The sequence below is a fragment of the Magnolia sinica genome, chromosome 18, assembly GCF_029962835.1.
Source record: "Magnolia sinica isolate HGM2019 chromosome 18, MsV1, whole genome shotgun sequence".
NCBI lineage: Eukaryota > Viridiplantae > Streptophyta > Magnoliopsida > Magnoliales > Magnoliaceae > Magnolia > Magnolia sinica.
The window spans coordinates 69222676-69294764 of NC_080590.1; positions in this window are offsets into that span (position 1 = coordinate 69222676).

The window sequence follows — 72089 nt, forward strand, 5'->3', positions numbered from 1 at the left end:
GCTCAAGATGAGCCAGCTCAGGGTGAACTAGCTCCTCCTTTATAACCTACTCTTCCTAGTTCATCATCTCCTATGACCAGATCAAGAGCGCGCTTGCAAGCGTCGCCGCTTGTTCCTCAGGAAGGAGATAGATAGATATCTACATCCCCTTCAATCTCGGCTAGTAGAGAACCTCCACCAGAAAGTAGTTGAGATACCTATTCTAAAGGAAAGCAAGTCGTGATTGAAGAAGTAGACGAAGAAAGCTTAGGAGATGAAAGCTCGGCTTCTTCATCAGAGGGTACTGCTTTTACGAAATATGAAGATGATGAAGACGACGAAAGCAACGAGGATAAAGATGATGACTTTGAGGAAGGAGAAGTTGATGTGGGAGGAGAGGAGGAGGTAGTTGCGGAAGATGTTGGAACAGAACATCCTCCTGTGGCTTCTGAGACTCTTCCTAGTGCCAAGATTCCTGCAAAGTCTCCTATGGCAATAGAGGAGGAAGAAGAACCTTTAGATTACGGAGAATACAGATATTCACTGGATAAGGGAAATTTAATTTCATATGTGTTTATATGCGTATCTAGTGATAGTTATTTATTTATCATTGTCATGTCTATATTTCAGGTACTCATGTTGTTAATATCGAGACGGGTGATACTCCTCTAAATCCTCCTGCAACTGTATCAGTAATTTCGCCAAGAGCTCCTGTAGTTCCATTGGCGGCACCGAAAGTGGTAGCCCGTGAAATTATATTTCCAATAGAAACCACTGACTTGCCCACTCCGACCACTAGAGACTCAAGTACAGAGGTTAGGGCGCCTTCCTTCATTGACATAACAGGGGCTGGCCCTTTTATAGTTCAGGAAATTCCTCTTCTTGTTAGCCATACTTCTGCAGCAAGTATATAAATATTGATTGCTTTATCAAGGGTTGCACATCTTATAACTTTCTATCACTATCTCTGAATTCTTTCCTTCTTTATACATAGGAACCCCTCCTCGCAGTAGAGTGGCAAGTTCTGAATCTATGGCCACTGTATCTGAACTGTTGTCCTTAGCAAAGGTCCCTGCCCACACGACGCTCTTGATGAAGAATTCTTTGTCAACGATAGTCCACATCTTCAAAGACCCTGGACAATGGTTGGACTTGGATATCGCTATCAAAATTTTAGAAGCAAAGATCAACATCTCCACTTTGCGTGATTCCCTTCTCAAATTCTGCGATTCAATAATCTCTTTGGCATTAACGGATTATGTTACAATCATGCCTGAAATCCTGGAATATGGGAAGCAGTTGACTCTGTCCAAGGAAGAGGCTTCTCTTATTGTTTCCACTATCTCTAAATTTGACTAGGAACAATTAGTTCTTCAAGAACAACTGAAGGCCTATACCGATGACAGAGTGGTTATTCAAGACCGCATTGCCATTCTGAAAGAGGAGATCTCACAACTAGAGTTAAAGTACCATGAGAAAGAATCATCCATAAAAGAGATCGAGGAAAGGATACAAGTCAATATTCAATCTGCTAATGCTGAGAAGTTTGAACTACTCAAGAGCAAAGAGACGATCACATCATTGGAAGGTAAGATGGCTAACATTCCTGATCATGTGAAGATTATTCTCGAGATCATGTGAAGATCATTCTCGAGGAAAAGTCAAAACATGTCGTGGCACAAATGCAATTAAAGGAGGACTTTCAGAAGTATATGGGGATAGTAGGCATTGTAGAAGAACTTTAAGCATGTAATTTCTCTTATGCATATGCTTTTTTTTTTAACAAGTAATTTCTTTTGACTCTCCATATATGAATTTATGATAATATTTCAAGATATTCTATTCTTCTATGCATTTCTATATCACATATCATTTCAACCATATTTATCTATGCAGTAGTCTCGACATAATATTTAATGAGGAACTAATTATAGCATCAACATTTTATGCTTATTAGTGCGGGAGATCCTATATGATTGATTTTTTTTTTTAATTAGCGGTGCTAAGTTTTAATTTAGTCAGTTACACACAGTTTAAGCTCTTGAGTAGTGGAGCCCACACAGTTTTTTAGACTCTTGAGTAGTGGAGTCGGGTCTCACATGATAGTCTCTATAACTCTTAGGAGTTCACTAGCCTTCTCATAGCCTGGGGAGTTCACAAACCGCGATCCATCAGGGGGGCCTAGTGAAGCTATCTAGGTCGTGAACTCGGTTGGAATTACACATAGGGTTGGCCGCGGTAACTCTCTAGAGTTCACAGAACTCGCAAGGCGACCTTTGGGGTACCAAATCTAGGGACGTCAGTCCATCAATGAGTAGCTTTAAGCCCTTCCTCATGAGTTAGTACTAAAATTAAACCAAAGATCTAGGGGGTCTTACGCATGGTTAGCCTATCTATGGACATGGCCAAAGAGCTCACACTACAGCCCGCTTTTCCTTCGTCTGCAAGGTCGAGCCCATTCACGGGAGGGCATTTTCCTCTGTTCCACGTGACGCTGCTGGAAAGCTATGCAGACAGCATTGGTCTCACGCGTGACTGTCTGTTGAGGACTTTTTACCTTTTAGGCTTTTAGTCACTGACTCCGTCAGCTGCCCGCATGGGTATACATATGATGGCCTTCATGGGCTTTTTAGGGCCAATGGCTTCTCATTGCTGCCCGAATGGCAAAAATGATAGGTCTTATGCGTAGCTGGCCCTTTTAGAGCTTGGCCCTTTTAGGGCTTAGATATACTGCCTTAAAATGCCTTAAAAGACAATAATAAGTGTGATCATCATTGTTGCAAGAATGATAGACATGTCTGACTGAGATTGATATGTCACCACTTCTGATAATATCTTCAAGAGAATCCGTCTGTGTTGTTCATAATATATCAGCTTGGTGACGATACCATTTTTAGCAGAATTTTGCAGAGGTCACTTGATGATGACGATGGTCACTTTCTTTTCACAATACTTGTTAATATGTAGTCTTGATATGCTCGTGAATTTCTTCTTTATTCATTCATCTGACGCTAGACATGGTCGTGTTCATTCTTGCCCCCTTTTGATATAGAATCATTATGCTAATAATATTCTGGATCAAAATCAGTCGCATCTTCAGGGACGATATCTCTTGATGAAGCGAGCATTGACCAATATACTGATACCTTGTCCATCTTAATCCACAACTCTGTATGCGCCATTGGAGTATACTTCTTTTTATTATATACAACCCATCCCATTTAGACTCGAATTTGCCCCCTGTTCGACAGGTGACCACTATAGGTCTTTTTGACACCAGAACTATATTCTTTTAATACACCATCTGTAATAGACTGATATACAGTCACTCTGAGTGATGCTACTTGTATTTCACTCAAGATTCTATATGCCTACAATGCTTCTTGTATGCCCACTTAGCTGTTCCGTACCTGAGAATGCTCGACTGTTTGAGGATTCTCTTCTGATGATCGCTCGGTTGTAACCATATTCGCCAATGATTCTGCCCCTAGTCCTTGAAATTTTCACCGCTTTTCCTAGTCAACACCGATAGGAATTTGTATTCCTTTTCCATGATTCAGGCTGGTGGGTTCTTCGTAGTCAAAACCCATGTTTCTCATGATCTTCTTGCTTGCTAGACTATATTTTTTGAGATCTTACGGCGTCAGCTTACCACAATACACATTATCCTCGGTCTCTCCTCCTATCTTTACTTCCACTGTGGCATAGAATTCTATTGGCTCTGGGTGTTTTGCGCTAGCCGTAACCTAAAATCTTCCTAGGGCGGCCGAAAATGGCTTGTTTCTTTCAACATATGGCAGTAGTACCATATAATTGGACTCCAAAACTTTCAACTGTTCGGGTGACAACAGGGTTAATGGAGGCTGTCCTAGTTGTCTCAGATGCTTCGGTACAAAATAGAATTTCTTCTTGACTTCGGTGGTCCTGGATGATTCTGCCTTCTCGGTTTCATTATTTACTTGAATGTCCTTTAGGACTTTGCTTTCATCATTCTTTCTTTCTTCTTTAGCGAACCCTTTATAGTAACTGGCGTCCGCAAAGAAGGACTCGGCCTCTGTATATGGCTTTGCATCGGCCATTACTTCATATTGTATTCCATCTTTACAGTATTTGAAACATTGATGCAGAGTAGAGGGTACAATGCTGTATTGATGGATCCATGGCCTTCCTAGGAGAAAACTGTATGTCGTCACTGCGTTTATAACATGGCACACAACATCAGTAGTCGGTTCTCCTACTTCCAGTGTTACTATAATTTTACCAAGTGCGCATTGCCCATCTTGATTAAAGCCCTGTATCATCATTCCACTAGGGCGTAGATCTGAACAATGGTAACCCAGCTTACTCAACATTGAGAGTGGTAAGAGGTTCACTGCTGACCCATTATCTATCATAATCCGCTTAACCTTCTTCCCACGGATATGACCTTCTATCATTAGCGGCCTGTTATACTCTACCTCACAGATCAAATCATCATCGGAGAAGGAAATGACTGGTAGGTAATTTTCTTGCTCATCGTTCTCTTCACATCCCATTTCTACCAATAAGGTTTCTCTGACATTATGATTAGGCAATGCTTGGACTAAGCTCTGCCGAAATTCCTCTAATAACTTAAGCGCATCATAAATGCTTAACCGAGCTGGTACGCTCTTCAAATGATTTACTACATCATAAGTCACCTTTGTCGTCTCACTTTTTTTTCATTCTCCTCATCATTGCTCTGCCTTTCAACGACTTACTTTCTTGCGATCCCTGCTTTTTCCTTCACGGGGCTTGTCATTTTCTTCCCTGATCGTAGTGTAATCACTGCTACCTTCTTTATCGTATCACGATTTTCTTTCTCTTTCATATCACGAGCCTTTTCTCAGATTGTAAGCATATTCACTATTGTTATGGTACCCCTTTCTTTTTCTTTACCAATTACTATTTCATTCCTGTATATTATTCACTATATTATACATTTCAATGTATAACAATTCTCCATTGGATGCCCCACTAGACGATGATAGCGGCAAAAATCTCTCTCTGGTTCTTGTCACATCTTAGGGCGTTTAGGTTCTGGTAACTCTATCGTGCCAGCTTTTAGCAGTTGGTTCATCATAGGAACGACATCCTCCCTGTTGAACGTGAACCCCTTGTGAGAATTAAGCATCATGGGTCTCTTTCTGCTCTATCTATTTCTTGACTGATTCCATTCTTCTTTTCATTCTGGCCTGCTTTCCTTGGAGTCCCTTGTATCTTTGCTTCTCTTGTCAGGATCGACGGTGTTTACAGACATCCTGCTAGGTGCTCTCCTAGCTGTTTCATGGTGAAATGCTGATATCTTATGAGTCATCAATTCCAAAGCATGAGCCTTAGTGGCCAAATCACGAAAAGTTCTGATGTCGGCGCTAGTGAGTCCAAACGCAATGCCTGTTTCCATAGAGTTTAGGCACATCTTGACCTGTTCCCTTTCTTCTAGCAACTGCCTACACAAGGCTCCAATGTCTTTCATCTGTCTATAAACTTTTCTACTGGTTCTCCTTCTCTTTACTGTACGGAAGCCAATTCTGTAACACTAACATCACGCTCCGAAGAGAAGAAGTTTAACATAAAGGCATCCTGCATTTGGTCCCAAGTACGTATCGACCCTGGAGCTAAGCTGGAATACCAACGGAATGCTTTGTGTGTTAGTGACGACCCAAACAATCGCAAGCAATATTGTGGTATCGTAGAAAAATTCCCCATGCTGGTAATAAAGTGCATTAAGTGTTCTTCTGGCGATCCTTCCCCATTAAACTTCTAAAAATCTGGATGCTTGAAGTTGGCTGGAAATGGAACATCTTCTACCTCCCTCGGATATGGTGTTCGATATCTAAAGCGGCCAGTATTTTCACGCTCTCTTTCTATCCTGACAGTTTCTTCGACGACTTGTCTCACATCATCTTGTGTTACGGTTCTCGCGGCTAGAACAGACCCTCGTGATCCTGCCCCTTGTGGTTGAGAGCCTTCAGGCTGGTTTTCTTGTCCATTCATTGTGCCCATCATTGGTGGAGCCACTATCTGGGCCACATTATGCGCAAGAGTCGCTAAAGCCTCTCTAAGGTTTCTACACTCATCCATTAGTGCTCTTTGTGCTTCTGCCATCTCATTGATACGATCTTCCATAGTTGGCCTATTTTCCTGATTTGTCTCGGCCATACACACTGCAGCTTCTCTACTTTTCGACGAAGTTGTAGTTAGAGTGGGGCTAGAGTACGTTGACGTGACAAGGCTTATGAAGAGAGGAAAGAGTGGAGTTTTATTCAACTTTTGTACGCTTCTGATGCTATTGATCGATTGGGGCGATGCAAACATCGGTGAACTCGCCTGGGGTGACACGAGCATTGGTGAGCTTACCATTAACGCTTTACCTTTCTGCTCTCTTATCCATCTGACCCTTGGGGCAACCAAAGTCGAAAAGTCATGCGATGTGAACTGCGGAACTACTCGCTCAGGATATATCGCAGGAGGAGCGAGTTCAGGATTCTTCCTTGCTGCATTACACATTATCAGCCCTCTAACTCTTAGCGAAGGCAAATTCATTCTAGGGCTTCTTGCATTCCGTGCTTTCCTCCTACGAGACATTACAACAATCCAGCCTTTATCGCCTTCCAGCGGTTGAGGTGAAGCAGATACAACCCCAGCTATCACTCGAGTCGGGTCATCTTCACTTGTAAGAAATTGAGTCATGTGCTCTGGGGTTTGGTTCAGCGTGTATTCTATCGTGAACCCAATCAGAGTGAAAAGGAAGCGCACTTTTCTTACAGAAGTTGTCATTGGTTGTAATTGGTAGTTGAATTCAGAAACCTTCAGACATGAAACATAACTATAGTTAGTATTTAAAGAATCAAATGGTCTATCTTAGAGATGAAGGGGAGGATGTTCCCACTGAGAGTCGCCATTTTAGCATTGGAAAGATGCCAAATTATGATGAAAGTTCTATAACTTTCCCAATGTTACTGTTAAATAAGATAATCGTCCCCAGCAGAGTCGCCATTTTTTTCGAACAAGAAACAAATGCATTCGATTTGGGATATTATCATATCTAAACATAACAGAGAGAGAGTATGAAAGACAATCATCATATTTTATTAATACTGAGTTCATTTGCATCCTCAAACATCCCATGATTCTAAGATAGATCATTTACAATGTACAAATTGTCAAAGTTCAAATATTCAAGTCAGAATATCAAATCCGGCAGCATTTCAACTCTTGATTTGATCATCTCTTTAAAAGGAATATGACTCGAATATCTCTTCTACTGGTTTCTTTCTCTCAAAGCTTTCGGACAGAAGAAATCTGGAGATTTAGCCATTTCAGTAGCATATTGGCTCTTTGGCTTCCAGACTGTAGGGCAGTCTGGTTGCGCGGACCCGCACAAACCACCGGAACTTCCTCTCCTACCTTCGGTCTTCCTCCTTGCTCTGCGCCCTCTCCAAAATCTTCAGTCTATCCAAATAAAGGAGGGGAAGGGGTATTTATAAGCCCTCGCACGTGTGGAACCTCGATTTTAGTGCCATGGGACCCACCTTTCGATGCTTTAGATTTTTTTTTCAAAGAACCACTTCTGCATTTCATTGTGCGAACCCGCGCAACTATTATTTCGGTTGCGTGGTCCCGTGCAATGGACATCGGTTGCGCGGTCATACAAACCACCCTTAAACTATTTCATTCTCCTTCTCTTCCAATTTTCTTTCTATCTCTCAATCTTCTTTTGCTTCAATCCTTCATCATTTTTTATGCCTCAACATTATTATATTCGTTGTATGTTTTGCATACACTATTAAGGTAGGCCCTAAGTGGATGATCAAATCCCTTCACCACCTTGACCACATTGAATGAGGTTAAATAGGCTCTGACTAGGACTGGTTTGGATAATCAAGGACTCCACAGTGTGCCCTAGAAGGTTTTAACAGATGGGCATTGTTCTCCTTAGTACAGCCCACTCGAGACTCAGATCTGCCTCAAAACTTGGCCCATGGCCTGAAATTATCTGAACTAGATGGTGGATGGTGTGGATTAAACAAGTTTTTCATGGTGGGGTCCACATGTGGGAGCAGCCCAACGAGGCTTCCGCCCTCACCGTCACTAGGCAATAGTGCCCAGTGACATCCTTTTTGTTTCTTTTTCTTTCTTCCTTTTTTTTTGTTTGCTACTATGTGGGGTCCACTAGTGGATAAAGCATTCCGTCCATTATATCGGCCAACTTTTTATGGACCAAAGGAGTCCAATGATGGGTAGGTCCACCACCTACACACACAACAGTCAACCTTAGAAAGTTCCAACAGTAGGACTTTGTTTCCCTCGGTGCGGTCCACTAGGAACTCAGATCTGTCTCATTTTTCATCTCATAGTCTAAAATGACATGGAGAAGGTGGTGAACAACATGGATTAAACAAATACATTGAGGTGGGGTCCATAGTTGGTATGCCCTCACCCCATGTATGCTTGGCTAATGTGAGGGGCTGCTCCCACTCTCACCGTTGGTTGTGGTGTGGTCCACCTGATGGTTGGATCAACTAGATTTTTGGGCTCCACGGCTAAAATGAGCCAGCAGATGGATGGATGGTGTCGATCTAAGAAATACATCGATATGGGTCCCACAAGTGAAAACTCACTCCAAACCTCACATGCAAAGTAAGAAATGACGCCGGGTAACACAACCCCTTATTATTTGTGGTATGGCCCACCTGAGATTCAGATTAACTTCATCTTTGAGCTCAATGCCTAAAATAAGAAGGGAAATTAAATGGACGGTGTGGATGATATATATATATATACACATCATGATGGCACCCACGAGAGAAGCCCACACGGTGGCTTTGGAAGGTAAATGGTGCTAGAGACGTATCATGTCTCTGGAAATTATTGCTTCCAGCGACGACAATGCCACTACCCCTCTCCCTCTTTTGTGTTTTAAGGGTGAGGTAGGGCCCACCTAGGAAATCCACTCCATCCATTTGAATGCCCAACTCATGGTGGGGCCAAGAAGCTTTGGATCACATCTATTTTGGTGTATTTTCACTATCCAAGTGTGCTTACACAATCAACTGGTTTAAATAAAAATTAAACATCATGGTGTGCCACACAAGGTGGTCTACGCTATGATAGCATGCGGGACACACTCTCCAATAACGTGGCCCACTTGTGGGTCCCACAACACCATAAGAATAAGAAAGAAATGGAAAGGAAGGAAAATAGATCTGACCAACGGGGTGGCCCCCCACCGCTATGGGGTCCACCACATACTCAATAGATAATGAAGGTGGGTCCCACACATATGGTCCCACCAAAATAGAGAAATCACAAAGAATGGGAGGGTTTTGACCCTTCAATGCACTCACCTCAAAGAATGGACAGTTGGATCGTCTTGGATCGGCGATTGGATGGCCTACCAAGCTCCTCTTCACCCCTATTCTTCTTTAATCTCACTTTTCTCTTTCACTTACTCTCTTGATTCCTCATAACTCTCTCTCAAGCTCTCTTTCTAATCTCTCATAAACACTCTCTCTTTTCTTAATCTCTCTCTACTCTTTCTTTTCTCTCTTTCTCTCTTAATCTCTCCCTAATCTTTCTAATATTTTTCTCTCTCAATCCCTCTCTACTCTTGCTCAGAAAATGATAGAAATGAGAGGGAGTTAGGGAGTTTTTGTGGTAGAGATTTTAGGATAGGGAGGGAATAAGGGGAAGATGGAGGGGTAAAATGGAGAGAAAAGAATAAAAGAATGATGGCTAGCATAGATAGGGGTATGGGTTGCATGAGAATGGCATGGGTTTGTTTAACTAATGGGGAGAGAGTGACAGGAGTGATGGATGGTTTGATTGATGGATTGATGGATTGATTGATTTGACAATATGGGGATTTGTGCAAGTGGGGCCCGCGTGCATTGCGCGGCCCACCTCGGATTGTGCCAAAATTGTAACTTCTAATCTAAGGGTCAAAATGGAGCATGTCGTGCGGCATTGGAATCGTAATGCCCGCGCAGTTGCTAGGGTACAAGTCTTAGGATATTATGATACAAAAATAGGGTAACGATCAGAACTCATAGATTTGAACCACCAAAAATATGCATGCATCGAAAATGAAACATATAGAGGGTTAATTAGGGTACGGGTCTTACATTCAACCTTACCGAGTTATTACTACATCGTGACCCTACACTTAGGGTTGTGAAGATGTGACGTGCGATCCTTTTTAAGACACCCTGGATTTTATCAAAGATTCATAAAGGACTTTAGTCTCATCTCTCATCCTTTATGCAACCTTCTTCAAAAGGAAACTCCTTTCAAGTGGAGTAAGGAATACCAAAAAGTGTTCACAAGCTCAAAGGCATGTTAATAAGCACCCCCATCATGCAACCACCCAATTTGAGTATCCCTTTTGAAATCATGTTCGACGCTAGCGATTATGTGACTGGGGAGGTGCCAGGCTAGAGAAAAGAGAAGAAGATCTATGTCGTGTACTATGCAAGTAGAACTCTAAATCCTACCCAAGTAAACTACTCTACTATGGAAAAAGGAACTCCTAGATGTAGTGTTCACCTTGGACAAGTTTAGGTCCTACTTAATAGGATCCAATATCATTATATTCATTGATCATGTGGAGCTGAAGTATCTTCTTTCTAAAAAGGATGTTAAACGTCGTTTACTAATATGAATCCTTCTACTCCAAGAGTTTGACCTTGAAATTCGAGATACGAAAGCAATAAAAAGCATAGTGGCTGACTATCTCTCTCTTCTTGTTCTATCTAACTCCATGGAGACAATACCTATTAATGACAAGTTCCCTAATGAAAAACTTTTTAAAGTCTCCCAATTACCTTGGTTTGCTGATATTGCCAATTATCTTGCCATATGTACAATTCCTACTCACTAGACTGTGCAAGACAAGAAGAAATTATTTACTGAGGTACACAACTTTTTCTAAGATGATCTATATATTTTTAAGTATTGCCTAGATCAAATCATTAGGAGATGTGTGTCAGACAATGAACAACAAGGTGTCATCTCCTTTAGCCATTCATATGCATGTGGTGGCCACTTTTCGGCTAAAAAGACCACAAAGAAAATTCTACAGTATGGCTTTTATTGGCCCACTACATTCAAAGATACAATGAACTTTGTAAAGCATGCGAGTGATGTTAGAAATTGGGAGGTTTATCCCATAGAAATATAATGCCACTGAACCCCATTCTTATTGTTGAAGCATTCGATTTCTGGGGCATCGATTTTATGGGACCATTCTCTCAATCCATTGGAAATATTTATATTCTACTCACTATTAATTATGTTAACAAGTGGGTTGAGGCAATTCCGTGCTGGAATAATGACAATCACATAAACATTATATTTTTAAGGAAAATATTTTATCTAGGTTTGGAACACCGCAAGTCACCATAAGTAATGGAGGATCTCACTTTTGTAATACACCTTTTGAATCATCAATGAAGAAATATAGTATTTCGCACAAAGTGAGTACTTCCTATCATCTTTTAACGAGCGATCAAGCTAAAATATTAAATAGGGAGATTAAATAGATTTTTAAGAAAATGGTTTTTCCCAATCCCAATGATTGGTCACTTAGACTAACCGATGCTTTATGGGCTTACCATATAGCATATAAAACCCTCATTGATATGTCACCCTATAGACTTGTTTATGGGAAGGCTTGCCATTTGCCTATAGAGTTGGAACATAAAGCGAATTAGGCTATAAAGAATTTTAACTTCAAATATGACAAAGCCGGCTCACTGCATAAGTTATAATTGAATGAACTTGAAGAAATATAGAATGGTGTTTACGAGAACTCTAGGATATACAAGGACAACATGAAAGTGTTCCATGACAGGAACATTTTGCAAAAAAGTTTTGAACTAAAACAGAAAGTCCTCCTATATAACTCGAGAATTCATCTTTTTCCCAGTAAACCGAGATCTCATTGGACTAAGCCCTTTAAAATCAAAATGGTTTATCCTCATGGGGCTATCGAGATAAAAAAAATCCGATAAATGGTGAAAATTTCAAAGTAGATGGTCATCGCCGTAAACCATTTGTTAAGAAATTTGATTAAAAAGATATGTCTATCGGTCTAAAAGATCCATCTATCAGGACTGACCTTCTAGTCTAATGGAGGTCCATCTATCCATTTAATGCTTTCTTAGGATTAGGTTGGAATAGTTTTATGCTTCTTTAGTTTTTTTATCGTTTAGTACTAATCCATTTAGAGGGTGAAGAATTCATGCCATTACATTGATCTTCCTTAGGTACTCTCTCTCTCTCTTACTCATTTCTCTTTTATTTTCATTGTCTCATGTTATAATGGATTGCATATCTTTTACATTGAGGATAATGTAGATTTTAGGTTAGGGGTGAGATTAGATGGAACTAATCAGTACTTTTTTTGTTTTGAGTAAAAACATTTTAGAAAATTTCAATTTTCAGATTTCAAAACTCTTTTTGAATAATAATATTCTATGCATCTGAATATATTTGAGTGTAAGATGATAAGACAAAGTAATTTTCAAAAGTCTATGGTCTAATTAATTAGTAGATTTTCGAACAAAGTTTTTTCTAATAAATTAATTGATAAAATATTTAAACATCAATTGAGCCTAGTTCACAATTCACATCTAACTCATACCCTGTGAAGTTAACTTAAATTCTTAATGCCTAATTTGATGATTACTCAAAAAGTGTTAGGAACCAAGTCTGGAGATCCTTGTCTACCTTGGTGTGAAATGAAGTAAAAGTACTAGCTAAAAAGTAGTTGAAATAAAAAATGGGTACCTATTGTATGTGCTTAAATGAATAATAAATAAAAGAAAGAAAGAAGGGAGATAGTGTGAAAGCCGTCAATGAAAAATAAAAAAGATAGAAAAATAAGTGAAAATGAGATGGGTTCAGAATCAGTAACTTGTGTTGATCTGTCTACTTAGAGGTAACCATCATATTTAGCGTTATGGAGAGAAGAGTTTAACTTTATGGATTATAAGTTAGAAATTCACTAAGTACACTAGGAACTTGATGTTTGAATACATTTTGTTAATTAATTAATGAAAAGGAACTTAGTTTGATGGTTTACTAGTGATATTAGGTTCTAGACCGATGTATTTCATCTTTATATCTTTGAATTATATTTACATATGTATAAGATTGCACAAAATGTCATTTTTCTAAGAAAGGTTTAAGATTTGGGCTTTGGAGATTAGTTTTTTACATGTTTTACTAGGGACTAACAAAATGCTAGTTGGGGTTGTGTTAAGCATGAAATATTGTATATTTTTTCATTGTTATGCATTAGTTTTATAAGCATAGATATGTTTAATCAATCCAATTATGTATGTTTTCATTTGGGAGGTTATTTGGATAGTTAAGATAAAAAGAATGACTAAAGAGAATATTTGATGTTCAAAGAATGACCAAGTGAAGATTTGGAGATTTGAAAAAATTTAATGAAGAATTCAAGAGCCAAAGATCCAAGAAAACTAAGTGCAAAGGAGAGGAAAAAAAACTAGCGAAATCACAAAGTTCGATAACAAAATTAACAGATTGTTCAGTCCCACCTAAGGTTGATTTGGTCTGACCGAATGTGCGTCCGGTAAGAAACTGTGATTTTTGGACAAAACTCGGCTCGACATTCAGTCCAACCGAAATCAGGTTCGGTGCCACCAAAGATAAGTTCGGTGTGACCTAAGGAAGACAGATACTTCATATACAAATCGATGAAATTTGGATGCAACCGAGAGTTAATTTGGTGTGACCAAATTCTACGTTCAGTACGACCGAAGGTCCCAGTCAGCTGCTGTCGAAGTGTAACAAAAGTACATAAATTAAAGTTAGTTCCAAGTTGGTACAAATTTTTCCTATTTAAATGGATGCTTTAAAATTTTTTAGATACAGATTAGGGTAGAATGGATAAAGCAAGGACTTGTGAAGCCTCTATGGTGTAATGCCCTGAATTTTGAGGGTCGAGCAAAGCTCTACTCTCAAGATCCAGCACATCACTTATGCAACAAGAGTAGATAGGAAATGATGTTCATATTTCATCCATATTAATGAGTTAAACATGAGCAGGATTATACCAAAATAGCATATCATACTCTAGAGATAATGTAATTAAACAGCAAGCGAAAGACTGAAACATATATATTTGAATGGGTAAGTGTTTCACAACCTCTAAAGCATGATTATGTAACTGGGCTGAATATATACATGTAATATTTCAAAATAGAAAAAATATCAAAATGTAAAGTGTTCCACTAATCCATATGTCCCGGTAATCCCATCGAATCAGCACGGGGTCTACATAGACCCGCCTGAGAGCTGAACGTCGGAGAATTCTTCCTCCTCGTCTATGAAGTCCAACTCTACTGCATAGGCTTCATCATCACCTACATCTAAACTAGAGTCTGGTTGGTGTGTTAAAACACTGTCCCAGGGTGGGAGTGAGTGATCAACTTAGTGGTACTATAAGGTAAAGGTTAATATGTTATCAAGTCAATCAAGCAGTAATGATAAAGCAATATAACAATCATTTCCTATCTACTCTTGTTAATGCAGGGATGGTATGCAGTACTGATGTATGCCCTCGCACAAACCTCCCTCACAAGCGACTTCGACAACCAAATTCGTGCATGACAACCTCCATAAAGTGCACCTTCCTCGCCAAAGCTCATGCAATGCGGTGCATGGTCGTGTTGGCCGAGTAATTAATTAGGCTCATTCATAAAGCATATTTGGGAAGCTAAGGTACCTTCCTTTTTTATCATTGACCTAAACCAAAGGATCTATCTAGGGTCGTCAATCCTAGTTAACCATATATGATAGGCAAGTTGTAGGGCATCACCCCTAATGGAAAGCAGTCGAGAGGCAAATTCATTAGTTTATACTCGCGGCCACTATGGGGAGGCTCGTCACCTCAACGTAGGCCAACAGCTTAAATACAGTGTCTCATACCACCATGCCCAGCTCACGAGTTTGGGTTGCTCACTGGTCACTACGGGGAGGCTCGTCACCCCAACGTAGGCCAACAGCTCAACCACGGTGTCCCATAGCACCATGCCGGCCGACTCATGAGTCTTAGCGGATCGTGGTACCATGGTTGAAATGGGCCTTTACATTAGTAAGTAGTACCTTAGATTCAAGCAGTGGTGTCCATACATGGTAAACACACAATAGGCCGATCGGTTTATTTAGTAAGTTCGATTGGTACATGCACACGTAGACTTGATCGACATGGAGCGCATGATTATCCCTTGTGGCCTAACCATTGTCGACAATCGTCGTGTGACTTGGATTCGTCGAGTTACCCAATGTACAAGACTAATTCAGCCACCCAGACAGGAATTGTTACCGATTGCCTAGGCTAGGTTGTAGCCCCAATCTTACTCAGATGCAATAGGTAGGCACATATGATAATCATACCAGCATTTAACAAACAATCCAAGTGAAAATTCTCATTTGAGAATTTCATCAAACACATCGAACATGTTGCCAAACACTTGCATTTTATCTATAAATCGTGTAGTGGCAATTATGGTTACGAGAAAGAAACTATGCACATGATTAAGGTAATTGAGGATCCTATCTTAATACACTTAATAAATACAATTCATCAACATTTTCTCATTCAAACATTTCATCAAACACCTAAGTTACACTTCACCAAATACATAAACTAGATTAGTTACGACATATATTATGGCAATTTCTTACACAAAGAGATCATCATGCATACAACAAACATGACTCATAGATTAATAGCCATGGCAAGCACAAATCACAATTTCATGTTCATTCAAACATTTCAACAAACACATGAGATGCATCTTGTATTCAACATAGTTCATACATGTAAAATATATCAAAATTGGCATATCTAAGACAATATGGTAGCAATCAAGTCAGACATAAATCATTACTGACATTGAAAGCATTGAAAACCATAACCTAAATGTTTTAGTCCGCACCTTTTGTTGGAATACTCGATTCGGACTCGGTTCGAATTCCATGTTCTCGAAAATAGAACGACGGGTACCTAAATCATGAAATAAGTTAGCTAGTTTATCGATTACTTAATCTGGACCTTTATAACGATACTAGGGTTAGGTTTTCTTACCTAAATCGTGGTCGAAAATGATTGTGTAGCGAAGTGGGGAGGTGATTCGGTGCGTGGAGTTGTGGGAGAGAAACATTGCAACAATCTCCCAAACTTTCTCTTCCCTCCTTACTCTTTTCTCTTCTTTTCTCACTTCTCTCTCCTAGGGTTTGGAGAAAATCGTATGGGAGAGATATGGGGCAGTTTAAGGGCTATATATAGGCCTAAAAGTGATGCAAATGGCCCCACGGCCCTGGTATACTTAGGTTATATTGAATGGGTGATTGTTTTTGACAAATGGGGCACATAGGGAGGCCCACTACTCACTTATGTTATAGGGTAAGTTCCCTGACAATGGATCTACGCCAGGATGTGATTTCGGTACGATCAGACAGGCCGATCGACTGTGGAGGACCTGTGTCAGATCAACGGTCGTACTTGCTCGATCGGGGCCACGAGTATATAGATATGAGCAGGAAAATTTCTTTTTGCCATGGGTGAAGTTTGGTCAAAAATTGACAGTCCGAAATCTTCAATTTCACACATAAGTGAACAGCCCAATTCACTTAAGTTTCAATACATTTTCTAAAGATATTCACGTTTCTCATGCACTTTACTCAGGGCTCAAGTTATACATTTCTGTACACTATCTGGGCTTAATTCCCACAATGGTTGTCAAGCCTAGTAGGACAAACATAATCCTATAGTTTCGCGGTCATCGGACTCTCGACGTGTGGTCTAAGTCCAATACGGAGTTTCAATGTACTCCCAAGAGCGGCAAGCTCTTGAGATTTCTCCTAGGTCTTTAAGTGACATTGAGTCAGTGGTATTAATAATTTTAGGTCTTTCCATTTGTGGAAATGGTGGTTCGAGCTAAATCCACTGATTATTTAGTTTAGCACTTAACCAATTTTCACCTAAATTACGACGGGATACGGTCCTTAGGTATTTCTACCTAATTTCCCTTATTATAGGACAATGTTGTTAAGCCCAGTATGATGGACATTGTCCTATAATTTCAGAACTAGTGGCCCACTAACGAGTGGTATAGAGCTTGTTAAGGAAATCAGGGCATTTTTGAAATGAATTAGGTATCAAGATTTCTTGTGCGTAATTATTAGGGTTTGGATTAGCTAAGTTGATAGTGTGACCTATTCGCAACCAGTGAAAATAAAGATTCAATTATAATCACTTTAAACTGTCGGTTCTTAAGCTAAAAGGATACTGACTCAGTTTTGTTTGTTAATTAAGATCCGACCCTTAGTTGTCACAACATTTGGTATGTATTTATTTAGTTATGGTCATCTCAATTAGTCAGTGATAGGTCAGTTAGAATTGAACCCTACGTGAACACATCCTGAGGCTAAGCTCGATGTTTAAGTGATTGGGCAGATTCGTTGGTCTTCTACGGTCGATCAATCCTATTTGTACGGTTCTTTATCGGTACCAGCCGTGTATAAGCCCATCTCGAGTGTCGAGGGTCAGTAAGTGATGACGTGGCAAGTTATAAAAAAGAAAATTTAAGGATTTTTGAAAATTTTAAAATAGTGAAAATATAGGGTGTTACATATAGAGTCCTCCTTTTCGAATCCTTTGGTTCTAGTTGGTTTTTATGTTTTTCTTTTTGAGTTTTGGTTCAATCATGTCTTTGATTAGTTGATATCTTAGCTATGGCTAAGAGGTGAAGCTTATAGTTATTATTAATATTTTAGTTTACTTTGATTCAAGTAATTGATATTGATTGTTAAACAATTCATTGATATTTAGTTTGAATGAAAATTTATTTCTAGTTTATTTTGATCTATTATCGACTTCGGGTACATTGGATACTTAGGAACACAGAGTAATTTCTTATCTACTTTCTAAGGGATCGATCTGTAAAATCCATTAATCTATCGTAGACTACGGGCACAATAGATGCTGTGAATTTCCTGCGATCAATACTTTGGTGCCTGATGTGGGATCCAATTCAATTGAAGTTAAAATCTATTTTGATATATGAATGATGATTTAACCACTCTATTATCCGACTGGATAGGATAAGACTTCGATTCCAGTTGAGTAATCCAATTAAATCAAGTGACTTATATATTAAGATATAGTTATAAGTGGATCATTGACGCTCTAGCATTTTATATTTGATAATTTCTTTCATAATTACTTTTTAATTTAAATTCTATTATTTAGTTTAGTTCTAGTTCTAATTCTAAAGTATTCCAAAAATCACACAACCATAAGTCCTTGTGGGTACGAACTTGGTCTCACCGAGTTATTACTACATCGCAGCCATGCACTGGGGTTGTTCGAACACCGATCTTCTCAAGTTTCTATCATATACGATTGTATTTGACATATCAACCTATTTTGGCGCTTGACGTTAAGTTGTTTGGTTTAAATCGAGCCATACAATTGGTTTTGGTATGCCCGCATGTACCATATGTGACAAAAAACAAACCAAGTGCCAACACATGTTGGATACCAATTGAATATTGGGATCTAGGTTTTGTGTTGGGTTCAGGTAAGAAAAAGAGAATTTATACGGTTATGCGTACCCCATGGATGAATTAGATCACACACATGTTCCACTTTAACTTATGCATGGTGTGTAAACATATACTTTCTTACATGCGCACCGTTGTTGTGCCTCAGTGGTAGACTTTATGGAGTTTCAACATGAGGTCATGGGTTGGAGCATCCCTAGTGATGCAAGTATGCAAGAGTGTGTGGGGGGTGTGAGTGTGTAAAAAAAAAAGTTTCTTACATGCATGTGTCAATTAGTTCTATTAAAATTAACAATGAAACTCAAGCTTCAACTTGGCCTATCCTAAGGAAGTCAATTGCGCACCAAGTAAACTTAGTAAGGCCCACTGTGATTTATAATTTTTTCCACTCCATCTATCCATTTTATTAGATAAATTTAGGGCTTGAGCCCAAAAATAAGAGATAATTTGGCACCATGGATTTGGGGGGATTTCAAATCCCGTTTGTTTGGCACTATAAAGTAATTGAGGATTTCAATTCCCTCAAAAAGAGAGTTTGAAATCCAAGGTGGAAGCTATATATGATTACATCCTAAAAACCTCCCATGAGTCACATGTGTAACATGTGTGTCACTAGGCTATTAATATATTGGGTATGTGGCCCACTGATGATATTCCAAAACAATCATATTATCAACTGCATCACTAAAATTACTTCAATAGGATGATATGCACGGTCCAAACATTGTTCATGTATTGCTCAGATGCGATCCTATGCTTGTGGCCCATCTAAGACTTCGGAATTTCATCATTTTTAGCCAAAGTATATGTTATGGGAGTATCTGACCTGACCTAAATTGAAATCAGCTCGGCTCGGCCACATCTCTGAATGAGTCCACCTAGCTCCATTCAAGGTCTGCTTGGCCAGACGAGCGGCCACATCTGGTACTTTAACAGGCAAGATAACAAAGCTATACAACCGACCCGCGGCATGGTATCAGCTCGTCTACTCTGCCTGAGTTCAGACGATCAGTTGAGATAGTGCCTAGCTACCAAGTTCTTTTGTAGAGCTTTCACATCAGCCTGGAACCCAGAAGAAGTCATTACACATTTCAACCGTCGACTCCAACTAGATCCTTGTGAGCAAACGACTGGGCTCAGATTGTTTTAAGTAGGATTCAAAATACAAGGTCAGGTCGGATGAGATGTGACATAAAATCACACTCGAAACCGACTCCAGTAACGTACGTAAGGAGCAACATCCGACGCACGATCTCAGGGAAACCGCCAATGTCTCCAGTCACACAGCTCCCACGCAATGGCATAGATCGTGCTGAGAATGATGGATGCGTTAACTTCAATCAAATGATATAAATAAGGTACTCATCTACAAAAATAGGTACGCAAGATCTCTCACCCAAAACCTATCTACACTACTTAGACCCAAATTCCTAGCCTAACTTTGACATCGGAGGGTCCCCTGCTCTAGCCAGGGTCTCCTTTGTTTTCCTTCTAGACAGACTTACAGGGCTCGTCACAATTGCTCGGAGCTCGGCGAGGGAGAGCCAGATTTCTATATCAACATTTTGACACCGTCTATGGAATCTCTTACTTAAAAACCACTCCTAGTCTACCTGAGAAAATGGCAAGAGGAAAGAAGAAAGCACATAAACTGATAATTGTGGCTGATCTTGAGTCGATCAGGCAATGAAACTCAACCTCTAGGCTGCAAGTGGAATCCGTGCCCATGGAACCAACTCAACGATCAAGGAACCGTGGAGGTAGGTACCAAGCACTCCAGAGCTAAGTAGATGGCCAGACAACATCCACCTCTTGATCAGGAGGTCAGCGCTCCAACAATTGCAGAACATCCCACCCTTGCGGGTTCTCGAGGAGGTGCGTCACGAGGCACATCTGCTCGGGTCCCATCACGAGCTTGGAAGACGTCGAACCGAGCCCTGACGCACGTTTCTGAGACCTCAGCACTAACTCTTACCAACCTCCACCGTGAATTGGAGAGGAGGAGGCGCGAGAGGACACCCGAACCCGATCATGCACAAGAAGTTGTGGCTGAGAATAGAGATCCCTAAGAGGCTCAGCTTGAGGAGCTCCGAGGGCAGATCAGCACAATGCGCTAGGCATATCAATAGCAGGCCCCGATGACTATAGAAGTAATGACAGAAGAACCAGAGCCCCCATTCACCAACGAGATAATGAGCGCAGCAATGCCACTAAGGTTCTAGATGTCGCCCATCACACCGTATTCAAGTTCTAAAGATCCAACAGAGTACATAGAGTCCTATCGGTCATGGATGCAACTTCAATCATCTTCCAGACTGATCATGTGCCGCGACTTCTCCCTGACTCTCAAGGGAGTCGTCCGAAGTTGGTACAAACAAGTTGAAGTCAAATTCAATCAGCTCTTTTGCTGAGCTTAGCAAAGCATTCCTGACTCAGTTCATCATCAGGAAGCAGCGTCATAAGCCATCTACCCACCTACTGACTGTCAAGCAAAAGGAGGGAGAGGTATTGAAAGACTACATAATTCGATTTAATAAAGAGGTGATGCAAGTCAATGACTACTCTGAGAAGATGACACTAGCCGCGATGATTGTCAAGCTCCAGGAGGGAAAGTTCCTCTTTTCCATAAGAAAGAACCCTCCGACCATGCTAGGGGAACTTATGAACTAAGCTTAGAAGTACTGGAATGCTGAGGAGTTCTTTAGTTCTCGGAAGAGTTCTCAGAACTTGGGAAATCCCCCGTAAGATAAGAATCACAAAGACGAAGCTTCACAACAGACGAACAAGAGGAGATCGGATGAAGGTACTTCACGCGGTCAGAGGCCAAGCAGAAGGTAGAGAGTAGGTTCAGCTTGTACACACCCCTCAACACATCTCTAGAGCAAATTCTCTTGAAGATCCAAGATAAGAAGCTATTAATGTAGCCGCATGAAAACGGATGTAGGCCAACGAGACAAGCAAAAATATTATCACTTCCACCGCGACCACGGTCACAACACTAACGATTGTGTCGACCTAAAAGAAGAGATTAAGACTCTCATTCGCAAGGGGTACTTGCGTGAGTACGTGAAGGAGGAAAATTAAGTTCAGAAGGACGTGCCATCGAGCAGAGTGGCAGACGATGCCATCGAGATCTGGACAATATGCGGAGGGCCGTCGGGAGGTGGAGATTCGAATCAGGCCTAAAAGGCTCATGCTCGGAGTACTGACCCCGAGCACAACATCTACCTAGTAGACAAGCTGATCAAAGAACTGTGAATGAGTTCATACAGTCTAACATTCACGGAGAACGACACACGCAGGATTTAGCACCCTCATGACAATGCCATGGTGGTAGCCATGACAATAGCCAATCAGAAGGTATACTGCATTTTGGTTGATATGGGGAGCTCGGCCAACATTTTGTACTCCGAGGCATTTGACAAGATGGGTATTGACAGGTTGCGCCTCCGACACGTTCGGACCCTGTAAGTGCTATGGTTTCATGCTCCTTTGATTGTCAAAATTTGTAGTGCCAAAACTTCAATATGTGTCCTGTGTAGCACGTTGATATATATGTTCAAGGCAATGCATCTCAAGTACAAGGACAATGCTTCAAGTCAAGTACAATGATCTACTACAAGAATTGCAAGATCAAGTACATTGTTCTCTTCTCTAAAGCTTTAGAGTTTTAAAGCTACGAGATCTTGTTCAAGACTCAAGGTGAAGTACAACTCAAGAACTACAAGTTCAAGCTTTCAAGCTTCATCAAGCGTCGAGATCTAAAGCTTTATGATCTTGAAAGATCATCCATCATCTAAAGAAAAGAATGTTCAATGTTCATACTTCATGTCTCAGGTATGAATGACCTTAGATTGACCTTAGGGTAGGTCATTTCGGATACATAAGTCAATTGCTTATTTTATATGTGTTTTGGTATGTTCTTAGACTAGTCCTGGACTTTGTTCAACTAGTCCTAGAACTATCTTGACTAGTCCAAGAAATTTCAAGAGAAGTCCTAAGTTGTTGCAAATTTTTAAAATTTTTTGGTTGAACAACGACCAGTCCTGGAGTCTGCTCAACCAGTCGTGTGAACAGTGTCAACTCGTTCATGACCAGTCCTGCAGCTACAACTGAAACTACAGCAATGAATTCTAGTTTCTCATGACCAGTCGTGGAGGGTTCACGACTGGTCATGGACAATCTACGACCAGTCATGGAACGGTTTTATCCGATCGCGCTCAAAAATTTAAAAATCTGTTTGTTCTTTGACCAGTCGTAGTGTCCACAGGACCAGTCGAACATGCGATCTCTACAACTATAAATAGAGCATGAATTTTAGAGTTTTATATCCAATTAAAGTAAAATTAAGGCATCACACTGAGAGATAAGTTTGTGTTCTTTTTAAGCTACATTGTGCATATTTAATATTCTCTTTTGTTAGCTTTTCATATTTGATTTTGTTTCTTCATTCTAATCTAATTTGAAAGAGGAATTGTGATATTCCACTTCTTGGAATCAAAATCAAATAGAGCTAGCCCAACTTGATTTAATTTAAAATCAATTAGAACTTAGAACCATTTCAAAGTGAGTATTATACACTGAACTTCTCTATTCGAACTTCTACTCCGACTTGGCTCTTCCGGGCTGCTACAAAAGGAGAAATCCAGGTATTTTACATTTGTGTAAATCTTCTACACTTTTGGTTTCTTTGAGATTAAACCAGAAAAATCTCTAAGTGTTAGTTATTTGAGGAGAGCCAGAAAACTCAGAGTGTGGGGTTTTTGAATTGTGTAAGCCCATTTGAAAGACACAATTGTAAGGGTTTTAGGTGAACCTGAGAAAAACCTATTTTCATAGTGAACGCTAATATCCCCTATGTGATGATATTAGGAGTGGAGTAGCAAGCTGTGTGGCTGTTGTTTAACAGTTGGTGAACACAGAGGCGAACCACTATAACTCCTTGTGTCTTGTGATTTGAATGTTTGTTTAATTTCTATATCTTTTATCATTCAAGTTTGTGGGATGTATGTGTGGATGTGAATGTTGTAATCTTTCATTTCAAGCATTGTGGGGTATGTTGTAATAGTTTAGAATTTCTTTCTTGCTATTTCCTTTATTTTCTTTCCAGTTTGAGATTTTATTTCTCTAATTGTTCTAGTAAGGTTATCCTGCCATAAACCCTTAGTTTTTATGGTGAAAGGTTGTCCTTAGAACAACTAGAATTTGAGGTTGCTTTACATTCTATATTGTGGATTGTTGTCTTTCCTTTACTTAGCTATCTTATTATTTTATTCCACTGTTATCATTTTAAATTTGGTACCCCCCCCCCCCCCCTAGGACATATAGCTTGGCCTTTTCAAGTGGTATCAGAGCCTAATAGCTTGTTATATTTTTGGATTTATTTCTTGAGCTAATCGATCTAAGCTATTTGTAAGATGTCAAATTTTGATGGCCTTTCAGTTACAGGGCCTCCTCCATTTGATGGCTCCAATTAAGCCTATTGGAAAGCCAGGGTGAGAATTTTCTTAAAATCCATGGATGAGAGCATGTGGCAAGCTATAGTAACTGAATGAACCCCTCCTACCATTGAAGTAACTGGTATCGATGGATCCAAATCTATGAAAATCTTACCTTATTTTTCTTGGACCACTCTTTAGAAAAGTGAGAGTAGTGCCAATGCAAAGGCACTAAATGCAATCACTTACGCACTATCACTAGATGAATTCAAAAGAATTATATCCTGTGATACTGCAAAGCAAGCTTAGGATATTTTAGAAATGACACACAAGGGTACATCAATTGTCGAGAAATCCAAAGTCCAAATCCTCACAACCAAATTTGAGGAAATACATATGGAAGAAAATAAAATGTTCATGGACTTCTATATAAGATTAAATGACATTGTGAACTCTATGTAGGGTCTTAGCGATAAAATCCCAGAAAGTAAAGTGTGTGCAAAGATACTACGCTCACTACCTGAACGGCTCAACCCAAAGGTGAACGTGATCCAGGAACTTCGTGATACAGACAATATGAGGGTAGAAGAACTAGTTGGTTCTTTACAGACTTATGAGTTATCTTTTAAAGTTCCTAAAGGTAAATTTATTGCCCTTAAAATTTCTAAAAATATTTTTTAAGAAAATTATAACAATTCTGATTTAGAAAACTCAGAAGATGATATGGCCCTTCTAGCGAAAAAGTTTTATAAAATTTTCAAAAGTAAAAAAGAGGGTTGATTTTCAAAAAGCTAATGATTAAAAAAGATCTAAATCTAAAACTTGGAAATCATTAAAAGATAGTCAATGTTACAACTGCCAAGAATATGGGCATTTGGCAAACAAGTGTCCTAAAAAGGACAAACCTAAAAGGAAAGGTATGTTGGCTACTTGGGATGAATCCTCTGACTCTGAAGCCTCTTCTGAATCAGAAGATTCTGAAACCGAGTCGAGCAATGAAGTCAAAGCCCTTATGACTCTAACCAAGTTCACTTTTTCAGATCATGATGATTCAACTAGTGAAGAAAATCTGAATAGTGATCATGAAAATGAAGAAGATCTTCAAGATGCTTATAATGGCCTTTACAAAGAGAGTTGTAAAATTGTTGTTAAACGTAAACTTCAGAAAGAGAAGTTTTCAAAGATTACAGAAAATTTTGATTCTCTTGTTTTAGAAAAATCTCACATTTTAGATTGTTTTGAAAAATCGAAATGTAATTTAGATTTCAAAACATCTCTTATTGAAAATCTTAAATCTAAAAATGAAAAACTTAAACTTGAAGTCTCTTTGCTTTTTAAAGGATACATGGAGGTATGTCCAAGGTAATCCAAAGTTAGAAAAGCTATTGTCTGGATCAAGAAAATGTGGCGACCGATCCGGTTTGGGCTATGATAGAAATATTCCTCCTAAACAGAAGAATACTCCTCCTAAGTTTGTGAAAGGAGAGTCTTCAAACTTAAAAGGTAATAGTTTAAAGTAAAATTTTTCTAAAAATGCTAAAACTTTTCAATCTTTCAAACCTATATGTAATCATATCAACTATAAAAATTAGAATCAAAACCCTTTAGCTAAGAAAATAGTTAATCTACTTAAGGAGCTCTTAAAATCTAACTCAGTAGGTCATTCTTACAACAACTACAAATACAAGAAGACCAACTATACTCCTAAACCCAAATCAGTTATGAAATGGGTTCCTAAGGTTACTTGCTTGGTTGCCCACATGGCTTTTAAAGTATCAAGCCATTCAAAGTGGTACCTAGACAGTGGATGCTCCAGGCATATGACTGGTCATAAAGGTTTATTTACCGATCTTAAAGACATGACTGATGGTTCAGTCACATTTGGTGATGGTAGCAACTGCAGGATTATTGGCCAAGGTACGGTTCAACTTTCTAATCTCCCTTTATTTGAGAATGTTTTATATGTAGAAGGTTTAAAACATAACTTGTTAGGCATTTCTTAAATATGCGATAAAAACCACAGCGTCAAATTTTCTAACCTAGGGTGTGAAATTTTAAACAAAAAGGGTTCAGTAATATTAACTGGTCGTAGAACTTCTGAAAACTGCTAATCGTAAGTGATTCTAGCTCATTTAATCAATTGTGTTACATGGTCCATACCGATGAAACTAAGTTATGGCATAAACGTCTTGGACATGTACACTACCGCAATTTATATAGATTGAGTAAAAGAGAATTAATAAGAGGTCTACCTAAATTACAAAAAGTAGACAAAGTATGTGGCGGATGCCAGATTGGCAAACAAACTAGGAGTGCTCACAAAAAGGTGGACTCCAATGCCACATCTACACCTCCCAGACTTCTCCACATGGATCTTATACGACCAACCCGGACGGAGAGTCGAGGTGGGAAAAAATATATACTGGTGATCGTGGATGATTATACTAGATTCACTTAGGTAGCCTTCTTAAGGAATAAATCAGAAACCCTTGATGAAGTAAAAAGAGTTCTCAAACGAATCTAAACGGAAAAAGGTTCTCAAGTCTGTAAGATCCGTAGTGATCATGGATTAGAATTTGAGAATAGCAGTTTTGAGAAATTCTGTTGCGATCAGGGGATATCATATAAATTCTCTGCACCCAAAACTCCACAATAAAATGAAATTGTTGAAAGAAAAAATAGAGTGCTTTAAGAAATGGCAAATGAAATGTTGAATAGTATGAAGCTCCCTAAAAATCTATGGGCTGAAGCCGTAAATACTACATGTTATATAATCAACCAGGTCTATACAAGAAAATAAAACAGTAAGACGACTTATGAAATATGGTTTGATAAGAAGCCTACTGTCAAATACTTTCGAGTTTTTGGCAGCAAGTGCTATATTTTACGTGACCGTGAAAATCTAGGAAAGTTTAATACTAAAAGTGACGAAGGGATCTTTTTAGAGTATTCTTTAAACAGTCGAGCATATCGAGTACTGAATAAGAGGACCGGTGTTATTCAAGAGTCCATTAATGTAGTCATTGACGAACACTTAAATACACCTACCTTGAGTTCTGATAATGATGAAGTTCTTTTAATTGACAAATCAGATACTTTATCAAGTCAAACTAACTTTAAACTAAGGACTGTTAAAGATCATCCAACCGCTTAATTCTTGAAAACCCTCTCACTGGTGTGCACACTTGTAGATAACTAGAAGATAATGCAATTACGTGTGCTTTACATCCCAGATAGAACCGGCTAACGTAAAAGAAGCTCTTATTGATGAAAACTAGATAGTAGCAATGCAAGAAGAGCTTAACCAATTTGTGAGAAATGATGTTTGGTATCTTGTTCCTAGACCTAAAGATAAACATATTATCAGAACTAAGTGGATTTTTAAAAATAAGTCTGATGAACTTGGTAATATAATTCGAAACAAGGCTAGACTGGTTGTACAAGGGTACACTCAAATTGAAGGAATCAATTATGATGAAACCTTTGCCCCAGTAGCTCGTCTTGAATCAATCAGACTATTCATGTCCATTGCTTGCTTTAGAAAATTCAAAATTTATCAAATGGATGTAAAGAGTGCCTTCTTAAATGGTGATCTACATGAAGAAGTTTATGTTGAACAACCAACGGGTTTTGAAGACCCTAAGAATACTGATCATGTCTATCACTTGAAAAAGGCTCTCAACGATTTGAAACAAGCTCCCACGGTATGGTACAAAAAATTGACTAAGTTTCTACTAAGTCATAATTTTCAAATGGGTAGTGTTGATAAGACTCTTTTTGTTAAGAAACATAACGATCATATCTTAATAGTGCAGATCTATGTTGATGATATTATTTATGGATCTACTTATACTAACATGACTATTGAGTTTGCAGATTTAATGAAATCTAAGTTTGAAATGAGCATGGTTGGGGAATTGAATTATTTCCTAGGTTTGCAAGTAAAACAACAACCTGATGGTATTTTTATTTCTCAAACCAAATATGCTCTGAACTTAATTAAAAAGTTCAGATTTGAGAATGGAAAAAATTTTGATACTCCTATGAGTATAACTTTAAGACTCTCAAAAGACTCTACAGGTAAAAATGTGGATCCTAAATTATATCGTAGTATGATTGGTAGTTTACTTTATTTAACTGCAAGTAGACCTGATATTGCTTTTAGCGTTGATATTTGCGCTAGATATCAATCTGACCCTATAGAGTCTCATCTAACTGCTGTTAAGCGGATTATACGATATGTCACAAGTTCATCTAATTTGGGTCTCTAGTATCCATATGATACTAGTGTTCAGTTGGCAGGGTACACTGATGCTGATTGGGCTGGAAATATCGATGATAGGAAATCAATCAGTGGTGGTTGTTTCTATATCAGAAATTGCTTAGTTTCTTGGTTTAGCAAGAAGCAAAGTTCCGTATCGCTCTCAACTGCTGAGGCTGAATACATCGCAGCTAAAAATGCATGTACTCAGCTTGTATGGATGAATAGAATGTTAAGCGATTACGGAATTGCACAGGATTCTATGGTTTTATATTGTGATAATTCCATTGTGATAAATATATCTAAAAATCTAATCCAGCATTCACGAACCAAGCACATTGACATTAGATATCATTACATTCATGAATTAGTGGAAGAAAAAATAATTTCTTTAAATTACATTCTAACCGAGATTCAACTTGCTGACATTTTCACTAAACTGCTCGACAAAAGCAAGTTTAATAAATTGAAATTTGATCTTGGAATGTTCAATTTAAATTTTTTATTCATGCATGTCTATATTTTAGTTTATATATTTGTTAATTTATGTATTTAAATTTTAGATTATGAGAAAAATGCATGTTTTTGTCTTTGCACGACCAGGCGAGGATGTACTCGACAAATCGTGGCACGACCGGTCGAGGATGGTCCACAACCAGTCGTGTAGCACGCTGGACCTTTTTAATTTGGGGAAAATCATCATCTTCCTCATTTCTTCTTTCTTCTCCAACGGGCCATAGCATGACTGGTCGTACCCAACTGTTTAATTCATCAAGGTTAGTGTATTATTTCAGTTATTCTTGTAGATTCAAGCTCTAATCTCTTCATTTTCTTCCTCATAGTGCTGATTTCAAGTTTCCATGAAGATTTTGAGGTTTTCTTCACCCAAATCTATTTTTGAGAAAACCCATTCCACATCATTTGCAACTCCTAGTTTCTTTGATTTTCTTATTGCAAATGGATGCTAGAGGGAAAAAGAAAACCCCTCGTGGTGCTTCCTCATCTAGATCGACTCCTTTAATAAGGTGCCATCTTCGGTCACCCGAAGATGATCCCGCACATGTGTGAGATTTAAGAATGCACAATGTTATTGTTGAGCGACCTGTTGATCTTGAACACATTGCTCCTTTTGGTCTCTTTCCACTTCTCCAATCTGTAGGTTGGGCTAACATCCTACATTGGGGTGGGCCAGCATACCAATCTATTGCATAGGCTATGTTTGCTTGCATTTCTGATTTTTCGACTGAGGATTTAACGTTTCAAATAGCTACTAGAGAAGGTTTATTTGATATAGACCGTCATCTGATTTCAGCTCTAATGGACATACCCGTTAATGACGAGGGTATTCCTATTCATACTTTAGTTGAGAAACCCTCTGAATCAGAAAAACGTTTACTAACTAGAGCATTATGCAACATGGATGTGCAATGGACTCATAAAGGGAATGCGCTTGCTTCCAAGTACTTGTTACCCAAATACAGGGTTCTTCATCAAATATTTATTTCAAATCTGTATCCACGTTCTGATAACAAAACAGAACTGACTTCCTTTATGGTTCGGTTTTTGCATTCCATCATCTCTAGTACTCAAGTTTGTCTTCCATCTTTGATCTGTCATTTTATTATTCAATTTCGTCTCCATCCTAGAACAGTGATATTCCATTTGTCTATCTTATAACTGTGTTAGCTACTCACATGCTAGTTGCTATGCCTATTGGAGAGGCTCTTATTCATCATCTTATTTTCAACAATTCAAATATAAATAAGATAAAATTGGAATTGGCACCTGGACAAATGGATGTGGGTGGTGGTGGAGCTGAAGCAAGGAATGTAGAAGAAGGTGGCGATCTTCCTCTTGATGATATAAATATGGATGACATTTTTGATGAAATTGAACAGACTCTGCAAATGATCCTGACTATGAGCCATCTGATTTTGATGCTCATCTTCGTGCACTTGAGGAGAAGGTAGAGAACATGAATGTTGCCCATGATTTACAATTTAAATATATGTGCAAGTATCTTAGGAGCTTAAACAAGGGCCTTCATCAATTGATCCTACCATACCTGCTCCTTCTTCAAGATCTAATTAAGTGTTTTTATCCTATGGTCTGTAATAACTATTATTCTAATTTGCTTTCTTTCAGTTTGTATGACTAAAATTGATTGACTTTGGTTGACTTTGGTTTATGTTATTGATATGTGTACTTTGAATTTGCTTATATATCTTTCATATCTTGCCTAGTTAACTCCTTTATTACTCTCTTGTTTGTCTTCGTATTCCATTTCTTATTTGCTTCCTTGGTCATATAGTGACAAAAAGGGGGAGAAATATTTTTGGATTAATTCTTTATGGATATGATTGTGGAGAAGAGTAGTAGCATTATTTTTTATGTATATGTGTGCTACTCAAGGGGAGTAAGTAAGGAGGTGTTTTGCCTACTTCATGATGATGTGTGCTAGTTGATGATAACTGGTGCATGATTCTTTAACCTGGCTGTAACTAGTTTCCTTTTATAACTGGTGCATGATTTTTTATTGAGATGCTTCTCTTATTTTTATTAAGTGTGTTTTGTCATAAATTTGACAAAGGGGGAGATTGTAAGTGCTATGGTTTCATGCTCCTTTGATTGTTAAATTTTGTAGTGCCAAAACTTCAATCTGTGTCTTGTGTAGCACGTTGATCTATATGTTCAAGGCAATGCATATCAAGTACAAGGACAATGCTTCAAGTCAAGTACAATCTACTTCAAGAATTGTAAGATCAGGTACATTGTTCTCTTCTCTAAAGCTTCAGAGTTTTTAAAGCTACGAGATCTTGTTCAAGACTCAAGGTGAATTACAACTTAAGAACTACAAGTTCAAGCTTTCAAACTTCATCAAGCGTTGAGATCTAAAGCTTCATGATCTTTAAAGATTAACCATCATCTGAAGAAAAGAATGTTCAATGTTCATACTTCATGTCTCAGGTATGAATGACCTTAGATTGACCTTAGGGTAGGTCATTTCGGATACATAAGTCAATTGCTTATTTTATATGTGTTTTGGTCTGTTCTTAGACTAGTCTTGGACTCTGTTCGACTAGTCCTAGAACTGGCCGACCAGTTCAAGAAATTCTAAGACCAGTCTTAAGTTGTTGCAAATTTTTTAAATTTTTTAGTTGAGCTACGACCAGTCCTGGAGTCTGCTCGACCGGTCGTGTGAACAGTGCCGACTCATTCACGGCCAGTCCTGAAGCTACGACTCAAACTACAGCAACAAATTCTAGTTTCTCATTACCAGTCGTGGGCAGGTCACGACCAGTCGTGGAAAACCTACGACCAGTCGTGGAACAGTTTTATCCGATCGCGCTCAAAAATTCAAAAATCTATTCGTTCTTCGACCAGTCGTAGTGTCCACAGGATCAGTCGAACATGCGATTTCTGCAACTATAAATAGAGCACGAATTTTAGAGTTTTATATTCAATTAAAGTAAAATTAAGGCATCACTCTGAGAAATAATTTTGTGTTCTTTTTAAGCTACATTGTGCATATTTAATATTCTCTTTTGTTAGTTTTTCATATTTGATTTTATTTCTGCATTCCAATCTGATTTGAAAGAGGAAATGTGATATTCCACTTCTTAGAATCAAAATCAAATAGAGTTAGCCCAACTTGATTTAATTTAAAATCAATTAGAACTTAGAACCATTTCAAAGTGAGTATTGGACATTGAACTTCTCTATTCAAACTTCTACTCCGACTTGGTTCTTTCGGGTTGCAATAAAAGGAGAAATCCAGGTATTTTACATTTGTGTAAATCTTCTATGCTTTTGGTTTCTTTGAGATTAACCCAAAAAAATCTCTAAATGTTGGTTATTTGAGGAGAGCCAGAAAACTCAGAGTGTGGGGTTTTTGAATTATGTAAGCCCATTTGAAAGACACAATTATGAGGGTTTTAGGTAAACCTGAGAAAAAATTATTTTCATAGTGAACGCTAATATCCCCTATGTGAGGATATTAGGAGTGGAGTAGCAAGCTGTGTGGCTGTTGTTTAACAGTTGGTGAACACAGAGGTGAACCACTATAACTCCTTGTGTCTTGTGATTTGAATGTTTGTTTAATTTCTATATCTTTTATCATTCAAGTTTGTGGGATGTATGTGTGGATGTGAATGTTGTAATCTTTCATTTCAAGCATTGTGGGGAATGTTGTAATAGTTTAGAATTTCTTTCTTGCTATTTCCTTTATTTTCTTTCCAGTTTGAGATTTTGTTTCTCTAATTGTTCTAATAAGGTTGTCCTGTCATAAACCCTTAGTTTTTATGGTGAAAGGTTGTCCTTAGAACAACTAGAATTTGAGGTTGCTTTACATTCTGTATTGTGGATTGTTATCTTTCCTTTACTTGGCTATCTTATTGTTTTATTCCACTGTTATCATTTTAAATTTAGCATAGTCCTATTCCCCCCACCCTCTAGGACATATAGTTTGGCCTTTTCAGACCCCATTGCATGGCTTTGCAGGTGATAAAGTCATCTCAGAAGGAGTGATCTTTCTCCTAGTCACAACGAGAGAAGGAAAGAATCAAGTCACCTTGTTGGTAGACTTCTTGGTGGTGAACACACCATCTTCATACAACGTCATCCTCGGACGACCATCACTCAACTCCATGAGGGCAGTGGTATCCACATACCATCTAATGATGAAGTTTCCTGCTGTTGGAGGAGTCGGCTATCTGAGGAGATCAGCCGAAAGCTCGACATTGCTACTCAATAGTCGTAAGAAAGGGCACAAAGAAGCAGGCCCTTACAGTCAATGTGCTCGATCCCAGGGAGGACACCTCGGAGGGAAGCTCCCCTATGGAAGATCTTCTGAGTATCCCGCTCGACGATGTCGACCCGATCAGAATAGTTCAGTTTGGGTCATCACTGACCATCGACCAATGGGCACAGATGTTGGAGTTCCTATGACAGCATAGAGATGTCTTCTAATGGTCCCATCAGGACATGCCCCACATCGCCCCTAAGGTGATGGTCCATAAGTTGAATGTGGATCCGGAACACAAGTCAGGTTAGCAGAAGAGAAAGGCTTTTTAGCCCGAGAGGTACGCAACGATCGTCAAGGATGTGGATAAACTGCTCAAGGTAGGTTTTATTGAAGAAATCCATTACCCCGACTGGATTACCAACGTTGTACTTGTAAAAAAGGCTAACGAAAAATGGCAGGCCTGCATGGATTACTCTGACCTAAATAAAGCCTATCCTAAGGATAACTTTCCCCTCCCCAGGATTGACCAGCTGGTCGACAGTACAGCCGGACACGTGCTTCTGACGTTCATGGATGCATACTCTGGCTATAATATGATAGCAATACACCCCTTGGACAAGTAGAAGATGGTGTTCGTTACAGATGAAGGGCTCTACAACTACCAAGTCATGCCCTTTGGCCTGAAGAATGCGGGAATAACTTATCAACGACTAGTGAACAAATGTTCGCTCATTAGATTGGCTGAACTATGGAAGTTTACGTCAATGACATGCTAGTGAAGAGCATGAAAGCGGCCAACCATCTATCAGATCTTGCCGAGACCTCCATCCTACAGAAATATTAGATGAGGTTGAACCCAACCAAGTGCGCGTTTGTTGTATGCTCAGGTAAGTTCCTGGACTTTTAGGTCAGCTAGAGGGGGATCAAGGTAAACCCAAACAAGATCAAAGCTCTCCTGAACATGAGCTCTCCTCGAACCTTAAAAGAAATCTAATGCCTCACAGGGAGAGTGGCTGCCCTCAGCCGGTTCATCTCCAAGGCAACTGACAAGTGCCTCCCCTTCTTCCAGCAGTTGAAAGGAAATAAGAAAGTAGAATGGACCTCGGACTATGAACAGGCATTCCGGCAACTGAAGCAGTATGTAGGGTTGCCTCCGCTACTGTCTGAGCTAGAGAAAGGGGAGCCATTGTTCCTCTACTTAGCGGTCTCAGCCTTGGCCGTGAGCTCGGTCCTTATTAAAGAATCCGAGGGGAAGCAGCGTCCTGTGTACTACGTTAGCAAAGCAATGGTCTCAGCAGAAACAAGGTATCCGAGCTTGGAGAAGCTCACCCTGGTGTTGGTTATATCTTCTTGAGACTTCGCCATATTTCCAAGCGCACTTTATAGTCGTTCTCACTGACCAACCCCTTCACCAGGTGCTCCAGAAACCCAAAGTGTCCAGATGCTTAACTAAGTGAGCAATCGAGCTGGGAGAATTCGACATCGAATATCGGCCGAGAACAGCCATCAAGGGCTAGGCCATGGCCGACTTCATAACGAAATTCACCGCTCAGAGTAGTGAAGTTGAAATGTCCGACCCGGGCACGTCTGCCGGTCTAAGGGAAAACCTCATGATCCTCCAGACCTCTCCACTTGCTGAGGACACCAAAGTGGAACCAGTGACTATGGACAAGTGGACCCTGTTTGTAGACGGATCATCAAACTCGAAACGAGGAGGAGCAGGAATTGTCCTCATAGCACCTGACTCCACGACCATCTAGTACACCATAAGGCTCAATTTTTAATCCCCGAACAATGAAGCAGAGTATGAGGCTCTATTGGCTGGACTCAGGTTAGCAATTACCTTAGGAGTCTGAGCTCTCAAAGTTCGGTGTGATTCCCAGCTTGTCGTAAACTAAATAGTAGCAAAATATAAAGTTAAGGAAGCTAGAATGATAGCCTATCTCGGCCAAGCTCGAAAACTTACGAGTGAGTTCCAGGAATGTAACGTCAACCAGATTCCAAGAGTCGAGAACTCTTGGGCCAACGCTCTGGCAAGGTTGGCCTTAGCCACTGAAGGAAGTATTCTGAGGATTGTTCCGGTGGAGTTCCTCAACGAGCCGAGCATCGATCATCTCAGCCATGAAACCGCTCACCCCGTACAAAAGATGCCGAGCTGGATGGATCCAATAGTTGAGTACCTTAGGGATGGCAAAATCACGAGGATAAACTGGAAGCACGATGCCTGAGGATTAGGGCAGCGCGGTATGTGATCATAGGGGATACTCTGTATAAGAAAGGCTTTTCCCTACCATACTTGAGGTGTCTTCGGCCAGATGAGGCAGAATACGTGATATGAGAGACTCACAAAGGTATTTGCGAAAATCATTCTGGCGGCCATGCCCTAGCCCAGAAGGTTGTTCGCCGAGGATACTTCTGGCCGACAATTCAAGAAGATTCCAGAAGTTTCGCTCGGAAATGCGACAAATGCCAAAGGTTTACGGTCGTCCCCTGACAACCAGCAGAGGAGCTAACCCCCATGAGCGGGCCATGGCCATTCGCTCAATGGGGTATCAATATCATCGGACCTCTGCCCCATGGCAAGGGACATACTAAGTATACGATTGTGGCAGTTGACTACTTCACTAAATGGGCTGAAGCCAAGCCAGCCACTAAAATCACCAAGCAGAAGGTAACAAATTTCATCTGGAAGAATATTATTTGTCAGTTTGGCATTCCTCACACCATTATGTCAAATAATGAGAAGCAGTTAGACAATGATAGGTTTAGGGGTATGTGTTAGAGGCTCAGCATCAGGAATGCTTATTCATCACCACGGCATCCTCAATCCAATGGCCAAGTGGAAGCAATGAACAAAATAATAAAGAACCATCTCAAGACCAATCTGAAAAAAGCTAAGGGCGGTTGGGCCGAAGAGCTCCCATTCGTGTTATGGACGTACAGAACTACAGCTCGGTCAGCGACGGGAGAAACCCGTTCTCCCTCTCTTATGGTGCCGAGGCAGTCGTCCCCATCAAGATAGGACTCCCCACTTCTCGAGTGCAATCCTATCAGGATGAAGAGAATGCCAAGCAGATAACAACGAGCCTCAACTTACTCGAGGAATTGAGGGATATAACTAAGCTACAGATCGCGACTCAGCATCAATAGGTAACCCATTTCTACAACTCCAGGGTCAAGACGAGGCGGTTCTGACGGGGAGACCTCGTCCTTCGCCGTGTGTTCCAAAACACAGCGGTGTCTGGAGAAGGGTACCTAGGACCAAACTGGGAGGGACCTTATCGAGTAGTCAGCTCGGCCAAGCCTGGCTCATACTGTAACATCCCAAAATTTCACGGCTAGAGTTTATACTCGTGCCTAATAAATCTGGTTGTTAATAATGTATAAATTGGATGCTTTGGAAATCGCACCCTTTTTTTAAGATCATATCCAAATACATTCATGAAGGTAACATTCATGATAATAAAATAGAATGTTTGATTATTTCATCAGAGTAAAAGAATTCAGTAAATAATCATATGCCCTCTCAATGGGAGATTACATTTATCAAGTTCGCAGTGGAAGTATAAAACTAAATCATAAAACTATCTTCGTATCATTTCAGTACAGTCTTCCATAGGGAGATGGTGATCTAAGCCTTCAATCTATACATCACCTGCATCATCGGTACGGTTGGAGAGGATCAATGCCCTACTCATAGTGATGGTCATCCTTTAAGATTAACGTTAGGTACTCCACCACTACGAGAGATATCAATATGTGCAAACAATCTACATGAATGTATGCCTAGCAAAGTGTGTGCGGCTAATCATACGTAATGATCACTATCACAATGTGATAAATAGTTCATGATATTTGGCTCGACCCGCACTCTCACTATATGAATATTCATCGGCGTGTCCTATGTTAACGTGGATTTATGCGAGCATCTCAAGGCAACCCAACAACGCGATTGGGGGATTTATATAACACGATGTATTCATGGGGTGAATATTTGCGACATTTAATCCTGAGAAGTGATGTAACACGCATGGTGATTTACTTACGTCAATTGTGTACCATGCCAACCAACCCACGAAATTATGTATCGACCAAGAGGGCCGCTACCTGTAATGCATTACGTCCATGATAAATATTAAGTCACTAGTCGTGATACATTTAACACAACAGTTGTAGTGATAGAGAATGTGAACTAAATCGTGATTCCCAAAAGGGTAAATAAATGATGGTAATAAATTAATTGAAAGGATAACTCTCAGTAACATGTAAACATGAAAAGGCAGGATAATTCTCATCAATTAAATTAAAGTATGCTTAAAGGATTAAATCCCTCACTTTTGGTTTTCTACCTTCCTACTTTGAGAGTGAGTATGCGATCTTAACCTAGTGATTTATCAATTTTAACTGGTTAAATTCATCTTAAACTAATGTGACTACTACTGTCCTGACTGTATGAGATTAAGAGGCTAAACCCCAACTCGTCTCGACAGGAATCTATACTCAAAACTTCCTGGCTGAGTTAGCTCTTCTTGACTCAGTTGGGATGTTTTGAATTTACCAGTTGAAAGGGAAGATAGAGAAACCCAGAGGGGTATTGCTGGCCTACCTTGACGATCCAAGACCCAATGGATTGCCAGTGGAAGAGTACCTCAACTTGAACCTATACTCAAAGGTGTTCGAATTTACCTTACCGGCCTCTTCTTGGATTGCCAGTAGAAAATCTTCCTCCTTTCCTTCTCCCTTCCTTTCTTCCTATCTCTTTTTCTTGTGTGAGCTTGTGCGTTCCCCTGCTTCTCCCAAGGTGGGATTTTATAGGCCTTATCCCTGGCGAAAACGAGTTCCCATTTTGTGCAGGGTTCGACTTTCTACACCCTGTTACGCACAGGTTTACGTGTGGCCTACGAGTGGTTTGGAAATCACGTCCCTGTCATCCCTCTTGGTCTAATGTTTCATTGGGATGGGTTACTGTGTTAAAGATCTGTTAACTGAATGTTTCTAATTCCCTGCAGGTCGTCCAATCTGACCTCCATTGCCGTGTATTCAATCAAGCAGGTAGTCCCTGTTTCAATGGTAGATCGCTTCTCAGCCACTCTCTGCCCTACGTCTTTCCTTTAGATGGTCTAAGATCATATTCTAACAACCTCTGGCCCATAATTTGCTGTTCTAGATGATAGTTTTCCAGAGTTTCCTTACCAACGGAAGTCGCAAAGGTTTCCTCGGTAGTGGAACTGCGTAAGAAAAGCGATAAAGTGTAGCAATTCTTCTCCCTTTCACACTTTTCGGCCTCGTGGATTGGGTCGTAATTCCCATGCTAAGATGTTGAACGGTCCAGATCGAAGCCAGGTTAGACTTCCTGCTATGAAAACTCTTGCGAAACAACCGGCAAACTTTCTATTTTCAGATTTCGTATTCTTACACAGTCCAGTTGTAACTGAATTTGTGACCGCGTCGCAACTCAGTCTAGTGTGGAACAAACTCAAGTTTGTCCGAAATTTGCCCGTCTACAAATGGACGGCCTAAATTGTGCATGTGGATGATCGTGGTGGGCCACAAACGAGAGCAGCAGCCGTCCGTTTAGCCCTTTCTGCAGCGGGAAATATGGAAAGGAGAGAGGAGTTCTCTCTCTATTTGGAATTCATCAGGTCAGCGCCTATTTGACCCAAGCCTTTGATCTAGTGCACCACCGATACACTACTCTTTGAACACATGCTGGGGGTTAGGGCACACCAATGATGTTTTTGAGAAATCTACACCATCCATTCATTTTTCCATTTGATTTAAGGGGTTGAGCCCAAAATGGGTGCATAGCCAAAGATTAGGTGGCCCCAAAATCAATGGTTAAAAGCTGGTTTATAAATTTGGGCCACTTTAACAATGATATAAGGGTTAAAATTTGATATGTACGGCTGATTTATGATGATTAGGCTTGATATAAGGTTTTACATGAACCGGATCATGGGAACCATGTGATTTAGAATTCAGGGGTCAAGGTTAATTACATTTTCATAATTATTGCTGATCTAAGAGTTTTGTAAAATCTAAGGGTTCTACAAGGTTGTATGCGCCTTTCTAAACAATTCTTACAAACGGACTCATATCTAGATCATTACAGAGGAGGAGTTATTTGCCAATTCATAAGGAAAGGTACATACGTTAAATCACATGATAGAGGGTCTTATCTTGAAATCAATTATCAGATGGCTTGATCTATGGAATGGAGGTCATTCCCAATGGTTAGATCTGTGTCAAGGAATAGATGTAAGGTTAAGATAGTTAGTTTCGTATCATACACGTGTACGTATTACGTTAAATTTCATGGTAATACTCAAGAACTTCCAATACTCTAGTATTAAAATGTTCGGGGTGTTACAATCTAACCCCCTTGAACATAATTTCACCCCTAAAATTTAGTACCTCTACTATACAACCCACTTCCCATGTCTCTAACGCTTATCTACTTTCCCCATGGAGAATGTTTGTGTGTGCAATATCCACACTAGGACTGGGGTTATTACAATCTACCCCCCTTAAAGAAGAACCTCACCCACGGGGTTTGATAACGTGTATCCCAATTAGTAAATTTATGGCTAATAAGAAAATCTTATTCTTTCATTCTATTTTTACCCATTATGATAGTGCTCTATTATCTAAAGTATAGTACAATTCCATACTTCCTATCTTCGAGATAACACGAATAGATGATGGTAGTAGGTTTAAGCCCAATACCGAGATCCTTTGCCTGCGCAGTATAGAGGATCTACTGGTATCAATTTCATATCCTGTTAAGTCTAGATCCTTTGCTTGATCAGGGCATTGGGATCATTTGAGACATGCTAGGACTTAGAATTTGAGTCAAACCGTGTAAGTTTCTCTTAAACATGGATCCATCAGTCCATGATCTCGATTGATTTTTACTTATGGGTATTGTCACGAAATTTTATATTCTTATAAAAGATAAGTCTACGTGGCCTATTAAGCTTTCAGTGCATACTCTGATTAACTGATACACTACTCGAGATTACTTCTATCATTCTCACTGATTCATTATGCTTAAGTTGTCAATGTATTACTTGGAAAGTAGATATATGTCTGAGTGTGTGTCTGATTGGTTATATGAAATTGGAGCGCTACATCCTACACCCCTTAAAAAGAAAATCTCACCCTGAGATTTGGTACCTTGATTAAACCGTTCATGTCTTGCTTAATATGGTTCGTAATTCCATGGTCCCGATCTTTCTACAACTTTGGGCAAAAAATTTTCTTTCGCCCTGAAGCCATATATCCTAATCGAAGTAGACGACAATAGATAGGCCAAATCATCCATTCATTGTTGCGCCTAAGCTTTAGTGTCATCCTTTATATGAACATTGTACATTCCTAAGATTGTTTTATATTGACAGTCTGTTACTCCAAGAATTTTAACTTTCAATCCATACTTCCAATTTGTTTAAAATTTAGAACTTAAGCCCCTGATATGTTCCTCAGACTCTAGAAAATTTCATGCGGTAAGATTCAATGGTTTAGGGGGTGTTTCACCCTTGTGAGGTGTATAAAATCTTGCTATCCAGCAGCAATTTCTATAGTTTTTTGTTATAGTCAAATTTTTATGGAATTTTATACAGATCCAATCAAGGTAAAATTTTAGAGGAAGGTTGATGGAGACATAAGTGATCTATTGGAAAAAAAAATTAATTTTCTAAAATTCTTTCTACAACTAGTGGAGATTTCACCACATGTCAAAATCTCCTCGAAATAGTCAAAAAGTTTGGAATAATTTGAAAATCTCTATTCCCATAAGAAAAACTTGTACTTCTTGATTGTGACTTTATTTAAGGATGACTTTTAGTTCAAAAATTTTATTTGTGATTTTGGGGATTTATTCCGGGGGTACCTAGATTCATGATTTCTAGATTTCACGTCTACCTTAATATTTCCAATGGGGAACCTAAATATGTGTTTCTAATTTCTCAACTCCCTAGTTCCTTTGGGAATCCGTTGAGTATATGTATCTAATTCATTATATGTCCTAAAAGTTGGTGGTCTACTCCCTCAGGCCCAGTTAATCTCATTCTCATTCTCTGATACCAACTGTAACATCCCGAAATTTCACGGCCAGAGTTTATACTCGTGCCCAAGAAAATCAGGTGTTAATAATATATAAATTGGATGCTTTGGAAATTGCACCCCCCCTTTTTTTAAGATCACATCCAGATACATTTATGAAGTTAACATTCATGAGAATAAAATAGACCGTTTGATTATTTCATCAGAGTAAAAGAATTCAGTAAATAATCATATGCCTTCTCAGTGGGAGATCATTACATTTGTCGAGTTTGCATCAAAATCATAAAACTATCTTCGTATCCTTTCAGTATAGTCTTCCACAGGGAAATGGTCATCTAAGCCTTCAATCTGTATGTCACCTACATCATCATTACGGTTGGAGAGGGTCAACGCCCTACTCATAGTGATGGTTATCCTTTAAGATTAACAATGATTCAAGAGATTCATTAAAGTAACGTAAGGGTTCTAATACGTCACATACTCTACCACTACGAGAGATATCAGTATGCGCAAACAATGTACATGAATGTATGCCTAACAATATGTGTGCGGCTCATCATACGCAGTGATCACTATCACAATGTGGAAAATAGATCATGATATCCGGCTCGTCCTGCACTCTCACTATACAGATATTCGTCAGCTGTCCCACGTTAACATGGATTTATGCGAGCATCTTAAGGCAGCACAACAAGGTGATTGGGGGATTTATGTAAAACGATGTGTTCATAGAGTGACTATTTGCGACATCCAATCTCGAGAAGTGATGTAACATGCATGGCAATTTACTTTCATTGATTATGTACCACACCAAGCAACCCACGGAATTACGTGCTGACCAAGAGGGTCACTACCCGTAACACATTACGTCCATGATAAATATTGAGTCACTAGTCATGATACCTTTAACACAACACTTATAGTGATAGAGAATGTAAACTGAATCGTGATTTCCAAAAGGGTAAATAAATGATGGTAATAAATCAATTGAAAGGATAACTCTCAGTAACATGTAAACATGTAAAGGAAGGATAATTCTCATTAATTAAATCAAAGTAAGCTTAAAGGATAAAAACCCTCACCTTTGGTTTTCTACCTTCCTACTTCGAGAGTGAGTACATGATGTAAGGTTGAATCCTTAACCTAGTGATTTATCAATTTTAACCAGTTAAATTCATCTTAAACTGATGTGACTGCTACTGTCGTGACTGTATGAGATTAAGAGGCTAAACCCCAACTCGTCTCGACTAGAATCTATACTCAAAACTTCCTGGCTGAGTCAGCTCTTCTTGACTCAGTTAGTATGTTTTGAATTTACTAGTTAAAAGGGAAGAAAGAGAAATCCGAAGGGGTATTGCTGGCCTACCTTGACGATCCAAGACCCGATGAATTGCTAGTGGAAGAGTACCTCAACTTAAACCTATACTCAAAGGTGTTTGAATTTACCTTCTGGCCTCTTCTTGGATTGCTGGTAGAAAATCTTCCTCCTTTCCTTCTTCCTTCCTTTATTCCTTTCTTCCTATCTCTTTTTCCTACCTGAGCTTGTGCGTTCCCCTACTTCTCCCAGGGTGGGACTTTACAGGCCTCATCCCTGGCGAAAACGAGTTCCCAGTTTGCGTAGGGTTCGACTTTCCGCACCTTGTTACACACAGGTTTGCATGTGGCCTGTGTCACACCCCAAATTCAAAAATTGGGCTCACAAAATTCCCGATCACCTAATCTAGTGCTGACAACCTCCGTAGTACCCCATTCTCGGCTCTCAGTGCTCATACGCCAGATGCCGATCCTGGGATCTTACAAGGAGGATTTTCAACACGAATTTATCTCATAAGAAGCATAACCACAAGTATACCCAAATCACAAGAACAACATCATCATCACATATCCACTAATATAAACATTTGAATATAATGCTGAAAGGGAAATACATATATCAAATATCAAAGCTCTAAAAGATGGTTGCACGCTCTATGCTCAATGCTACTGCAACCTAACACCACCTGCATGCATCTATCATGCATAAGCTTATAGAAAGCTTAGAGAGTGGTGTAAGTGTGTGAGTAGTATATGCGTGCTCAAAATGTAGTATCAGAGTAAACAGAAATACCAGTAAGTCCACGAACCATACAATATCAGAGTAAGCAGAAATACTGACAAGTCCATAAAAATATCATCAACCTCATCCAGGATATGTGATGAAAAGACATAGCAAGCCAACGTCATATATTGAGAAAGTAATGTAAATCGACCATGTAATGCGAAAACATAATGAACCAGATATCAGATATCGAGGATGCAATATAATATGTAATTCGTAAGAGCTACGAATACCAGCAGCCTCATCTCGGTCATATAAATGCAGAAACATAGCAACCCAAAATGCCATATGCTGAGGATGTAATGCAATATGCAATATGTGGTGCGAATGAAATGACCAAGCTACCATGTAAAGTCGAGATGATAGTACATGGTATCGCAGGCTATGAGGCCTATCACAAAGGACTTCTATCCAAACCAGTCTCATGCCTAAATTTGGATAGATAAACTCAATGTGGTAAGTTCTTAATCTGAGGTTAGTCGCGCTCCCCAACCGAAATCTTGGCCATTGTGAAAGTACACATGACAATTAGTTGTGCACCACCAGCCCAAGTGGATAGTGAATGAATGAATGAATGAATATAATATTAAGTATGCAACTCCTACTCCACAAATCAGTACTATACATCTTTGGGATCATCACCGAGGTCTAGTACACTCTATGCCACCTGTCGCCCCATCAAGCGTACAACTGGGTAACTGGAAGAGACCTCATTATCCGCCTGCCAATATCAGGCCCGACTCGTCGATAGCGGACCCATTCCTCAAGCTGGTCAGACTCAGCCTAGCATTGCTTACTCCCTTAGGTGGGTAAGGCCACACCCCCTCCCAACCGACCACGACACAGTGGGAGACACGGCCTACTGGTATACGGCCCTCATGCGCTCATATATATCTACTCGGTGTAGACATTGGGGCGTCCTCTGGTATCAAGAGGGTTTAGGGATTTTCACTCAGGGCCATCTATGGCGGCCCGATGCTAGAACAAATTTTTGGTGTCCTATCTGGCCATCCACTAAGGCATACAGTATTCACAACACATAATGCAAGATGCATGAGTCATACAATCCAGTCATGCATCAATCCTGCGCATACTGTGTGCTCATGTGAGACAATCTCCGCCTATCAGGGAGTCTCATAACAACCTGCCTAATGACATATGCAATGGTCAATCACATCTCATAACAAACATGTAGATGATGTATATGGACATGTATCATGATGTTATGCTGTCACATACTTATAATCAGTATCGACAATCGGCACCCGTAATCAACATCGATAATCTACCTATACAATTAGCCTCGACAATCAGAATCGGCCTTGACAACCGAAATCGGCCTCGACAATCGGAATCGGCCTCGATAATTAGCCTCAACAATCGGAATCGGCCTCGACCATCGGAACCTTCCTCGATAATTGGAATCGGTAATCAGCCTAACAAAGGGCCTAAGGGAAGGTCACAATGTGGACATTTAACCATCATCGCCCATCAATGTGGACATTTAACCATCATTGCTCCTAAGGAGTGGCCCACATAGAGCCAAATGTATCGTGGGCCCATAGCCTCGCACAAAGGCCTAATATACATCAATGGGCCTTACTCAAGGGCCACGTATACATCATATCGGGCCTCATATACATCAAGTGGGCTTCATCAATGGGCCACACTAATGGGCCTCATATAAACAACAGGTGGGCCTTGCCATGGGCCTCAAATACATAACATGTGGGCCCTACACATGGGTCACATATGCATTGAATGGGCTACGTATCTGGGCCTCGAATACATCAAAAGGGCCATGCGTCATGGGCCTAATACATATCACAATGGGCCTTGCCCATAGGCCATGAATACATCATAATGGACCATGTCCATAGACCTCGAATACATCACAATGGGCCTTACCCATGGGCCTCATATTCAAGCAGGTGGGCCCCATCATATGAGCCTTAAATACAAGGCAGGTGGGCCCCATCATATGGGCTTGAAATATACATTATGATGGGCTTCATGGATGGGCCGCACCAATGGGCCTCAAGTGGGCTTGGACCACACCAAAAAAATCATTTCAATAGTTGTAGGTGTAACATGTGTATCACTGTACACTGGCATTCCATGGGGCACATAGCCCACTAATGATGATTAGCACTGTCCAAACATTGTCTAAGTGAATCAGCACCATCCAAACATTTCCCATGAAAATCAGCACCATCCAAACATTGTCTATGTAAATCAGCACCATCCAAACATTCCCCATGTAAATCAACACTGTCCAAATATTATCCATGGAAATCAGCACCATCCAACCATTATCCGCACTGTCCAAACATTGCCAGCACCATCCAAACACTCTGGACAGTGTGGATATGAAACATACATTAAGGTGGGTCACAGCATCGTCCAAAGGTGGTCTAGCACCGTCTAGACATTATGGACTGTGTGGATCAAAATATACATCATGGGTAGCCCCACATCTGCACCGTCGAGACAGTAGATGGACGATGGGAGTAAAACACATACATCACAGTCCGTCCATGGACTGGCTGACGCTGCTGCAGCAGCTACATACACACCAGCTAATCAGCTTATCAAGCAGGTGGGTCCCACGTGGGGCCCACCATAATGATATATATGTCTATATATGTATGTAATATATATATATATATATATATATATATATATATATATATATATATTGTTATATTTTATTTTATTTTTTTCAGGATAACATCCAGCGTCTAACGTCCAGCAATGGACGGACGGCTGGATGCAACGGATCATCACGGTGGAGTTCCACCGTCCCTGATGGATGGTGGATAAAACACATACATTAGGGTGGTGCCACGAGGTATGGCCCACCAGTTTAGATCAACCTGATATTTCTGTTTTCTCTCCATCCAGGCCTGTCCAAACGGACAGGCAAGAGGTTCCTGCCTGCGGGACAGACAACATGGATAAAATAATTACATCATGTGGGGCCCACGTTCACATGGATGGACAGCATGGATATATGGCACATGCATCAGGTGGGCCACACACTCCAAACAGATGGACGGTGTGGGTGATACACATATGTCGCGGTGGGTCTCACCGTCCAACTTACTAGACGATGTGGAACACCACACACAGCAAAGTGGGCCCAACATGATGGATGGCGTGGATATATCACACGCATTAGGTGGGCCACACGGCATCAAAGGGGGAGAGAGAGAGAGAGAGAGAGAGAGAGAGAGAGAGAGAGAAGGGGAGGGACCCCGCCACTCTGGGCCCTCCCTATATAATACATACATCAAGATGGGTCCCACATATGTGGGCCCTCAAATCATAAAATTAAATACTAAAATCACCCACCGATCGTCTTCTTAGACTTCTTCTCCCACCGATGCATCCTAGAGCTCCATGGAATGCATTTCAACGGTCGAGATGAAGCTTGGATGGTGGAGATGGAAGGTAGGAAGGTGGGCCACACCAAGCTCTCTCATGGAGGTTGGGACATGGGTTGCTTGGAGAATGAGAGAGAGAGAGAGATGTTGTAAGAGAGAGAGAGAGGGATGGGGTGTGATGGGTGAGTGAGTGATGGGTGTACTTTGTTGTAAGAGAAAGTTGACTTTGGGGAGGGTGGTTGTACTTGGGGAAGGGTGTGAGTGATTGGAGTGATGTGTACTTGATTGATATGATTAATGGGATTGATGTGATGTTCTCTTCAGTTTTGCAAGACACGGCATTTTCCTCGAACTGAACGAGGGCCCACATCTCCTGGCCCAGGTAACGCCTCAGCGCGCGAGATGCGGCATCGAAACCACGGCGACGGCGCTGTCGCAAGGTTACAAGTCTCAAGTCGAGATGACTTTGATATACTGGACAAGACTCAGGATCCCACGCAAACGCTGATAACAGATCATGGGTCACTGGAATTCGGCCGTGAGGACCGCGGGAATCTACGGAACGGTACGGGCTAGAATACAGGCCTCACAACCTACGAGTGGTTTGGAAATCATGTCCCTGTCGTCCCTCTTAGTCTGATTATTTCAATGGGATGGGTTACTGTGTTAAAGATCTGTTAACTGAATGTTTCTGATTCCCTGCAGGTCATCCAATCTGGCCTTCATCGCCATGTATTCAATCGAACAGGTAGTCCCTGTTTCAATGGAAGATCGCTTCTCAGCCACTCTTCGCCCTACGTCTTTCCTTTGGATGGTCCAAGATCATATTCCGACAACCTTTGGCCCATAAGTTGCTAGACTGGATGATAGTTTTTTGGAGTTTCCTTACGAACGGAAGTCACAGAGGTTTTCTTGGTAGTGGAACTGCGTAAGGAAAGAGATGAGTGCCTCATTCCTTCTCCCTTTCACACCTTTCAGCCTTGTGGCTTGGGTCATAATTTCCATGCCATGATGTTGAACGGTCTAGATCGAAGCTAGGTTCTACTTCTTGTTGTGGAAACTCTAGCAAAACAACCGACTAACTTTCTATTTTCAGATTTCGTATTCATGTACAGCCAGTTGTGACTAAATTTGTGCCCGCGTGGGAACTCGGTCTAGTGTGGAACAAACTCAAGTTTGTCCAGAATTTGCCCATATACAAGATGGACGGCCTGAATTATGCATGTGGATGATCGTGGTGGGCCACGAATGAGAGCAGTGGTCGTCCGTTTAAACCTTTTTGCAGCAGGAAATATGTAGAGGAGAGAGGAGATCTCTCTCTGTTTAGAATTCATCGGGTCAGCGCCTATTTGACCCCACTGATTTAGTGCACCATCGGTGCACTACTCTTTGTATGCACATTGGGGGTTGGGGCACACCAGTGATGTTTTTGAGAAATCTACACCTTCCATTCGTTTTTCCATCTGATTTAACGGGTTGAGCCCAAAATGGGTGCACAGCCAAAGATCCGGTGGCCCCAAAATCAACGATTACAAGCTAATTTATCAATTTAGGCCACTTTTACAATGATCTAAGGGTTAAAATTTGATATGGATGGCTGATTTATGATAATTAGGCTTAATATAAGGTTTTACATGAACCGCATCGTGAGAACCATGTGATTTAGAATTCAGGGGTCTAGATTAATGACATTTTCGTAATTATTGTTGATATAAGAGTTTTGTGAAATCTAAGGGTTCTACGGGGTTGTATGCGCCTTTCTAAACAATTCTTACAAACAAACTCATCTCTAGATTATTATGGAGGAGGAGTTATTCACTAATTCATTTAAGGAAAGGTACATATGTTAAATCACATGATGGAGGGTCTTATCTTGAAATCAACTGTCAGATGGCTTGATCTATGGAATGGAGGTCATTCCTAATGGTTATATCTGTGTCAAGGAATAGATGTAAGGTTAAGATAGTTAGTTTCGTATTGTACACATGTACGTATTACGTTAAATTTCATGGTAATACTCGAGAACTTTCAATACTTTGGTATTAAAATGTTCGGGGTGTTACAATCTAACCCCCTTAAATATAATTTTGCCCTCAAAATTTAGTACCTCTACTATACAACCCACTTCCCATGTCTCTAACGCTTAATCTACTTTCCCCATAGAGAATGTTTATGTGCGCAATATCCACACTAGGACTGGGGTTATTACAATCTACCCACCTTATAGAAGAACCTCGCCCGCGGGGTTCGGTAACGTGTATCCCAATTAGTAAAATTATGGCTAATAAGAATATCTTATTCTTTCATTCTATTTTTACCCATTATGTTAGTTCTCTGTTATCTAAAGTATAATACAATTCCCTACTTCTTATCTTCAAGATGACACAAATAGATGGTGGTAATAGGTTCGATCCCGATGCCGAGAGCCTTCGCCTGTGCAGTACAGAGGATCTACCGGTATCAATTTAATATCCTGTTAAGTCTTAATCCTTTGCGTGACAGGGCATTGGGATCATTTGAGACTTGCTAGGACTTAGAATTTAAGTCAAAGCATGTAAGTTTCTCTTAGACATGGTTCCATCAGTCCATAATCTCGATTGTTTTTTACTTATGGGTATTGTCATGAAATCTTATATTCTTATACAAGATAGGTCTACGTGGCCTATTAAGCTTTCACTGCACACTCCGATTAACTGATACACTACTCGAGATTACTCTATCGTTCTCACTGATTCATTATACTTAAGTTTTCAATGTATTACTCAGAAAGTAGATGTGAGGCCCGTATCCTAGTCCGTACCATTCCTTAGACTTCCACGATCCTCCCCGTTGATTTTCAACAACCCTCAACCTATAATAGGTGTTTACGCGTGACCCTAAGTCGCATCCCATAGATCTAAGTCGACTCGACCCGAGAGTTATGCCCTAGCGACCACGCTGTCACCGTGATTCCAACACTGCATCTTACGCACCAATGCGATACCTAGGGTAGGAGTTGTGGGCCCGTGTTTCTCTTGAAGAAACGCCGCACGTTGCAAATCCCAAGAGAATTTCTACCCAATCTATCACATTAATCAATCAATCACAAGTCAAGTATATCCCATATCAACCCATACCTAGCCATCCCTCTCTTACCAATAAAGCATGACACTCATCCCTCTCTTAGCCAAAAGTCAACTCTCACTCATCCCTCTCTTGCACCACCCATCCCTCTCTCTTTACATCTCCTCTCTCATTTTCTCCATCATTTTTCCAAGCAACTAAAGAGAAGCTCCAAGGAGAGCCAAGTGTGTGACCCACTTTCCTACCCCTAAATCTTTCATCCTAGCCCTTCAATCTTCATCATCCTCCATCAAAGTTGAAGCCAAGGAGCTTAGCATTCCAAGGTGCCTAGAAAAAGTGTAATCAGTGGGTGTTTTATAGGATTAGATTTATGTTTTGATGATGAGCCAAGTGGGGCCTACCGATTGATGGTATGGATCTCACTTTGGACCCTAGGTGTGGTTGATGGCCCATCATGATTCATATGTTCATCCCATAATGGGGTCATTCTCCATGGATCCCATCATGATGTTTATTTTCCCATTGTGTAAAGGTCATCTAGACCTTGTATTTTTAGTGGAAAAGGGATCTCCACTGTTGATTTTGATCGGTGGGCCCACATGTATTGGGACCCACTTGATGTATGTATTGTAATTACATGGCCCACCTAGGGAGGGCTCATAGTGGCGGAGCCCTTCCCCTCCTCCACACGATTCTCTCTCTCTCTCTCCCTGGGATGATGGCCCACCTTATGGTATGTATTTTACCCATGTTGTCCATGTAATGGGCCTACCACGCTGTCCATCTAGTGGACCATCCATGTCGTCCATCAAGTGGGCACACATAAGTGGTGAAATCACACTACAGCGTGAGTGCTGGTGGTGTGTAATGAGGAGACCACCCATCTAGTGGTGTTAATGCCGGCGTCCAGAGAACGCTGCAGCAGGAAACGTCCCAACACCGTTTTAGTATGGAGGGTGTGGGACCCACAATGGTCCCCACCTAGATGCATGTGTCTGATCCTTACCGTCCATCCAATTTCCTAGCTCATTTTAGGTGTTAAGTTAAAAAATGAAGTCGAACCGAATCTCTAGTAGGCCATATTGTAGAAAGTAGTGGTTTGGGGCGATGTAAACTGTTAGGGCCCGCTGTGATGTTTATGTGCATCAAAATATATTGAATATTGGGCTTGTTAGGCCTGTCACGAGCTCAGGAACCCAACTGGCGAGGTGGATCCTCCTGATGTGGGCCCCACCTATGAAAATCCACTAGAAAACAAATATATATATATATATATATGTGTGTGTGTGTGTGTATATATATATATATGGACGCTGCAACAAGTAGCATCCTTGCTACTTGTTGAAGGGTGGAACCATGGGTCCCACCACAGGTCCCACCGTGACGTATGTCGATCATCTACATCGTGCAATTGATGGGCCCCCTTTTGGAATGGGATGTCCCCAAAAATCAGCTGTACACGGAACTCAGGTGGCCCACACCATCTAAATTATGTGAAGACATATAAAAGCACCTGTTGGGGTCCATCTAAAACTTTGGATGCACCTGGAACTTGGTCTAATCCCATAACCAAGTGGGCCACACATAATAGATGGGCCGGATTCGTGAACCATGCCTTGGTGGCCCAACAAATGATTATAAATGTTTTAATGGAGGCAAAACCTCTCAACTGTTGTGCATAATGTAACCCACATAAGCCACAGATTGACTTGATTTTAAGTCCCAGGCCCCACCATGATGTGTGTATTATACCCACATTGTTCATTCATTTTCTTAGGGTTGTGGGCCCCATTGTCTTGAGAAGCCCACCCTATGTATGCGCCCAACCATGGGCTGCCTTATGCAGGCCCACCATGATATATGTGTTATATGCATGTCATCTATCAATTTTGAGGCCCACCTAGTTAGGCCCACCATGATATATGTTCCATCCAGGCCGTCCAGGTACCTGGACGTTCAACGGGCCCAGATAGGCTAGACGTCCAGCCCTTGGAGTCCATCATGATGTATGTGTCATATACATGTTGTCCATCCCTTTTGTTGGGCCGTGGGCTGCTTTATGAGGCCCAATATGATGTAGGTGTTGTGTACACGCCATTCATCCATTCCCTAGATATTGGGGTTGTATGTGAGGCCCATTGTGGCTGTATGTGAGGCTCATTGTGGCTGTATATGAGGCTCATTGTGGCTATATGAGAGGCCCATTGCGAATGTATGAGGCCCATTATGACTGTATGAGGCCCATTATTTTGTGAAATCCACCATGATGGATGTGCTATATATATACCCTGTCCATCCATTTTTCTAAGCCATAGGGTTGGCTTGTGAGGCTCGCCATGGTGTATATGTTGCACACATGGCCCACTCATTGTTTCAGGGCCATGAGCCTTTTTGTCATAAGAAGCCCACCTTGATTTATATGATTATACGTATCCTATCCATATATTCCCTAGGCCACGAGCCACCTTGAGAGGCCCATAGTGATGTATATGTTTTATGCCCGTGTTAGGGGCTGCCCTGTGAGGTCCATCATGTGTGAGTGATGTGTATACATTTTCCATCCACTTTCCACCTTATAAATTCACCGTGTTATATACCCACTTGACTCACCACAAGAGGTGTATCCTACCTTTATACCCCATTTGCTAAGACCTCGTGACATGTACATATCTTCTGCATCTCTATCTCTTTATTAAGACAAGTGCAAGGTTCATCCTTGCCATTACTGTATCATTTAGGCCATCCGTTGCTTAGTACATCATCACCCCTTCCCGTGGATAGAAGAATATATAGTATCAGGTTTAGTATGTCCACTATGTAGAACCTATCTCGATGTATGGACTAGACCTTTCGTCCCCGTCTTGGATCATGCAGAGCCTTGGGAGGCTAATGTAAGACATACTGCATAGGCTCTTACAGTTGTAGAAGAAGCATGTCTTCCAGTTTATACTCGTAGCATGTGATATGCCGGTGATAGCCGATTGTGGATTATTGTTGTTTGCCCTATTAGATAATCATGCCTATGTACTTTATTACATCATGATACATGCCCATACGCATCATATGTATGCTTATTATGATGACTAATTGATCATAACATATGCCATTAGGTTGGTTTATTATGAGACTCCTTGTGAGACGGAGTTGCCCCACATGATCACGCGGTATGCACAGGTTTGATGCATGACTGGATGGTATGACTCATGCATCTCGCATTTGTGTGACATGATCACTTGGCACCCTAGAAATATCAAGGTTATGGCCTCCACAAGCACATCGTGGATGGCCAGATGGGATACCGAAAATATTTGGTTCTAACACTGTGAGTGCTTTAGATGTCCTTAGGTGAAAGTCTGATAATCCTCTTAGTACCGGAGGAGATTCCAACGTCTAGACCGAGTGGATACATGAGCGCTTGGGTGCCGAATACTAGTAGGCGACATCTCTCACTATGTCATGGTCAGTTGGAAGGGAGTGTGACATTACTTGCTTGAGTGAGGGGGCAATGTCTTGGTTGAGTTTGACCAGCTTGAGGAATGGGTCCGCTATCGACGAGCCAGGCCCGATATTAGCAGGCGGATAGTGAGTTCTCTTACACTTACCCAGTTGTGTGCTCGGATTAGGGCGGCAAGCTGGCGTAGAGTGTACTAGACCCCAGTGATATCCCAGAGAAAAGCTATACTGATATGTGGACTTACTAAGTAGGAATTGTGTACTCAGCATTTAACTCATTCATTCACTATCTACTCAGGCTGATGGTGCGCAACTAGATCATTACGTGCACCTTCGCAATGGCCATGATTTCGGTTGGGTACGCGACCAACCTAAGATCAGGAGTTTACCACATTGAGTCTAGCTATTCAAATTTAGGTATGGGACTGGTTTGGATAGAAGCCTTTTATAATGAACCCCACCGCTTGCGATACCACGTACTATCATCCCGACTATACACTCTAGCTTTGTCATCTCTTTTGCATTGCATACTGCATTGCATCCTCTGCATATGACATATAGTTCACTATGTTTCTGTATTGCATGGTTAAGATACGGTTAACCGTATTCGTGGACTCATCAGGATTTGCATATTGCATTGCATCTTCAGTATATGACATTTGGCTTAGTATGTCTCTGCATTGCATAACCGACCTACGTTGCTTCTTCAGTATATGACATTGTCTTACTATGTCTTTGCATCGCTTAGTCTGGATAAGTCTGATGATATTTATGAACTTGCCAGTATTTCCACTTACTTTGATATTTATATACTTAACACATGCAATGCACACACGTACACTACCCTTTAAGCTTCTTTGTAAGCTTATGCATGACCGTTGCATACAAGTGATGTTAGGTTGCAGTAACATTGAGCCAGACGCGTGCCTCGAGCTTGTGGAGATTTTGTTATTCATGTATTTCCCTTTTTAGCACTGTAATCAAATATTCATATTAGTGGATATGTGATGATGATGTTGCCTTTGTGATTTGGGTACACTTGTGGTTATGCTCCTTTACAAAGAAAAAATCACACTGAAAATCCTCCTTGTAGGATCCCAAGATCGAAATCTAGCGTATGGGCACTATAAGTAAAGAATGCGGTACAACGGAGGCTGTCGGCGCCAGATTCGGCGATCGGGAATTCTGTGAGCCCGGTTTCCGAGTTTGGGGCGTGATAGTAGATATATGTCTAAGTGTCCGTATGATTGGTTATATGAAATCGAGGCGTTACATCCTACCACACTTAAAAGAAAATCTCGACCCCGAGATTTGGTACCTTGATCAAACCACTCGTGCCTTAATATGGTTCATAATTCCATGGTCCCGATCTCTCTAAAACTTTAGAAAAAAGTTTTCATTTCGCCCTAAAGCCAGATATCCTAACCGAACTAGACGACAATGGATAGGCCAAATCATCCATTCATTAGTGCACCTAAGCGTTAATGTCGTCCTTTATATGAACATTGTACATTCTCAGGATTGTTTTATATTGACAGTCTGTTACTCCAAGAATTTTAACTTTCAATCCATACGTCCAATTTGTTCAAAATTTAGATCCTAAGCCTCTGACTTGTTCCTCAGACTCCAAAAAATTTCACGAGGCAAGATTCAATGGTTTGGGGGGTGTTTCACCCTTGTGAGGTGTATAAAATCTTGTTGTCTAGCAGCAATTTCTACTGATTTTTGTTACTGTCGGATTTTTATGAAATTTTATACAGATCCAATTGAGGTGAAATTTAGACGAAGGCTGATGGAGACCTAAGTGATCTATTGGAAAATTTTTAACAATTCTGATGTTCTTTCTGCAAGTAGTGGAGATTTCGCCACATGTCAAAATCTCATCGAAATAGTCAAAAATTCTGGAATAATTTGAAAATCTCTATTCCCATAAGGGAAACTTGTTCTTCTTAATTGTGACTCTATTTAAGGATGACTTTTAGGGGGTGTTTGGTGCATGGGATTACATGGGTTTAAGTGGGATGGAATTAGGAAAATGCAATAATTACTTGGTGTCAGGGATTGTCACTTAATCTCGCGGCTTGGTGTCTGGAATGAAAATAGATTGGTAAATCACCCTACCACTACCGATTGGTGCTCTGTGAGCCCCACCATGATGTATGTGTATCATCCATGTTGTCCACCCATTCTTTCAGATCATTTTATGGTAAGAGCCCAAAAATGAGTTTGATCCAAATCTCAAGTGGACCACACAGTGTTGATTGAACGACCACTATTAAAAACTTTTTTGGGGCCACAAAAGTTTTTGATCAAGCTGATATATATTTTTTCCCTTCATCTAAGTCTTTATGACCTAATCAACCAGTTAGATGTCAAATAACAATTACAATTGGCCTAGGAGGTTTTTAATGGTGGAATTCAATCACTACTATTTTCTCTTGGTGTGGTCCACCTGAGATCTATGTCTACCTCATTTTTAGGATCAAGCCCTAAAGTTATATTTCAAAATGGATGGACGGCGTGGATAAAACAGATACATCATGGTGGGGTCCACATAATACTGACTAAAGTAGGAATGTGGAAATCCCCTGCCCAGGCATGGATTTCAAGAAGAGGCTTCACATCCCAGTCTCAAGCACAACGCTGGGACGATCCATGGGATATTAAAACCCACTCCCACCTAATCCCCTTTAAACCCATGCCCCAAATACTCCCTTAGTTCAAAAAGTTTATTTGGGATTTTGGGGATTTATTCCGGGGGTACCTAGATTCATGGTTTTTAGATTTCACGGCCACCTTAATATTTCCAATGGGGAACCTGAATATGTGTTTCTAATTTCTTGACTCCCTAGTTCCTTTGGGAATCCGTTGAGTGTATGTATCTAATTCATTATATGTCCTAACAGTTTACGGTGGTCCACTCCCTCAGGCTCAGTTAATCTCATTCTCATTCTCTGATACCAACTGTAACATCTCGAAATTTCACGGCCAAAGTTTATACTCATGCCTGAGAAAATCAGGTGTTAATAATGTATAAATTGGATGCTTTGGAAATCGCACCCCCCTTTTTTTAAAGATCACATCCAGATACATTCATGAAGGTAACATTCATGAGAATAAAATAGACCATTTGATTATTTCATCAAAGTAAAAGAATTTAGTAAATAATCATATGCCCTCTCAATGGGAGCTCATTACATTCATCGAGTTCACATAGAAAGTATAAAACTAAATCATAAAACTATCTTCGTATCCTTTCAGTACAGTCTTTCATAGGGAGATGGTCATCTAAGCCTTTAATCTGTACGTCATCTGCATCATCAGTATGGTTGGAGAGGGTCAACGCCCTACTCATAGTGATGGTTATCCTTTAAGATTAACAATGATTTAAGAAATTCATTAAAGTAACGTACGGGTTCTGATACGTCACGTACTCCACCACTACGAGAAATATCAGTATGTGCAAATAATTTACATGAATGTATGCCTAACAAAGTGTGTGCGGCTCATCATACGTAGTGCTTACATGACAATGTGAAAAATAGTTCATGATATTCGGCTCGACCCACACTCTCACTATACGGATATTCATCGGCGTGTCCCACGTTAACGTGGATTTATGCGAGCATATAAAGGCGACACAATGACATAATTAGAGGATTTACATAACATGATGTGTTCATGCAGTGACTATTTGTGACATCCAATCTTAAGTAGTGATGTAACATGCATGGGAATTTACTTACAGCGATTATGTACCACGCCAACCAACCCACGGAATTATGTGCCGACCAAGAGGGTCGTTACCCATAACATATTACGTCTACGATAAATATTGAGTCACTAGTCGTGATACCTTTAACACAACACTAGTCAGGATCCACCCATCTGTCAGAGCACCAGCAACACCAGCGGCTCCTCCAGTGCCACCCCAGCAGCCGTTTACATGGACTTGTTATAGATGTGGTGGAATAGGGTACCGCATGTATGAGTGCCCCCGCCCTCATCTACAGCAGCCGAGAGGGCCACAACAGCCTCAGCGTAGTAGCGACCGCAACAGCAGCGACCCCATCAGTAGCAACCGCAGCCACCTCGGCTGCCGAGGCCCTAACAATAGCAGAGACAGCAGTACAGGCACCCACAGAGGCAGCAGCAGCACTAGGGACCCCAAAGGGGATAGACACCTCCCCAACCAGCAGGCTAGGTTCTACATGGCTCAGCAGGACCCGCAGTCCTCCGGAGGAGTCGTTGAGGGTATACTTCCAGTCTCTGCATGCATCGCTCGAGTTTTATTTGATTCTGGTGTTTCACATTCGTTTATGTCTAAGGAATTCTTCCGTTCGACTGGATTGCCGACAGAGTCTGCTCGAGAGGGGTTAACCATATCGATGCCCTTAGGGAAGACTACAGGATTAGGCCGCTTCTGTTCATCTTACCTCGTATTAGTGGGAGAGATTTTCTTGCCCACTAACTTGTACATGCTGCCGATGTCAGATTTTAACGTTATCCTGGGCATGGATTGGCTTGCTGAGTACCATGCCATCTTGGACTGTTTCACGAGGACAATCACGTTCTGCATACTAGGCTTGCCTCAATTTCAATTCGTTGCCAAGCCAAGAGGAGAGTCATTGTCTTGTTTGATATCCCGCGCCATTGAGGAGCCTGTTGCCACATGTATTGATCAGTTGCCGATTGTTTGTGATTTTCCTGATGTGTTTCAGGAGATTTTAAGATTGCCATCGCGCCGTCATATTGAGTTCCAGATCAATCTTATGCTCAGTATAGTGCCTATTTCAAAGGCCCCGTATCATATGGCACTGATGGAGTTGAGGGAGCTGCAACGACAGTTGGGCAAGTTGCGTGAGTTAGGATTCATTCATCCAAGCAGTTCGCCTTTGGGAGCGCCGATACTCTTCGTCAGGAAGAAGGATGGCTCGTTGAGGCTCTGCGTGGATTATCGCGAGCTCAACTGGGTCACGATCAAGAATAAGTACCCACTCTCGAGGATAGATGATTTGTTTGATCAGCTGCAGGGTGCACAATTCTTTTCGAAGATTAACCTACATTCCGGTTATCATCAGATTCAGGTCCGAGAGGAGGACATCCCGAAGACGGCTTTTAGGATGCGTTATGGTCATTTTGAGTTTCAGGTCATGTCCTTCGGACTGACCAATGCACCCGCGGTCTTCATGCAGTTGATGAACGAGGTCTTCTGTCCATATCTCGATCAGTTTGTTGTGATATTTATCAATGATATTTTGATATATTTGAGGACCTGTGAGGACCATATGCAGCATCTGGAGATTGCATTGCAGACCTTTCGTGCCCACCAGCTGTATGCGAAGCTGGAGAAGTGTGAGTTTTGGCAGGAGGAGGTGAACTTCCTCTTTCACGTGGTGATGAGGGAGAGTATCACAGTAGACCCCTCGAAGGTTGAGGCAATGCGTTAGTGGGACCAGCCCATGAGCACATCTGAGATCTACAGTTTTCTTGGTTTAGCGGGCTATTACCGGCATTTCATTGAGGGCTTCTCTTGTATCGCAGTCCCGTTGACAAGGTTGACTCGAAAGGGCGCAGATTTTGTTTGGACTGACTTATGTGAGAAGGCATTCATGGAGCTAAAGGACCGTCTGACGTCCGCTCCTATCCTCGCTCTTCCCTCTGGGAGTGATGAATTTGTTATATTTACTAACGCTTCGCGTATTAGCTTGGGGGTTGTCCTGATGCAACATGGGAAACCTGTGGCTTATGCGTCTCGCCAGCTCAAGGTCCATGAGCTGAACTACCCCATGCATGATTTGGAGCTGGTAACAGTCATCTTCACACTGAAGGTGTGGAGGTACTACCTCTATGGGGTTAGGTTCGAGCTCCTCTCCGACCACAAGAGCTTGAATATCTATTCTCTTAGTCTGAGCTGAACATGAGGTAGAGACACTGGATGGAGCTCCTGAAGGACTATGATTTCGATCTCCAGTACCACCTAGGTAAGGCAAACATGGTAGTGGATGCCCTCAACTGTCAGCCACGAGGCCTAGTGGCACACATGATGATTCAGGAGTGGAGGATGCTCGAGGATATAGCAGAGTACGACTTTGAGTTTAGTCTGCAATCTTCTATTGTTCAGCTATCGAGCCTGTCGATTCAACCCTCTCTTGTCGCAAGGGTGATCGAGGCTCAGCAGATAGACGAGTCATTATAGGATTACTGAGCAGAGGCAACATTTGAGAGTCAAACAGATTGACAGATTGGTTCTGATGGTGGACTTCGCTTTAGAGGCCGATTATGTGTCCCGGATATTCCTGAGTGGCCTAGAGTTCTTATGACCGAGGTATATCGATCGCGGTTTTCTATCCACCCTAGCTCGACGAAGATGTATCGTGATATGAGGAGATAGTATTTTTGGGTAGGGATGAAGCGCCAGATAGCCAATTTTATGACCGAGTGTGACACATGTCAGCGTGTCAAGGCCGATCATTAGAGACCTCCTAGTCTATTGCAGTCGTTGAGCGTCCCGATATGGAAGTGGGAGCACATATCAACAGATTTCATTATGGGCTTGCCGAGGACTCAGCGTGGTCATGACACCATCTAGGTTGTCGCGGACCGTCTAACAAAGTCGGCACATTTTCTTGCGATTCGTGAGACTTGGCATTTGGACCAGGTCACCAGGCTATTTGTTGATGAGATCATGAGACTGCATGGTGTTCCTATCTCGATCATTTCAGACTGAGACTCGAAGTTCACGTCTCAATTTTGGAGGAGCTTTCAGAGAGCGATGGGCACTGATTTGCAGCTCAGCACTGCGTATCATCTGCAGACCGATGGCCAGACCGAGAGGGTTAACCAGATCCTTGAGGATATGCTTTGAGCCTGCATGATTGATTTTGGAGGTAGCTGGGATGAGCATCTGTGATTGGCTAAGTCTGCATACAATAATAGCTATCAGGTGACCATTGGCATAACTCCTTTTGAGGCATTGTATAGCAGACCGTGCAGATCTCCGAGTTGTTGGACCGAGGTCGGAGAGCGGCATCTCCTAGATCCCGAGCTTATGCAGCAGACGTCAGAGGCTATCGATATCATTAGGCAGAGGATGGGCACAACTTAGAGCCCGCAGAAGAGTTTTACTGACCGTCGGCATCATCCCTTGGAGTTTGTAGTATGGGACAGAGTGTATCTCAAGGTCTCACCCATGAAGGGTGTGGTTCAATTTGGAACAAAGGGCAAGCTTGCCCCGAGATTTATAGGACCTTCACCGTGGCCTATCGGCTTGCCTTGCCATCTCAGTTATCTGGCATTCACAACGTTTTTCATGTCTCTATACTGAGAAAGTGTGGGTCAAACATCGTTCCTGTTATCAATTGGTAGCCGTTGAAGGTTCTTGAGGACGCTTCTTACATTGAGCAGCCAGTTCGTATCCTCGATCGGAAGGAGCAGGTCCTCCGGACCAAGCTCATTCCCTTAGTAAAAGTTCAGTGGGGTCACCATTCTGTTGATGTGGCATCTTGGGAGCACGAGGCCGAGATTCGAGAGCATTATCCCCATCTCTTTGATGATTAATTACATGTTGTATCTTTTATGCTGTCTCCGATTATATATGATGATTCTATGTTTCCTCTTTCTTTATGAGTTATGTCTAGTTGCGTTAACTGTGTAAATTTTGAGGATAAAATTTTTATTTGGAGGGGAGAGTTGTAAGACCCGTATCCTAGACCATACCATTCCATAGGCTTCTGCGGTCCTCCCAGTCGAATTCCGGCAACCCTCGACCTGTATCTAACGTTTATGCGCAATCCTAAGCCAAGTCCTGCATACCAAAGTCAGCTCGACCTGAAACTTATACCCTAGCGACCGCATCGTCGCTGCGGTTCCAACGCCGTGACTCGTGCACCGATCCGATACCCATGCCAGGAGATGTGGGCCCGCGTTCATCTCAAGGAAAACACCCCACATTGCGAATTCCAAGAGAATCTCTACAACATGTCCCATCAAATCAAGTCAAATGCACCACCCATACCTCAATGCCACCTCACCCTATCCCAATTACAAGCATCCATTCCTTCTTTTCCACAAGTCAACTCTCTCTCTCTCCCTACCCATCCCTCTTTTACCAAAATTTCCAGCAAACCCATACCTCTCCATCCCCTTCCTTACAACACCCATCCCATATCAATCCATCACCTCTCCTTCTCTCTCATTCTCTAAGCAATTTCCTGAATCCCATGAGAGCTTCCAACGTCCAAGCTCTCTCTCCCAAAAACATGTGTGGTCCACTTTCCTACTCTCTCATCTCCCATCTCAACCTTCTAATATCCATCAACCTCCCTCAAAATTGAAGGCACGGAGCAAACGAGTCCAAGGAGCTAAAGAAGAAGGCCAATAGGTGGGTGATCCACCATTGATTTTAAATCTTAGGGCCTACTTGATGTAGGACCCACATGATGTACGCATTGTTTATGGGAGGGCCCAATAGTGGCGGGGTCCCTCTCCTTCCCATTTCTCTCTCTCTCTCTCTCTCTCTCTCTCTCATGAATGACGATGTGTGTGTGTGTGGCCTACCATGAAGTACGTATTTTATCTATGCCGTCCACCGAGTGGCCCACATGGCAGTCCGTTTAGACAGGCCTAAATGAAAGGAAACACAAGTATCAGTTGATCCGGATCTGATGTGGGCCACACGTATGGACCCCACCTTTATGTACGTCTCCGTCATACGACTACAGAGAGTGGGGACCGCTCCACATGTGCTACATGTGTGGAGATGGCCGACATGGTGCAGGAAACCAGCTTTCCATCCAACATTTCCAGACTCTCTGGACGGTGGGTGGTTGAATATTATAAGATCATATATTATATTAGGTATATAACATACAATACTATATAATATAATATATTAGCTAATACATTATGGTGGGCCATTCCCATGTGGGACCCATGTGAATTGGCACTATAAGGACGGTGGCCCCTTGATGCCCTGGTCCTGCATCCAGCAGTCCATACAGGATGCTGGATGACTGGCAGCAACAAATATATATATATATATATATATATATATATATATATATATATATATAATATTTAATATAATATAATATAATATCATTTATATATAGAGAGAGAGGGTAGTGGGGGTGGCCCATCTACGTCGACCCACCTTCCATAACGATGGCATTATCCCAGTCGTCTATCCATCCGACGAGCTTGTCTGAGATTTAAAAAATAAAAAGCAGATTCATGTCTCTGGTGACCACGTACATGGAATCCCACCCTAATGCATGAGTTATATCCCTACCGTCGGGACCCATCGCATGATGGATGTGCTACATCTAGCCATCCATCCATTTGGCTAGCTCCTCTCAAGCTTGAGACCGGTAATGGGACAGATCTAGTTATCAAGTGGACCACACTGTAGAAAACAGTGGTGTTGAACGTCTATCATTGAAATCCCTTTGGGTTACAGAAGTTTTGAATCAATATAATGTTTGCTTTTCCCTCCCTATTCAGGTCCTTGTGACCTTATGAACAGTCTAGATGGAAAATAAACGCTATGGTGGGCCCCCTCTAAATTTTAACAGTGGAAATCCTCATCACCATTGTGGTTTGTGGTATGGTCTAGATGGTCTCTTAACATGATTCATTTGTTTGGAAAATGCTTTAAAATGATCTCTATAGATGGATGAATGGTGGGGTTGGTTTGGGCCCATTCGACTTAGCCCATTTGAATCGACCCATTCGGATCAGCCCATTTAACTCGACTCATTTAATCTGGTCCATTGATTCAGCCCATTTGTATCAGCCCATTTGATTCGGCCTATTTGATTAGCCCATTTGACTTGTCCCATTTGATTCGGACCATTGACTCGGCCCATTTGTATCGGCCCAATTGATTTAGCCCATTTGTACCGGCCCATTTGATTCGACTCGTTGATACGACCCGATGTTATATACATTGGCCCATGGGTGAGGCCCAATGTGATGCGTATATGCCCCATAAGCGAGGCCCCTGATGATGTGTATTAGACCCTTGTATGAGACCATGGACCCATCATACAATTGACCTTAAGAGAGTCATTCCTTGGGAGCAATATTGGTTAAAGGTCCACATTGATGAGCAATGATGGTTGGACGTCTACATTGTGACCTTCTCTTAGGCCTTGTTAGGCCCTTCCTCATCATTCTCTCATGGGTTAACCCAAACACTTGGCCCCATTGATTTTCATTGGTCCATCATCGACTATCCATCTATGGACCCCACCTTGCATCGAGGTTGATTATCGATATTAATTATCGGTGCTGATTGTCAATACCGACTGCCGTTGCCGTCATGAGTTTTTGACAGCATAGCATTATGATACATGCCCATACGCATCATTTGTATGCTTGTTATGAGATGTGATTGGCCATTGCATATGCCTTAGTGCAGCTGGTTTATGGGACTCCCTGATAGGTAGAGTTACCCCACATGAGCGCACAGTATGCACAGGACTGATGCATGATTAGACTGCGTGACTTATGCACTTTGTATTTATGTGATTGTGATTATTATATGCCCTAGCGATATCAGGGCCATAGCCTCCACAGACACATCATGGGTGGTCAGATTGGATACCGAAAATACTGTTTCTTGCATTGGGGCGTCATAAATTCCCCTGGGTGAAAATCTCTAAACCCGATGGTACTAGAGGATGACTCCAACGTCGAGACCGAGTGGATACATGAGCGCACGAAGGCCGAATACCAGGAGGCGACGTCTCCCACTGTGTCATGGTCAGTTGGAAAGGGGTGTGGCCTTAGCCGCCCGAGCGTTTGGTGCATTGTTAAGCTGATTTTGACCAGCTCATGAATGGGTCCGCTATCGACGTGCCGGATAGGTATTGGCAGACTATTGGCCAAGCGGATAGTGAGGTTTCTTACGCTCACTTAGATTGCATGCCTAAGAAAGGGGCAGTGCCATTTGGAGTGTAATAAACCCCGGTGATTATCCAGAATGAGAACTGCATAGATATTTGATGCTCTAGTGATGAGCTGCATTGATATGTGGATTTGGATGAGGATTGGCATGCTTGAGTTGCATCTCACATTGCATGGTCTTGATATGTCTTATAGCATTCATTGCACCGCATAGCCCTGGTACGGCTGATTGCATTCATGGACCCATCAGCATGATTCCGCATTACTCTGACATTGCATTCTGAGCACGTTCATATTACACACACACTTACACCACCTTCTAAGCTTTCTATAAGCTTATGCATGATTGATGTGTGCAGGTGATGACAGGACGCAGCCGTAGCCTCGCCGCAGTAGGAGCATACAGTCGAGCTTTAGGAGTTTCCGTTATTATCATTATTTTGTATTTCCCTTCATACGCATTGTACTCAAAGTTTTTTAGCATAGTGGATTTTGTAATGGTGTTCTTGTGGTCATTGTTCGTGGGTTATGCTTATTACGAATCAAAATCATGTTTGAAATCCTCCCTGTAGAATCCCAAGATCAGAACCTGGTGTATGGGTGTCAGGAACCGAGAATGGGAAACTATGGAGGCTGTCTGCATCAGATTCGGCATTCGGGAATTTTATGATCCCAGTTTCCGAGTTTGGGACGTGACAGTCGTCCACCCTCAACATTTTTGTACTTGTTTTTCTTTTTGCCCATGTATGTAACACCGGTGCAAATGCTGATGTACTATCGATGTAACATTTCATCCTATCAATGAATACATGTTTCTTTGTTATTCATCATTTGATTTACATTATTTATCATGCATTCTACAAAGGCTGAGTGATGACTATCGGTTGGCCGAGTCAAGGATAGTCAATCTTGAGATGCTCAGCATTCCAAAGATGAGGTAACAACTGACCGGTCAGATCCTCTAAACGATATGTGCCGGGTGGGACGATGCTTGCGATTACGTAAGGCCCTTCCCAGTTGGGTCCCAACGTACCCCCACCGACCTCGTTAGATTTTGGAATGATTTCCAAAGGACGAAGTCTCCTACTCGGAACCTTCTTATCTTGACTCAGGCATTGTAAAACTGAGACACTTGTTGCTGGCAGACGATTGTCAGGAGACGAGCTTGTTCTCTTCGTTCTTTCAGAAGGTCGAGGCCGAGCACCAGTAGTTCTTCGTTATCTTGTTCGTCGAACGAGCTTACTCGGGTGATCGGTAAGCCGATCTCCACGAGGGTAACTACCTCCGACCCATATGCCAGGGAAAATAGAGTCTTTCCTATCGCGATTCGGACTGTGGTTCGGTAGGCCCACAGAACCTTGGGAAGTTCCTCAGCCCAAGCTCCTTTTGCTCGGTCAAGCTTAGTCTAAAGGTGTTTCTTGATGATCTTGTTGATAGCCTCAACTTGCCCATTGCCTGCAGATGGCGCGGAGACGAGTATTGTAAGACCCGTATCCTAACTTGTACCATTTCGTAGGCTTCCACGATCCTCCCAGTCAAATTTCGGTGACCCACGAGCTTTTATCGGCAGTTGCGCACGACCCCGAGTCGTATCCCGTATTCCAGAGTCGGCTTGACCCGAGACTTGTACCAGTGCGACCGCGCCGTCGCCGCGGTTCCGATTCCGCGTCTCTGGCACCGAGGCGATACCCAGGCCAGGATATGTGGGCCTGCGTTCGGTTCGAGGAAACGCCGCGTGTTGCGAATTTTGAGAGAATCTCTACAACACGTCACATCAATCAATCAATGTACAAGTCAAGTACCTATCCCATCACACCCATCCCTCTCTCACCCACAAGTCAACAACACCCATACCTATCCCATCCCATTCTTACCAAAAAGTCAAGGCAACCCATACATTCCCATGCCATAATCCTTACACCACTCATTTCTCTCTCATTTCTCATTTTCCTCCCAAGAGAAACCCAACATCCAAGCTAGAGAGTTCCATGAGAGGAGCTTTGTATGGCCCACTCCCTACTATCCCATCTTCGATCTTAGTCATCCAATCCTCATCTTCCTCCATTAAAGTTGAAGACAAGGAGCTAAGGAGTCTATGGAGCCTGGAAGAAGCGGAATTAGTGGGTGATCGACCATTGGATTTCATTTTTTAGGGACCACTTTTGTGAGACACATCATTAATGTATGCCCTGTATAAGGAGGGCCCATAGTGGCGGGGTCCCACCCTTTCTCACCGATCTCTCTCTCTCTCTCTCTTTCTCTCTCTCTCTCTCCTCCTCTCTCTCTTTTGATTGTTTGATGTGGCCCACCTATTAGGTGCATGCACGGCTGATTCAGACCATCCAGCCATTGGGCTAGCCCCACTGCCCAATCTAGATGAAGGGAAATCACAAATATCAAATTGATCCAAGCTTTAGTGGGCCACCACGTGGGACCCACCTGACAGCCGTGTATCATCCAGGCCGTTCGTCCACTGGCCTGGATGAAATGAAAACATAGATATTAGCTTGGTACAGCTGGTGGGCTACACGTGTGGAGCCACCAGATGTACGTCGTCCCTGGATGGAGTTGTGGGAACCACTGTAATGTGTTGTATCCACCGTCCAGCAGCTGGACGGTGGTACACACCATGATGTAAGTGTTTCATTAATGCTGTCCATTCATAGGACGGGCCCACCAAATCTATGGATCTTAATCCACACTGTCAGCAAACGTTGTGGACTCATCAGGCGGTATGAGTTACATTAAACTGTTCATCCGTTTTTTTTGCAGCCGTGGGATCCAGTCCACACGTGCTGCACGTCTGGAGGTGGGGCCCACTAAATGTATGCGTTCCATCCATGCAATCCAGCGTCCAGATATGGACGGTGGGACCCATACAATATGTGCGTATTACCACACCGTCCACCCACCTTTTCTGCATATAAAATAATAATAATAATAATAAATATCAAATATTATTATATATAAGTGGTGGGCCACGTGCATGTGGGACCCACCTTCCTCCACCGTCCAGTCATAGGGCGTGCTGTGTGGGGCCACCTTGATGTATGTATCATTTATCCACACCGTCCATTTCTGGACCGTGCAAAGAGGGGGCCACCGAGACGTACTCAACCGTCCATCCCTTGGCAGCCGTTGTGGCATCAACGTGATGTATATGTTTTATATACAAATTGTCCTTTCATTTGGAGGTGTGGGCCCACCCCACAGGTGTGGCACGTGTGGGGGTGGGACCCACCTTGGTGAATGTACTGTATATCCGTTACGCATATATGACTCATATGACTTGGACGGTGGAATGGATTCCACGGTACTGTACGTGCTTATGCACACTGTCTATCCATTTCAGCTGACGTGGGGCCCACCCCACACGTGATGCACACGTGGGATGGGACCCACCTTGATGATGTGTTGAATATCTGCTCCATCCATGGCAGGTGGGACCCACCTCGATGTATATGCTCTATATCCATCCATCCATCTGAACGAATGGTGTGAGGCCACCCTAATGTATTGTTATATCCGATCTTCCGTCTACTTGAGGACGTGGACCCCACTTGAATGTATATGGTTCTCCAGCCGTCCATCTATCCAGGGTGGTGTGGGAACCCACTGTGATGTATGTATTCACCACTCCACCCATCGGCATGTGAGGCGCACCATGATGAATATGTTTCATCCACACTTTCCATCTGTTTTGCTAAACCACGGGTTGCCTCATTTGGCTCACTTAATATATATGAGGCCCACCATCGTATGAGGCCCATGTGATGGGGCTCACCTGTTTTGTACTTAAGGCTCATATGCGAGGTCCACCTACTGTGTATTTGAAGCCCACTTGATGTGTATGAGGCCCATTTTGTACGTCCCATTGATGCGGCCCGACTTGATATACATAAGGCCCATTATGATGTGTATTAGGCCCTTATCGTGCGGCCCATTATGATGTGTATCAGACCCATTATGCGTGGCCCATTTGATGCATACGAGACCCATGTTATGGCCCACTTATTGTGTATTTGAGGCCCATGGGCGAGGCCCGATGTGATATATGTGTGGCCATTGCAATTGCATATGAATCCCTTATGTGGGCCACTCCTTGGGAGCAATGTTGGTTAAATGTCCACATTGATGGGCAATGATGGTTAGATATCCTCATTGTGACCTTCCCTTAAGCATTGTTAAGCCCATTCTTACCGATTCCGATTGTCGTGACCAATTTTTCGTTTCTGATTATCGATCGATTGATCCGATTATCGTGACCGATTTGCCATTTGGATTATCAATCGATCCCAATTGTCGTGATCGATTTGCCGATTCTGATTATTGATTGACCCGATTGTCATGACCGATTTGCCGATTCTGATTATCGATTGATCCGATTGTCGTGACATATTTGTCGATTCTGATTATCGATCGATTGATCCGATTGTCGTGACCGATTTGCCGATTATGATTATCGATCGATTGATCCAATTGTCATGACCGATTTGCCGATTCTGATTATCAATTTATCCGATTGTTATGACCGATTTGCCGATTCTGACTATCGATCAATCCGATTGTCGTGACTAATTTGCCGACTTTGATTATCGATTAATCCCGGTTATCATGATCGATTTACCGATTCTGATTATCGATCTATCCGATTGTTGTGACCGATTTGCTGATTCTGATTATCGATCGATTGATCCGATTGTCGTGACCGATTTACCGATTTAGATTATCAATCGATCCCGATTGTCGTGATCGATTTATTGATTCTGATTATCGATTGATCCAATTGTCATGACCGATTTGCTGATTCTGATTATCGATTGATCCGATTATCGTGACATATTTGCCGATTCTGATTATCGATCGATTGATCCGATTGTCGTGACCAATTTACCGATTTGGATTATCGATCGATCCCGATTGTCGTGACCGATTTGCCAATTTTGATTATCGATCAATTGATCCGATTGTCATGACCGATTTGCCGATTCTAATTATCGATTGATCCGATTGTCGTGACCGATTTGCCGATTCTGATTATCGATTGATCCGATGTCGTGACCGATTCGCCGATTCTGATTATCGATTAATCCGATTGTCGTGACCGATTGACCGACTCTGATTATCGATCGATCCCGATTGTCATGACCGATCTGCCGATTCTGATTATCGATCGATTGATCCGATTATCGTGACCGATTTGCCGATTATAATTATCGATCGATTGATCCGATTGTCATGACCGATTTGCCGATTCTGATTATCGATCGATTGATCCGATTGTCGTGACCGATTTGCCGATTTGGATTATCAATCGATCCCGATTGTCGTGATCGATTTACCGATTCTGATTATCGCGATTGATCCGATTGTCATGACCGATTTGCCGATTCTGATTATCGATTGATCCGATTGTTGTGACATATTTGTCAATTCTGATTATCGATCGATTGATCCGATTGTCGTGACCGATTTGCCGATTTAGATTATCGATCGATCCCGATTGTCGTGACCGATCTGCCGATTTTGATTATCGATTGATTGATCCGATTGTCATGACCGATTTGTCGATTCTAATTATCGATTGATCCGATTGTCGTGACCGATTTGCCGATTCTAATTATCAATTGATCCAGTTGTCGTGACCGATTCGCCGATTCTGATTATCGATTGATCCGATTGTCGTGACCGATTTACCGACTCTGATTATCGATTAATCCCGATTGTCGTGACCGATCTGCCGATTCTGATTATCGATCGATTGATCCGATTGTCGTGACCGATTTGCCAATTTGGATTATTTATCGATCCCGATTGTCGTGACCGATTTGCCAATTCTAATTATCGATTGATCCGATTGTCATGACCAATTTGCCGATTCTGATTATCGATCAATCCGATTGTCGTGATCGATTTGCCGACTTTGATTATCGATCAATCCCGGTTATCGTGACCGATTTACCGATTCTGATTGTCGATCTATCCGATTATTGTGACCGATTTGCCGATTCTGATTAGCGATCGAGGCTGATTATTGTGACCGATTTACCGATTCTGATTATCGATCGATCCCGATTGTTGAGGCTGAGTATCGAAGCCGATTTTGATTGTCGAGGTCGATTGTATAGGCCAACCCCGATTGTTGAGGTCGATTCCGAGTGTCGATTCCGATTGTCAAGACCTATATGATGTATATGCAAACTGTAGTTGAGGCCTACTGTGATGTATTCATGGTACATAGGCAAGGCCCATTGTGGTGTATTCGTGGCCTATGGGCAAGGCCATTGTGATATGTATTAGGCCCATGATATATGACGCATTTGATGTATTCGTGACCCATGTGTAGGGCCCACATGTCATGTATTTGAAGCCCATGAGCAGGGCCACCTATTGTGTATATGTGGTTCTTGAGTGAGGCCCATGGTGTTGTATATTTAGCCCTTGTGAGAGGCCATGGGTCCATTATATGTTTGGCTCTATGTGGGTCATTCCTTAGGAGCAATGTTGGTTAAATGTCCACATTGTCGAAGTCGATTGTCGATGCCAGTTGTTGATACCGATTATGAGTATGTGACAGCTTAGCGTCATGATACATGCCCATACACATCATCTGCATGTTTGTTATGAGATGTGGTTGATCATTGCATATGTCATTGAGCATGTTATTATGAGACTCCCTAATAGGCGGAGGTTATCTCACATGAGCACGCGGTATGTGTAGGATTGATGCATGACTGGATTGTATGAATCATGCATCTCGCATTATGATTACTGTATGCCCTAGCGACACCAGGGCCGTAGCCTCCACAGGCATATCGTGGATGGCCAGATGGGACACCGAAAATGTTTGGTTCTAGCATACGGGCGCCATAGATGTCCTTGGGTGAAAATTCCTAAACCTCCATGGCCAGGAGACGCTCCAACATCGAGACCGAGTGGATACATGAGCGCCGGAGTGCCGAATACAAGGAGGTCGCGTCTCCCACTGTGTCATGGTCGGTTGAGAGGGAGTGTGGCCTTACCCGCCCGAGGGTAGGGGGCAATACTAGGTTGAGTTTGACCAGCTCGTGAATGGGTCCGCTATCGACGTGCCGGATAGGTATTAGCAGACTATTGGCCGGGCGGATAGTGAGGTTTCTAACGCTCACTTGGACTGTGCAGCTGGGAGAGCGACAGTGCCATTTGGAGTGTACTAAACCCCGGTGATGATCCCAGAGATGAACTGTACTGATATGTGGATTTAGTGAGCAGGAGTTGTATACTCATTCATGCATTTAGTCATTCACTATCCACTCGGGTTGGTGGTGTGTAACTATTTATTACGTGTGCCTTCGCAATGGCCAGGATTTCGGTTGGAGCGCGCGACTAACCTGAGATCAGGAGTTTACCACATTGAGTCTGACTATCCAAATTTAGGTATGGGACTAGTTTGGATAGAAGTCCCTTGTGATGGACCCCATGGCCTGCGATACTATGTACTATCATCCCGACTTCACACTCCAATATGGTCATTCCATTCGCACCGCATATTGCATAACATCTGCAGCATACGGCATTTTGGGTTATTGTATCTCTGCATTTATATGGCCTAGGTACGGCTAACGCTATTTGTGTTACTCAACAGAAATATATATTGTATTGCATCTGATATTTGGCTCGCTTTGACTCCTCATTTGCATAGTTGATTTGTATTGTGTACCCTAATATTGTATGATCCATGGACTTGTCAGTACTTCTGCTTAATCTGATTACTCTGATATTGAATACTTGGCACTTACCTTGTGCACACACTTACACCACCCTCTAAGCTTTCTATAAGCTTATGCACAATAGATGCGTGCAGGTGATGTTAGGTTGTAGCAGTGTTGAGCTTGGAGCGTGCAGCGGTCTTCTGGTGCTTGACTTTCGATTTATGTATTTCCCTTTCAGCATTGTACTCAAATGATTATATTAGTGGATATGTGATGATGATGTTTCCTTTGTGAATTGGGTAATCTTGTTGTTATGCTTATTACGAGTTAAATGTACAAAAAAAAAAACCCTCCTTGTAGGACCCCAGGATCGAAATCTG